Below are 72,089 nucleotides of genomic sequence, written 5' to 3' on the forward strand. Positions count from 1 at the left end.
GGCCGCTGGGATTGGCATTTCTGCTAGTGAGGGTCCTCTGGGCTTCCTTAAGATGGCTGTGGCTCAGCCTAATGTAAGATTTAAAGGTGTCGGAAGACCATCTTCCAAGTGTTTGTATGTGTTGTTGCGTTAACCCTTTGTGTGCGGCTGTAGTGGCGGCTCCGATTCTGAATGAATGGCTGGAGTATGATTCTGATGGGAAGCCTGAATGATGTAGGGTAGCTTTGAGGTGTTTTTGGAACCAAAAGCGTGTCACTGGGTTGTGTGTGTCGTCTATGAACAGGGGGGCTGAGGGACTGTTGCTTAGTGATTTCCTATAGTGTATATAAGCTAGGAGTGTTTGGAAGGGGCTTGTGGAGGAGGGGATGTTAAATATGTAGATGCAATGTCCTTTTCTTGATTGATCTGTTTTGCTTTGTTTGATGAGGAAAGAAATTGTCTCCTCATCAATCAGGGTCAGATCAGCTATAGTGGGGTGGATAGAAGGATCAAATTTTGATGTTACTGTAAATTCAGAACATCTGAGAAATCCGAAAAAGGCAAGAATAAACATTGCATCTAGTGTGCGGTCTGTATGAAAAGATATGTAGCCTTTCCTGAGCGTGGAAATGCATTTGGAGAGTATGTTATGTGTGATGGGCAATCTGGCATCTGGGGTGGGGGGGCTTTCTGTATGCCTTTAATAAGAAGGCTGACTTGAGAGTTGGCAATGGATTCAGAAATGGAGCCGTACATGAGTTTGTGAAAAAAACTGAATACCACTTAAATAGCTCTTAATGGAGTTTGCCTGCATGTTTTTATGAAAATGAAGGTATGTAATAAATGAGCTTATTGTAAGCAGGGAGAAATCTGGGAATATGGTGTTGTATGTGAAATGAAAGTGTTTGAATGTTTTCCATGCAGTGAGATATGCTTGTAAGGTCCTTGGAGCCACAGCCTGCAGAATGAGGGATATGGATGTTTGGTGCAGCTCATGCATTGGATGATTTATTGGAATATCATCTCTGAATAAGGAGGGATGGGAGTCGGGTGCTGCTCTGCCTCCGGCGCTAGTTGTCTGAATCTCTGGAAAAGAAAGCGAGAAAGAGCGTCAGCAATTTGGTTATGAAAACCGGGCACATGTATAGCAGTTATGATAAATTGTTTTTTGGCTGCGGTCCAAATAAGGCGACGGAGAAGCGGCATTAAAGCGGGAGAGTGAGAGCGCCCTCTGTTAATGCAGTGCACAACGGCTTCGTTGTCACAGTGAATGAGAATGCTAGAGGCAGACCATTCGTCTCCCCATAATAAGGCAGCGGCTACTATGGGGTATAATTCGAATAAAGCAGACGAATATTGAGGTAGAGGAGTTTCCAGCATTTGAGAGGGCCAATCAGAGGCGAACCAGCGGCCTTGGTAGAAACCACCGAATCCTACCGAGGGAGCTGCGTCCGTGTATAGCTGGATGTCTACGGGGGATGCAATTAGATCGCTATACAGGAATGAGCAGCCGTTCCAGCACTTAAGGAAGGAAATCCACAGGCTGAGTTCATTGCGGCAGGGGTCGGATAACGTTATGTTATCTTCTAAGCTGTGGACGGAAGCTGCGAGTTGTAGGAGGTGAGTGATAAACGGGCGACCCTGAGGAATGATACGCATAGCGAAATTAAGATGTCCTAATATTGATAGCAGTTCGCGTTTAGAACATTCATGTTTCTCCAAAAATATGGAAGATAGAGAAATGATTCGATCAATTTTCTCTTTGGGCAGCGAAGCTTCAAATTTTTGGGAGTCCAAATTAATGCCTAGAAATTCTAAGCGAGTGCTGGGTCCAGCGGTTTTTTCTTCTGCAAGGGGGATACCCAGCCTAGCGAAAACTGCTTTAGTAGTCGCTAGGTGTTGAGCAGGTGGGGTATGGGGGGGAGAGATGATGAGGAAATCATCAAGGAGGTGGACTACGTGCGGGATTCCGTAATTATTAGCGAGGATCCAACATATAGCTTCTGAAAGCATGTCGAAAATTTTGGGGCTGCTTCTGCAGCCGAACGTAAGACGGACTGCGAAATAAAATTGGGATTTCCAATTGATGCCAAAGAGGTGCCAGAAATCAGGGTGTAACGGCATAATTTTGAAAGCTGACGTAATGTCAACTTTAGCGAGCCAAGCGTTACGGCCGACGAGTTTAATTAGAGAAATTGCTTGGTCTATGTCATGGTAGTTCAATGAGAATTCATCGGGTGAAATTAAACTATTAATGCTTGAAAAGGCAGAATTATGAGGAGAAGACAGGTCGATTATTAGTCGTTTTTTCCCAGAAAATTTTCTGGTTGCTACGCCGATTGGACTAATCCGATAGGTGCTAAACGGGGGGGCAAGAAAGGGACCGATCATAAATTTATTATCGATCTCTTTCTTGATTAGATGATCCACCACATCTGGTTCGGCGTTAGCGGATTGGAGATTAGGACATGCGAGGTTATAGGAAGGAAGGGTCGAAACACCAGGGTGGAATCCATTAGACAGACCTGAAATGAGAAATTCAGAAAAATTAGGATCTGGGTGCAAGCATAATTCAGAATACAGATTAGAAATATCAACAGGAGTCGACAAGTAATTTCTATGTTTTTTATTTGCTTTTAGTACTTGGCAGACGACACGAGCGTGTGCGCCGCCGCAGTAGCTACAAGTGTGCAGGAATTTGCACGGGTGGCGAAAGCATCTAGCGATATTAAAGCTTTGACAGATTTGAGAAGGAGGGTTTTGAGAGGAGGGAGGAGGAAGTAGAGAGGGGATAGTGGAAGTAGAAGGGCGAGGTACGTAGCTGGTGGATTTTGGGGTTTGTAGTTCTTTATCGGCGGAGGGAATTACGAAGGGACAGGAAGTGGTCGGGTGAAGGTTAGAGCGGCAGACCGCGCAGGATAGATTGCGACATCCTAAGAATACTCTGTTGTGGAGATCAGTGTCCAAAGCCCCCCAATAAGTACACTGATTCCACTGAGTGACGCGAATTGTGCATTTAGCTGAGAATAATTTATGATATGTGTAGAAATGTGTTCCCCCATAGGAGGAAAATGGGGAAAAACTGAGCCTCCTATGGGGAAAAACTGAGCAGATGGTTTCTGTGTATCGTGCGAAGGCTACGTGAAATTCGGCAATGGAGAGTGTGCGAGTTTGTGAACTGACTGGTGGTTTAAGGGTAATAGTGAATTCGCCGCAATCCACCTGTCGCTCTGCCGAGGGAGGTGCTATGGGTGAAAGGAGTGTTGAAAGGTCTATGTCGGCACCTGATAAGATGAGGTTTCTGATGGCATTGGAGATCGGGGGTGGTTCCAGGACTGGAGCATTTTGCGGAATGGGAAGGGGTGTGGCGGTGCTTAGAGTGAAGGGGGGCCGTGCGGAAGAGATGTTAGTACGAAGAGTAGACTGTTGGGGAGGGTTAGTAATGACAGTGGGTGCTTGGTGGAGGGATGTAGAGGGGAAAAAGGAGGTAGTAGAAGAGGGGAAATTAGTAGGAAGAGGAACGGCGTTATGGATCGTAGGAAAAGTTTGAGTGGGAAAAAACTGAGTTGAAGAATGGGGAAGGTTAGAAGGGAGAATAGAATGAGGAGGGTTGAGAGAGGGAGAGATGTCTGGAAGAGCAGGAATGGAGTTTCCGCTGGAAGGTGGAGCTGGAGGCCAGAGAAGGGGAGTGGGAAGTCCTGGAGTGGCGTGATTTTCCTGTGGATTGTCTGTGTTTTGAAAGGTAATGGTAACGGGTGCAGACTGTCCAGTAGCGTGAGGTAGCTTTTTATTTGTTTTCCTGGTTGCTTTCTTGGGTGCTCCGGGGTGGTTAGTTGCTTGCTGTGCAGAAGTCGGTTGAGGATAGGGGGTGTGCCGGGATCGAGTTGGTCTGCTGTCCTGAGGGGGAGGAGTTGGTGAAGGGATGGTTTCGTAGAGTTTCAACAGTTCAGCTTTGTTGCAGCGGTTAGGGATGGATATACCGGCGTTTGTAATGGTCTGACGGAGTTCGGCGACTGTCATTTTATTTGAGATGAGGGATGAGGATCTTGCAGATGCGTATGATGAAGATGGAGAAGGTAAGTTGCGGTTTGGGGTTATGGGGGATGGAGACTGTGTACGGCGATGGGTCCTTGAAACTGTAGAGCGGATGGGTCTTCTGCCTCTTATGGGAGCTTCGGTGTTTGTTTGGTTTCCGGTTGGGGCTTGTTGTCCTTGTGCTGGTGTTCCTAGGGGAGCGGGTGTATCGTCTCTTTCCATGATGTTGTTGTTTAGTTGATGATGGCGTGTCCGTTGAATTTTTTGAGTTTTGTTGTTGCTGTCGTTGTTGATTTGTAGTAGGTTGAAGTTAATGTCGCAGGCGATGGTATGGTAGATGAAGATTTGAGGATTTGAAGAGGAGCTGTGTCCGTCCTTCTGTGCTTCTTCGGAAAACGAAGATAGGGGTGTACATTTTAGCTAGGTTATTTATAGTGGGTTTGGATCGTTCCGATTGGCTAGCTAATGAGCTTAGATGAGTGGCCGGCTGCAGTCAATCATATCACGTGCTCCTCTCGAAATTAGTTTATGAAACTTCATTTAAATTTAATTGCATAACAATTGGTTAACCTTTTGAATACATATACATGATTTTACATATTCTAGAATATATATATTCATTCTTTTTCTTTTTTGGCTTAGTCCCTTTATTTGTCAGGGGTTGCCACAGCGGAATGAACCGCCAACTTATCCAGCATATGTTTTACACAGCGGATGCCCTTCCAGCCGCAACCAAGTACCGGGAAACACCCATTTACACTCATACATTCGAACACGGGGAGAACTTGCAACCGGGGCTTGAACCAGGGACCTTCTTGCTGTGAGGCGACGGTGCTAACCACTGTGCTGCCCTATGTGCTCTATACGGGTGAGTGGGCTTCACAAACCACATGGAGGGCACTCTCTTGCTGTCTTAATGCACTAGACATTTTGTTAGAAATAACCATGTGCGTTTCATTTTTTTTCATATAACTGCTATTTTATATCATAGCACTTAAGTTTTGCCTTGATATTTTATATCTCTTGTTTGAATACACTATGAACAGCAGCTGCGCTAATAATTTTTTTTGTTCCCTATTTCCACCTGGGGATATTCTTCCCGAGGCCTCTAGAGATCATGACCTGTGAAGAGATGATGCCACCATAGAGGACTTCTAGATGTATCCAGAATCCTACCAGACCGTTTCATGAGCAGATGCTGTGGTGGTCATGGAGGAGTGGAGAGCATGAGACTGATTAATAAAAGACCCCAGTGACAGATAAGTGCCCGCATTGATCCTGTGGTCCAGCCTGAAAACCCGCTGATGACCTACTCACACCTGCAGCTTCTCCACGATGGACGCCCAGTGTTCTTCAACCTCCAGCTCCTAGACTGCAGCTCTGCATGTGTAGTGTGGCCAGAGGAGAAATGGTTGTGCCCAACTGAGCCTTGTTTCTCTCAAGATTTATTCCTTCACTTTCTTCAATTGGTAAAGTTGTGTTCCTCCACTGTCGCCACTGGCTTGCTTGGTTTGGGACTTGTGGAGCTGCGCATCGATGGATTTGCTCTTCAGTGTTTGGACATTCAGCAGTGAAAACTAAACCACACTGAACTAAAGTGAATTTAATAATAGTTAAGCTGCTTTGACACAATCGGGTAGGTGGAGCTACCGCCAAAAAACTAGGGTCCTAAAAATGCGGTCCTATAAATGCAGGCCTGAAAGTGCAGCTACACCAGTTGTGCAGGATCATACTATTGGCTAAATGTAGCAAAGTAACAGTACTGATTTTTCTCTAATTATTTACTTGAGTAAGAGTAAAAATACACATATTTAAATGTACTAAAAAAGTACACTTTACACATTAATTTTACTCAAGTCAATGTAACGAAGTAAATGTAACTCGTTACTACCCACCTCTGACCTCTCTTTCCTGTGGCAGTCGATCTTTCTTTAGATCAGACTGAACTAAAGATCTATGACAGAAAGTCTAAAAACTGATAAAACTGGTAGAACTTTCTGCACATCACAAATTTAGCTTGGGCCAATTTGCTGCATCTGATGACATACAGTTCTACATTAGGTAAGATAAGTAGTTTTAAAATGTTAAATGTGCTTACAGTATTTTTATAGCCCTACAGAGTCACACTTTTTTGTGCCTGTTTAAAGCTGGACCAACCAACGCAATAGACATGATGTATGTCGCGTTTTTTAAAGTATGCAAATGTAAACTTACTTGTAAACCAAATACGTTGCCGGATTCTTTCATTGGCAATAGAGATAAAGTACTTATTAAGTGCTTCATCAGCCTCGGGTCATGAACCGATGCAGAACCTATATTTTATGAGCTGAGACATGACTGAATTATCATGCGTATGTTTGGCTGACCATATAATTAGAATTAAAGGGGCCGACCTTTCGAGCTTCAATGTATGAGTGGTGTCCGGGTACTGTTAAGACAACACATTATTTTCTTGAAGAAACAATGATATTGAGTCAAGCTTATCCACATAATAAAGGAGGTCTTAATCGTCCCAAAAATATCAATAACTCAGTTTCGTCTAAAAAAAAAAAAAAAAAAATTAAGTAATGGTCTTTTGCCTTTGCACAACAGAGTTGGTCTCTAAACAGATGCAGACCTCAGCCCTATTTCCTGAGCTGAGACTATCTCAATCTAAGGACACAGAACAACACCCTGCAAACACCCAAAATTCTACTTAAAGTAAAACTTTTACTGAGTTGCTACATGATGCTAGTGTGGAGCAGAGTGTACCAGTGGCGCTGTTCGTATCAAGTGCAGAGAGTTTGCAAGATGGAGGAAGAGAGTCTGAAACAATGATTGGGTGCGAGAGAGCGTAGGTTCCTGTGGTGTGTGGTGGCTCAGGAGTAATGTGGATGTTGAGAGACAGAAGGAAATGATCCGATGTGTGTAGTGGAGTTACTAGTGTTTAATCAACGAAACAATATCGAGTGTAAATAAGGTCTAGCTGAGTACCTGATTTGTGAGTAGCAGAAGTAGGTGCTCTTTTGAGGTCAAAAGAGACAAGCAGAGTCTGGAAGTCAGTAGCTTGAGGTCTTTAAATCTGGATGTTGAAGTCACCTAGTACTAGTGGTGTCATAATCATAAAAAGATGAGAGAAGAACATCCAGTTCATCTAAGAAGTGACCTAATGTACCTGGTTGGCGGTAGATGACAACCACAATTATGTAGAAGGGGTGGATAATGGTGACTGCATGGAATTCAAAGGAGCTGATCTTTGCCAGGGACGGTCTCTGAGTAAATTTACTTTCCTTGGAAATCAGTAGTCCAGTCCCACCCCCTCTCCCTGTCTGACGAGGAGTTTGGGAAAAAGAGAAATTAGCAGAAAGAGCTGCATGTGTAGCAGTGTCCTCCGGTCTTAACCAGGTCTCAGTTAGAGCCATGAGATTATAGTCAGAATGTGTAGCTATGGAGGTAATAAAATCTGCCTTGTTAACAGCAGATTGACAATTCCAGAGGCCCACAGAGAGAGAGAGTTGTGAAATAGCAGATACATGTATCGAACGAAGGTTGTTAGGATTACACCTGCAGCGTACCTCCCGTGCTTTGCAAGTGTTAGTAACAACAATAATTAGTAAACACATCATAAAATCCCAATGAAAACAATAATAAATGCAAAGATAAATTAAAATAAATAAGTAAAGTACTCAAGTGCTTTGTTGGTGTCTTTGCTCGGTAGTAGGCTTGTGCCGGTATTCGGTAATGCGATAAATCACGGTAATGAATATGCACGATATTGTTATCGCGGGCACTTCAAAATACCGTGAAAAATAATATATCCGGATTTTTATTCTTAGAACGCGCCTTAGCTTATTTTCCATCAACCACTTGAAGAAACACTGCGTATATGCTGCGCAGAACTGATGCGCACTCTGATGTAAACAATCCCCACATGTAGAAGCACTGTGTGCACGCAGTGCGCGCCGCCGCTGCCACCGCACTATAATCCTCACACGAAGAAGAAGCATGGCGGAAGGAGGAACGCTGCCGACAATTTATTCCCCTTCAGCTTATTTTCCATCAACCGCTTGAAGAAACACTGCGTATATGCTGCGCAGAACTGATGCGCACTCGGATGTAAACAATCCCCGCATGTAGAAGCACTGTGTGCACACAGTGCGCGCCGCCGCTGCCACCGCTCTCTTATCCTCACACGAAGAAGCATGGCGGAAGGAGGAACGCTGCCGACAATTTATCCCCCTTCAAAAAGGGTAAAGTCAGAGGTTTGGAAATATTTGGGTTCCAAAAAAATGCAGAGGGATTGCTGATCGAAGACGGTTTCCCTTTGTGTAAAACATGTGGACGGAAAGTGGCTGCTAAACACGGGAACACGTCTAACATGTTTGCTCATATTCGCGACAACCATCCACTGCAATTCAGGGAGATAAAGGTAAGACACTTAATTTCTCATGCTGAATACCACATAAAACAACTATTTGAAAGACAGGATTGCAAAATTACGTTAACTTATTTCCATTTGCTGCGTGTTGCTTGCTTCCATGTAAGTTAGTTTAAGAATTAGCATAAACTCCACTTGCTACACTTAAGTTTGCATCTCGTATTTTAACAACAAAATACAATACTCAGCTAAAAGTAAGTTCTGTAATTAATAATTGAAGTTAGGCAGAATAATGTGATTTTAAGTTAAAAAGGAATGCAACACAATCATACATTAGAGTAAACTTGATGTTTACATGTTTACAAGAGAGTACTAGTAAAGTGCAAAACTTAAGCTCATCATCTTGTGTTTTCTATTACTAAAATATAGTATGAAATGACAGATGCATTTAGTTGAAAGTTGCAACTTGGGTTATTTTTAGTCTAAAAACAAAAACAAAAAAAAACGAAAATTTACTTTGCTTGTATTCTCTGTCTGAACAGCATCTTTTATTTAAATTATCAGAGGTATGAAGTAATATTTTTCATTCCTATTTTACAGAGTGGCCATGCATCTAGCAGTGCTGGTTCATCTTCAGCTGAAGCCATCGTTCAACCAACAGTTCAAGAGGCATTCCAGCGTCAGGCTTCATATGGACCTTCATCTCATCGGGCCAAGGAAATCAATCATGCCATAGCATATTGTATTGCTAAAGACATGATCCCCATTTACACAGTAGCAAAACCAGGATTTCTGAAACTGATGAAGACAACAGTTCCACTTTACAAAGTTCCCTCACAGAAGTTTTTCTCTAAGACAGAATTACCCAAAATGTATAACAGTCTAAAAGAGGATGTTGGCAAGCGTATAGCCCAAGGAAAATGGTATGCAGCAACTACTGACCTATGGACCAGCAGTGGAGGAAGTGGTCATCCATACATCAGCTTCACCATCCACTACCTCACAGATTGGAAACTTCAATCAAACTGCCTGGAAACACAGTTTTTTCCAGAAGACCACACTGCTGACAATATCAGTGAATTTTTTGATAACATGTTGCAGGAGTGGGGCATCAACAAAGAGTTTTTTGTTAGTATTACAACTGATAATGCTACAAACATGAAAAAGGCATTCGAGACCACCTTTCCTGGCCAGTGGTTTGGGTGTTTTGGCCACAACTTGAATCTGGCCATTTCTAAAGCTCTGAAAATCCAGAGGGTGGACACAGCTGTCCGAAGCTGTCGACATTTGGTGCAGGGATTTTCAAGAAGCTGGAAGAGAAGAAGAGAGCTCAGAAATAAACAAGAGGCCTTAAATGTCCCTCAGAGGTCACTTATCCATGATGTAGTCACTAGATGGGGATCGACACAGAAAATGCTGCAGAGGTTTATTGAACAACAGCAGGCAGTCTGTGCTGTACTGGCAACGGAGAGAGGTGCATGGCATTTGATCCCAAAGGATGCAGATATTGCAGTCATTGAACAAGTCTTGCAAATCCTTCAACCACTCAGTGCTTTTACTGATGCTTTGGCTTCAGAGAGCAGGGTAAGTCTGTCAGCCCTGAGGCCGGTGCTAAGTCACATCATCTCAGACATTCTTGAGGTCAAAAATGAAGACAGTGCCCTCACCATAGACCTGAAGAGGGTAATGAAGTCAGATCTTGAATCCAGGTACAGTGTTGATGCAAAGAAGGTGATGGACTTGACAAGCTTCATTGATCCCCGGTTTAAAGGAAGCTTTTCTGATGACCTTGATGCCACGGTTAACTGCTGTATTGAGGAAGCCTCAAAACTGGCAGAAATGACAACACTGAGTGAGGGAGCTGCCCAAACAGAGCAAAGCAGCTCAACCCCCATGCCCTTTACTCACACACACACACCCACCTCTGAAAAACAGCAGCAAAGCTTGGCCACCCTGCTCAACAAAATCACCTCCACAAGGCAGCAGAGAGCAGAGGAGCAGGAGGGTGAAGGCAGCATGAAGTCAAAGACTGAAGCTGAGATCAAACTGTATCTTTCTCTGCCACTAATAAAATCAGAGGCAGATCCATTGCAGTGGTGGAGTTTGCATGCTGAAGAACTTCCTCATCTTGCTACCTTGGCTGAGAAGTTTCTCTGCATTCCTGCAACAAGTGTTCCCTCAGAGAGGGTATTTAGTGCCAGTGGACATATCCTCTCACCTCAGCGTTCAAAGCTCAAGCCAGAAAAAGTGAACATGCTCACATTTTTGCACTTTAATCTCAAGGACTAAAATATGCCAGGCAGCCCAGAAGAGATACCAGGAATTGGTTGAAAATGTTTATTGTTGATTCATTAAAAATAGTTTTTTGCTCTTAAATCTATTTAAAAACGTATAACAAATGTTGTTCTTTTGCAGTTTGCACATTCACTTTAATATAATTGCTCAAGTTTACTTTTAAATTGTGTATTGTTTTTATTTATATTTATTTGTATTTAAATGTTTGAAGTACTTTTAGTTAATTAAAAAGTTCTTAAAGTTACTAAGTTGACGAAACTGAAGTTTTTTGTGTTTTTTTACCTGTTTCTCTAGTAAAATTACAATATCGTGATAATACCGTATACCGTGATAAAAGCTCAATCAATTAATCGCAGCATGAAAATGTGATACCGGCACATGCCTACTCGGTAGAGTTGCGCAGGTAGAGTCGATGGTCTTCACACTCATCGTTCTTCACATGAGGCTGCCGCGACCGCTGCCGCAGTGAGACTAGCTGCTTACATACACCCCTGAGAGCATTGCTGATTGAATTCAGCTGGACACGCCTCAAGAGTAAAAACAACAGAAACTGAGGTGGGGGGCGCGAAACCATTCGCGATAAACACACACAAGATCTTACATTAACCAAGGAAACAGTGAGTAAACTTTCTAGCACCACACACAAACTATTGAAAACAAATCTAAATGTCCTAGAACCATACACAAACAACTGAAAAATATAGCTGCAAGCAGCAATTAACGGGGGTCAAGCAGTTTAGCAGGGTAAGGTCATATAGCAGTTAAGACGCCTGTAAGTAGTTTAATCGACAACGAAATATACGATTAGAGTGTTAAAGTTTATAGATTGAGCTAACAAATGTTTGATTAAACATTCCAGAAAAGCAATTTCAGTTTTTACATATTGACAAATTTTTTATGAACATTTCGAGTGACCGCTTTTATGTTAAAGACAAGACATGTCAAATTTTAAGTTAATCAGATAAATGGTTACTCAGATACAGTGATTTTACAATGTATAGCGCCATCATGTGGCCATTGTCTACGAGTTTTATGCTATGACCTTAGACTGACCTCTTGCATATGTGTAACAAGTTTGGTGAAGATATTTTAATTCCTTCATGAGTTATGGCTATTTTAGCTCTTCTTAATAAAAATGACAAAAGAGCAGTGAATACGCTATTAGTGATCTCCTACTGCCATCTAGTGGCCACAGTGTAATTTATTTATGTGATTACAGCCATTTAGGTGTGCATAAACATATCCCTTCTATAATTGAGCATGTTCTAACTGTAATAAATGAAAAATTTGTATTTTATTAAAATAATTAAAAGTCTACAGAGTAAAAAGTGTGAAAAGCTTTGACTAAATTTGATCTTAAATGCATTAACTGTGTTCATGCCATGTCAGTTTGGGATTCAGAATGCATTACATAACATTACATCACATTCTTTGCTATAGAGCAGTAAAATAAACAATAAGTGGTCTGTTACTGCCATCTAGAAGCCACAGTTGTGCTTTTCTTTACACATGTTTTAAAACAATGTGTTTAATCATAGAACCAGTTTTACCTATTAGAATTATTATGAAGAGGTTAACTGGGACCAAATTAGATGTTTAATGCATAACAGTGTTTACATCAGGTCAAAATATGATTCAGAATGATCCTAAATGCAATTCCCCTGACTTTAAACTTAAAAAAATGTAAAACAACAAAGGTATGCAAATGTTTTGAACAATAAATAAGTGGTCTTGTTGTGACATCTAGTGGTTAGAAATGGTAGGTGACAGTTAAAAGTCTGTGCTATAGTGGCTAAAATGATATAATATTGAAAATGTGTTTGAGACCTTTAAACATCCAAGATGGACAGATAAAATAACTTATAAATCATTTCAGTGATAAGTGTGTAAATGAAGCACATTTACTTAATTTTTAAGCCATTTTAGCATGTTTTTAGAACCATTTCCACTATTATAGCGCCACCTATTGCCCAATCTCCACAAGATTTTGCATGTTTATTCACATTGGTATGCCACATCTGCTCACCAATTTCTGTGATGTTTTGGGTTTTCCTTATTGGTTTACAGGCATGTAGGTTCGTGTAGACACGCCCCTTTTGTAAATGAGCCTGTTACAGCTATCTAAAATGGAAAGTTCAACTTTTTTTTGATAATTATTAATCTACTCAGTCCAGAGGTTTATACAACACTGGTTTCGTTGCGATTGAGTTAAAAACCAGGGACTAGTTCGCAAAAGTAGGTTTTGTTTATATTGATGGTTTTTTAATGAACAGTTTGAGTAACAGCAGTGGTCTTAGTCTCAAACTGTTCAGTATGAGCAGACCTATCATATGATATGTAGATTGAGTGTTTTTAGTGTAATAGTGTGTAAATGAAGCAAATTTACTTTATTTTTAAGCGATTTAGCATTATTTAAAGACTATTTTTGCTATTATAGCGCCACCTATGGTTTGATCTTCACAAAATTTTGCAAGTTTCTTCACATTGATATGCCACATGTGCTCACCAATTTCTGTGATGTTTTGAGTTTTCCTCATTGGTTTACAGGCATGTAGGTTCGTGTGGACACGCCTCTTTTGTAAATTAGCCTGTTACAGCTAGCCAAAGTAAAAAGTTAAACTTTTTTTTGATAATTATTGATCTACACAGTCCAGAGATTCTAACAACACTGGTTTCGTCGCGACTGAACTAAAAACCAGGGACTAGTTCGCAAAAGTAGGTTTTTCCTATATTAATGAATATTTAACGAACGGTGTGAGTGAGAGCAGTGGTTTGAGTGTCAAACTGTTCGGTATGAGCAGGCCTATCATATGATATGTATTTTGTGTGGTTGCGCAAAAGGTTGTGTGATACACAACCCATTACACACTAAAAATACGTAAAATCGCCCCCTAGTGGCCGATTTCTTTCAAAATTCTTACAGACCTCAAGGACCGTGAGTCGAACATGCCCAGCGAGTTTCGTTTCGATCACTCATCGTTAACCTTGTTAAATGGCTGCTCAATTTTTATTGGCTAATGGCGGCCATGTTTTTTGAGATATGCCAATGTCCTTATAGTATGTTTTGACAACTTGGTCAAAGACACTGCATGCCAAATTTCAAGCTGATTGGAGTAATGGTTGTAAGGTTAGAGTAATTTTTATGTTTTTTTAACTTTATAGCGCCACCATGTGGCCAAAGTCCACGGGTTTTGCACTGTCACATCAAATTAAGCGTACACGTATGTGTACCAAGTTTGGTGATGATATCTCATTCCTTTCAAAAGTTATAGCTACAATTAGCAATTAGCTTCAATTAGCATCGAACATTGTTGTGTACTGTTTCGTGCGAGAAAAAAAATGTCAACTTTTTTTTGATAATTATTGATATTCAGTGTCCAGAGAACATTTCAGAGCTGGTTTGGTTCAGATTGGGCAAAAAACCTAGGACTAGTTCGCAAAAGTAGGTTTTGGACAAATCGCGATGTAGCGGGAAAACGGTCCACCGTAGAGAAAATCTGGGTCACTCCACTTTTGTTCGGGCTGACCCAAGGATTCCAAATATGTAATTTTTTTGAGTCTACGACAAACGATGTACAAATGGCGGCCAAAATATTGGGTTTTGGCGCAATAGCGCCACCTATGGGCCGATTTGGCTGATCTTCGGTGAGAATGTAGTGTACCGGAGTACTACCATCTGACCAAGTTTCAGCTCTCTCGGACTTACGGTTTGGTCTGGGCAATAGTGACTTCGGCAGAATAATAATAATAAAAATCCTTACAAATACAATAGGGTTTCAGCGCTTCGCGCTTGACCCCCTAACAAGTCTAAATATCCAAGAAGCACACACAAACAACTGAAAACTACTGTAAATGTACTTACAAGCTGTGGTATCGTTGCTAAAGTGCTTCTCCTAAAGTGCTGATTCAGTTTCAATGTAGTTGTCTTTTTTTGTCCCATCTTTTGGATGAGATGTTAAACCGAGGTCCAAACTCTCTGTGGTCATTAAAAATCCCATGGCACACATTGTCCTGGCCAAATTCCCTTCATTGGCCCCTATTCCTCATGGCCTCCCAATCATCCACAACCACTGAATTGACTCTATTACTGTCTCTTTGTCATTTACTTTTTGTTTATCTACACTATTTTGTTTTTTGTCTTTTTGAATAGTTTATGCTTTCTCAATGCAATTTTTCTCCTCTACAACTGAATAGACTTTTTAACCATTTTCATAAAATGTATTTTTATATTCACTGTAAATAATTACAAAAAAAATCTTAGATGTTTCTGAATTTGGTTACATTATATTAAACTCATCATAACAGAAAGGTCTGAAGTTAACCAATCTTTTTATAAAGACAAATGTTTTCAGAAACATTAAACATTAACAATGTCTTATGTTTTTAGATGGTACTCCTTCTAACAGAGAGGGGTTTGAATTCAGTACTGGTTGATTTTTTTTACAAAGACATGTAAATGTTTCCAGAAATCTTAACACTTTCTAATTGTTTTTGTTTTACATCATGTTTATTTACACTGTTGATGCTTCTACTGTCAGAGAGGGGTTTGAACCAACACTATATTACATTAATATATATTATTACAATATAACATTCCAGAAGTCTCTTTTTTTATTACAACTTTTTGAGTTAATCTTAAATCATGTATATCCAATAATATAGTTTATTATTATTTAATTTTTTTTGGAAATTAGATTTTTATTAGTTTTTTATATAAAATGTATATAGGTTCTTCACAATTTATAAATTTGTTTATCAATTTAGAAAATAAATAAATAATTCAACAATCAGTAACAAAAGTATAAAAAATACTAAAAAATAATAGTACAGAGCATAACAGGATAGATACATTCACATTTCAAGCGAGGAAATGAAAATCGCCCACATATCTATTTCCCTGTAATCACCATTCATTTTGGCTAACATTTTCTCATATGATACATTCTCTATCTTGGATTCCATCCATAATTTAAATTTTGGGTATTAACTATCCTTTCAAAACCTCAGTATTATATGTGCTGCTGTAGTAATGCCCAAAGGTATAAGGGTGAACTCATTATTTGTAACCTGTGGAACCTCAGTTTTGTCACCTAAAAAGCATGTCCTGGGTGAGAGAGGGATATTAAATCCCAAACATCTACCTAATTGTCTTAACACAGATTCCCAAAAGGGTTGAATCTTTGTACCTTGCCATAACGCATAAAAGTATGTACCAATCTCCTGTTTACATTTCTAGCATTTATTATCATCTAAGCATCCCATTCTAAAAAGTCACACCGGAGTATAATTGTACCTATGAAGTATCTTATAGTGTAAACATTTACCTTTTGCTTTTTATATATATTTTCCTCTTTGAAAAAGAATTCTATCCCAGGTATCTTTATCTATATCACTGCTAATATCTTTTTGCCAAATCAGTCTTAAATTTTCACAGTTTTTATCATTAATCTTTGAACAAATTTTGTAAAACGTAGATACTTTTTGGAGCCGTTTTTGGGAATTTGAAAAATGTTTCTAACATATTTATACTCTGAGCCAACGACCCCAAAATAAGGGCTTTTTTTCCAATTTTGACAAAGTTGTTATTCCATATTGAGATGAGTGAGAGATTTGGCATCTCTTATGAGCCATTTTATTGGTAATGAGCATGTAATGAGCTTGTTGGGTCTTTAACTACAAGTAGAATGTCATCAGCGTATAACAATAGTTTGTGTTCTTTTTCCCCTGCAATTACCGCTTTATTTGTGTGTTTTTTTTCTAATCATTGAGGCAAGTGGTTCTAAAATAAGTGTGAAAGTAGTGGACTAAGAGGGCAGCCTTGACGGGTGGATCTATTTAGGTTGAAAAAAGTTGAGGTTATTCCATTAGTTATCACAGCTGCTTTAGGATTGGAATAACGAATTTTGATCTATCTCACAAAGCCTTCATCAAAACCATATTTTTCTAATGCTGTAAATATAAAACCCCTCTCCACCCTATCAAAGGCTTTCTCTGCATCGAGTGCTATTGCAACCATAGGATCTAAGTTAGTATGGTTCATCCAGAAAAGGTGCAGTAACCTCCTTATATTATTAGTCGAGGGTCTGTTTTTAATAAATCCCACCTGATCTTAATGTACTATTTTAGGTAAGATCCCTCCTATTCTTGTAGCCAGTAGCTTTGTTAAGACTTTAAAATCTACATTTAACGAACTTATTAGACGATAATTTGCAGGATCTCTTGTGTCTCTTCCTGTTTTTGGTATAAGTGAAATCAAAGCTTCGTTAAAACAGTAACACATTGTTCTCAAGAATCTCTGAATATATCTCAGTCAGTATTGGGGTCAATCCATCCACATATTTTTTGTAATACTCTACTGGGAATCCGTCAGAGCCGGGAGATTTTTTAATTTTCAGGGACATTATAGTGGATCTAACTTCTTTCTGTGATATCAGTCCATCTATTTGATCTCGATCATTTTCAGGTAAAATAGGTAATCTTATTTTGGCTATAAATTCTTTTAACTCTTTTTGACTATAATTGGATTATGATGTGAACAATTTTGAATAGAACTGACTAAAAACCCTACTAATCTCTTTATCAGAGGTGTGTAAGTTATTTCCCTTCTTAATTGCAGGTATGATAAGAGGCGTCATACTGTTTAATCTGTCTAGCAAGGAGTTTCCCTGCTTTTTCCCCGCTCTTATAATACTTATTTTTAATCTAAATAATGCATGTTCTGCTTTTTTATTTAAAAATTCATGTAGATTAAATTTTAGGTTAAAAAACTGTTTAAATTTTGAATCTGTAAAACCCTGCACCAATTCCTTTTCTAAATCATTGATTTGTTTTTCCAAAGATTTTTAAAGCCCACTTTTGACTTTTTACAGGCATATGCAATACATTTTCCCCTAAGATATGCTTTAGAGGCATCCCATACTGTTGCTAATCTTGGCGTTGATCCAATATTTAATTAAAAAAAACATCTTTACATCCTCCTTAAGTGAGTTTGCAAAAACTATATCCTCCAGCATAAAAGTGTTTAATCTCCGCCTCCCTCTTTTCTTAGGCTCGAGCTTCATGTCTAGTTTTAACTCCACCTGAGCATGATCTGCCAATGTAATAGCTACAATCTTACAATCTGCAACTAACTCAATTAGTGATTTGGAGATCAAAGAATAATCAATTCTTGTGAAAGTCTTGTGGCAATTTGAAAAGAAAGTGCATCCCCTTTCTCTAGGGTTAACTAGTCTCCAGATGTCTTTCAGTCCATTGTCATCCTTTAAAGTGTAGATGGTCCATCTTTAGAGTTTGGTCTGCTGCTGCTTGTACTTCACCATCCATAGTTTGATTAAAGTCACCTCCAAGTATAACATGTCCTTGCAAATTTGTTAGTATCCTCTTTACTGAGTAAAAGAATTCAGGCTCTTCCTTATTTGGCGCATATATATTACACAGCACTACTTAAACATCATTGAGTTTGGTTTCTAAACAAAGCACGCAACCTTCCTTGTCTTTATATTGATTCACTATTACAAAATTTATTCTCTTCCTTACTAAGATGGCAACTCCAATAATTTTACTAGATACTGAATTGTGAAAAACCTGTCCAACCCAATCTTGCTTCAGTTTCAAAGCTTCTTTTTCATCTCTAAAATGTGTTTGTTGCACAAAGGCAATGTCGGCTTTTCTCATCTTAAAATATGTTAGTATTTTTTTACTTTTAATAGGTGATCCACATCCATTTGCATTCCAAGTTACAATATTTATTGATTATCTATCCATCAAACATTTTGTGCTCCCATTAAATTTCTTTATTATGCTCCAAAAAATAGAAAAGAGGAACCATAGGAGACCTTCGACATGTAAAGTTGTACTGTATCACAAATACTTTCTAAAAAAAACAGTAATCTAATTTCGAACATTCTTTTTTTATTCATTATTGAATAATACCCTTTCAGAACCCAAATATAAGAAGACCAAAAACATTTCTGAACAGGGACAAAAACAAAAAACAAAAAACAGTAGAAAAAAGAAAAAATAAGGTGGAAAAAACTTAAAGCACTGCCCAAAAGAGGCAGCGATCCCACCTCTGGGTCATACAGGTCCGTGATTTTTGCAGTCAGCATGCACTTGACAGACACCAAAGCATCATTCACAGATAGTCATTATAACGCTTCGACTTATAAATTCTCATGAGTTACCCATTTCTATTTATTTCTATTAATTTATCATTCTTAGGTCCGAGATTAAGGTGACTCTGTTCAATTTCAAACTCCGGTCCTGTAAACCTGAATCCCACTGATAGAATCTTTATTACGTACTCGTTCATTTTGCAACCTGCTTCTTTCCCTTCTTTGAGGCCGATTCATCTACTTTATTCCAAAGGTCGTTCACATGTTACACGTTCACTGACGGCTGGGGGTCGTTAGCTTCGGGGCTAGTTATTTTCAGGTGTGTTTGTACTCCTCAAAATAGTTGCTTGGAAGTTGCCATACTGTCGATTTAGGTTTTCTTCGAGTTTAAAATAAGTCAAAGTTTGGTTAAGTTTGCGAAGCATATATGTTAAATGTTAAAAATCCAATTATTGGTGGTTATCAGGAGACACTCTCTAGTATGCTGCCATTCCCTCGCTTACCATCACGTGACTCCCATAGTTTATCTTTTTAACAGTAAACTAATTTAATTTGACCACTTCATAATTAACCAAATAGTTTTATTTTTATTTTTATTTGCTTTCTTTAAAAACACAAGAAATATTGTATTCCAAATTATGTTGTTACTTTCTTTTCATTATATCCTGAGCAAACATTCCATTATATGTAATTTATTTTATCATTATTCAGTGAGTTTTCATTTGAAATACCATGACATAAATTTTTCACATATAAACCTTATAACATATGCCAGTTTTGCAGATATGTTTTTCTTCTCATTGTCACGCTATGGTCATACTTTTGATGTTCTTTCACCATTTTTACATTGTCAATAAATGCCTCTTCCAGTTTTCAGGGCTTGCTATCCCCTGCAAGTCATTTCCATGCATGGAGGTAAAGGCAGCTTCAGCATGGAACGCAAACAGCAGAGAGTTGCTGATGCCCCCACAAGATAGAACAAATCTCACAGATAACAGAGATTACTTGCCAGAGACAGACGTAAAATGGACAATAGAATCCAGACAAGGCAATCTTGACAAATCTCCCCATGTGATTATCTGACTATGTCTACACCTAACAGGAGCAGGTGTTCTGTGTACATGTCACTGACTCGGTCCCAGTCATTCCCCTCGCTGGCCAGCAGAGGCCGCCATCTCCGGACTTCTAGCATTACATCATCCACTTACACTGATTGTGCACACCTGAATCACATTCCAGATAACGACCCACGTACCCTTTATAAGCCGCACTCAAACACTCAGTCAGTGCGAAGTCTTGTTCAGCCCCGGCCAGCATTACTGAGCGTTATATCATGCCTGATCTCCTGTGTACTACTCCAGCCCGTTTCTGACTCTGCTTTGCCTTCTGCCTGCCCACTACCCAAGCTTGATACACGGACTCTGATACTCGCTGCCTGCCCTCGACCCAAGCCTGATACACGGACTCTGAATCATGCCGCCTGCCTTTGACCCATGCCTGGTAAATCACTCTGTGTCTGTCTGCCGCCAGCCTTAAGACCATTACTACTACTGTTGATGTGTGTTTGCACCTTTGTGCATATTGTGTGTTTGAGTAAGAGTGTGATTTAATAAATACTGCATAATGGATCCCTCCGTGTCAGTCTCCTCATTACAGAAGACTTCGCCCAACACGGATCCCGCAGCCATACAGGTTTTGTCTCACGAGATCACAACTCAAGCTCAGGTATTAACCACACATCAGCAACAGTTAACGCAGCTAACTCAGTTGACAGATGAACTGGTGAAATCACTGCAAAACCTGCAAGCTGCTCCCACAGCGCAACTCACCGCCAACTACTCTACTAGTCAACCCTTTGTGGCACAGACCCAGAATGTTTCCGGAGTTTGTTTGGCATTCCCTGACAAGTTTTCAGGTAACCCAGCTAAATGCAAAGGCTTTTTACTGCAGTGCAAACTGTTTATCGCCCAACAGCCCCATTTGTTTAAGGATGAGAATGGGAAAATTGCTTTTGTATGTTCACTGCTCACAGGAAAAGCTTTAGACTGGGCTACTGCAGTTTGGCCAGACAGCACCCTGATATTCCCCTCATTCAATGACTTTCTCAAACGATTTTGCACTGTGTTTGATCATCCTGAGGGTGGTCGTAATGCTGGTGAGGAGCTTTTGTGTGTGCAACAGGGAGATCGACGCGCAGCTGAATTTGCTCTGCATTTCCGCACACTGGCAGCGCAAACAGGCTGGGCTGATGATCCGCTCACTACACTCTACAGAAAAGCTCTGAGACCTGAACTACAAAAGGAGATGGCATGTCGAGATGAGGGGAAGACACTGGACCAGCTCATCGAACTTTCAATCAGGTTAGACACTTTGCTTCGCACCCGTAACCCTTTATGCTCTGTCACTTCCAGTCTTGTATCCCCTGAACCTCCCACGGAACCTATGCAACTGGGCAGAACCCGTTTGACCCCCGAATAACGTGAAGGGAGGCGGAGGAACCACCTATGCCTATATTGCGGACTTTCAGGTCACACGAAGATCCTGTGTCCCAACAAACTTCCACCTAAGGCTCTTCCTTTGAGTGCCACCACCGTATTCACGACTACTAATGACATTATGAGCGTGCCTGTCTGTCTAAAATATGAGGAAATTGAGATCTCGACTTTGGCCATGGTCGATTCAGGAGCCGCTGGCAACTTTATTGACTACACGTTTGCTAAACTCATTCCATTCCTCTAACCTCCTGTAATTCCTCTCTAGCCATCACTGCTATAGACGGGCGCCCCCTGGGGGAAGGACACAAAGTTCCGAACTATGCCAATATTTCTTCAAACAGGCTCTCTCCATGTAGAAAAAATTTCCCTCCTTGCGATTGACTCTCCTCGACACACCATTATCCTTGGACTCCCTTGGTTACAACTTCATGACCCTCAAGTTTCCTGGAGAACTGGTGAGATTATTAGATGGAGCGATAAATGCTTTACCCAGTGTCTACATTCTGTTTCCCCTGTCCAGATCAACACTATAACCAGTATTGAAGACTCCGAAATCTGTCAGATTCCCGAGGCTTATCATGATCTACTCGAAGCTTTTAACAAGCAAAAAGCCACTAAGCTTCCGCCTCATCGTGAGTATGATTGTGCCATTGAACTATTGCCAGGCACCACGCCCCCTCATGGTCAAATTTTCCCTCTCTCTCAGCCAGAAACCGAAGCCATGAACATGTATATCTCTGAGGAGCTGGAAAAGGGCTTCATAAGACCATCCACATCACCTGCTTCAGCCGGGTTTTTCTTCGTCAAGAAGAAGGACGGCAGTTTACGCCCCTGCATCGACTACAGAGGACTGAACGAAATCACAGTCAAGTATCGTTACCCTTTACCACTAGTTCCAGCAGCCCTTGAACAACTTCGCTCAGCCCAATACTTCACGAAGTTGGATCTCCGCAGTGCTTACAATCTCATCCGCATTCGACAGGGAGATGAGTGGAAAACCGGGTTCTCTACCATTAATGGCCACTACGAGTACCTCGTTATGCCCTTCGGCCTAGCTAGCAGTCCTTCCGTGTTCCAGGCTTTCATCAACAAGATATTTAGAGATATGCTCAACCAGTGGGTCATTGTGTACATTGACGACATCCTTATTTACTCCAACTCCTTACCGGAACACATCCAGCACGTCAGAGCGGTATTAAAACGCCTTATCCAAAATCAGTTATATGCCAAGATTTCTAAATGTGAGTTCCATCAGACCTGCATCACATTCCTGGGCTATATTATCAGTCCCGAGGGAGTCGCCATGGACCAACAGAAAGTCGACTCCGTCACACAATGGCCTCAACCTGAAACCATCCGGCAGCTACAACGTGTCCTGGGATTCGCCAACTTCTACAGACGGTTCATCATGAACTTCAGGGCAGTAGCTGCTCCCCTTACAGCCATTGTTAAAGCCAACAACGCCCGTCTAAAGTGGAACTCGCCAATTGTGCATATTGTGTGTTTGAGTAAGAGTGTGATTAATAAATACTGCATAATGGATCTCTCCGTGTCAGTCTCCTCGTTACAGTACATATCTTCTGAGCAACTTTGACAACGATCATCATCAGTCTGCAGTACTCTACCAAAAGAGACACATCTTTACTCTGCTCAGCTTTAATTTGAGGTCACATGTGTACCTCTTATAATTCCTGAGGTCCAATAAACCTGAGAGGGGACTGTAAGCTGAGAAAATATTATATACTATTTATTCTATGCTAATGAAGGACTACTGGCACATTCCAATCAAAGGAGTTCATAACTGCTCCAATACACATCTCTGCCATTTGCTTACAGTAACCAGGCTTTTCAACATACACAATTCATCTGCTAGTGATCTTTCATATATTTTACCATGTTTGATGTTATTTGACAGTTTATGACTTTAGCATTGTCGTGATGAAATAAACAGAGTTATTGATGCATTATTATATAAGCTAATTACAATTGTTGAGTCATGGGGCTCTATTTTGACGGTCCATGTGCAGAGCGCAAAAAGCAGGGCGCAAACGCTTTCAGGGCGTGTCAGGACGCGTTTTTGCTAATTTAAGGACGGGAAATCTGCCTTGCGCCGTGGCGCATGTTCTAAAAGGGTTGTTTATTTTCTTAATGAGTTATAGGTGTGTTTTGAGAATAAACCAATTAGAGTCTCATCTCTTATTCCCTTTAAGAGTCAGCTGCGTCGCGGCAAGATCGCATTCGCAATTTACAGGACATAAAGTAAGTCTAAGTGGAAAAAATAACATTTCACAAGCAAACAGTTAACAGTTTTTTAACAGAAAACTGTTAAACAGAGCATCTACTGCATGAGAATGAGAGATAATGGAACTACTCTCACATTCGCTCTTGGATAGGGAAACCTTTACGCAAAGACATCAATTAGTCTCTAAATAAATACTTTTGTTTGTTAAGCGCAAATATTCGTTTCAAATTCAGTTCTAATTTCCAGCAAATAAATAAATTAATAATAATAACAAAATGTGCTCAAAAACCCGAGTTATATCCTAAAACACATTCTGTGCCCCATATGGTCTAAAACCTGACAGGTGGGCAAATCTAAGCTTGTTTTTAATAAAACAAATATAAATATAGATATGATAAATAATAATGCTAATAATAATAACATTATACAAAAGCAAATTGTATGAATGAACTGAAAAAGCCTTCTGAAGAAGACATAAAAGCAGTGATTTTTTATATTTATTTAGGCTAGAAAATAATATGTTTTGCAATATTTTAATCCTTTATATTTATATCCTATATCTATTCTTATTATATCCTATATATTTACATTTTTTCATATGTAAAGATATTTGCCTATTGCTCTCTTGTGCGTATTAAGCAGTGCGTAAGCAAGGCGCAACTCTGCGCCGGAGTTTAGACCGGGTTGGTTTTGGTCTGATGAAAAATCTATTATAGTTTCTCAAAATAGCAATGCGCCAGCGGTCCGCCTCAAAACGCCTTCCTTTTTAGACCAGAACGCCTATGGGCGCACAAATGAGCACTAATGCATTTGCTATTTAAACAGCGTAGCGCAACGCCTCAAAACGACTCTTGCGCCAAGCTGAAATTACCAAAAGACTATTGCGTCTTGCGCCACACTGCGCCGGGTGTATGATAGGGCCCATGGTCTTTGCATTCATTATTAGCTGGTTTTGGGGGTCATTTTTTGTTCATGTGTGACAATGCTTTGCTCAGGGTATGAGAAGAAATAGTAAGTGTTGATCTTGGAGAATGGCTTTTACTTTGCGTCTCCCACACACCAGTGCATAGCCACATATGCTAACAAAGGCAGTTTCACTGTCTTTGTTGCTCAGCAGTGTATATGTAACAGTTCCTCTATACAGCAGGTTTGTTTTATTCTACTCTCTGTATATTTAAACATGTAACTTAATAAACAACTTTGCCACCTTTAAGGCGTTGAGATTCTTTCTCTTCATCGATAGTAACAACTCTGAGTCATATTAATTATAATGGAGTCAGATAAATAGTTGATTTAAACACACCATCCATCAACTGCTTTGTGTTTTCGATAATTGGTTCAGAATAGCAGCATAAGCATTTACAGTTGAAGTCAGAATTTTTAGCCCCCCTGAATTATTAACCTATTTTTTCCCAATTTCTGTTTATCGGAGAAAAGATTTTTTTCAACACATTTATAAATCTAATAGTTTTAATAACTCATTTCTAATAACTAATTTATTTTATCTTTGCAGGATGACAGTAATTAATATTTTAATAGATATTTTAAAACACTTCTATACAGATTAAAGTAACATTTAAAGGCTTAACTAGGTTAACTAGGCAGGTTAGGGTAGTTAGGCAAATTATTACACAATGATGGTTTGTTCTATAGACTATCAAAAAAAATTAGCTTAATGGGGCTAATAATTTTGACCTTAAAAATGCTTTCAAAAAATGTAACAGTTTTATTCTAGCTGAATTAAAACAAAGAAGACTTTCTCCAGAAGAAAAAAATTTATTAGACATACTGTGAAAATTTCCTTAACATAATTTGAGAAATTCTGACTTCAACTGTATGTGTGTGTGTGTGTGTGTGTGTGTGATGAATTCAATTAATAAATGTAATTGTAATTGTAAAACTTTATAATAATACCTCAAACAATAAATAGGAGGTTCATACAAATCAATGAATAATAAAATGTTCTACTCTTTTGTCTTTTCATTTTATTTGGCCATCATGTTCTTTTTTGTATTTTTCTCAGGTTTAAGCAGAATAATGTAACATTTTGGGGTGAATATACAGAGGAGCAGACCATAGCTGGAAGCTAAAATGGCAAAAATTTCCACAGCCACTGTGTACTTTCCTGGTGAACTGACATATGCTGGCACAAACACAATCCACACAGTACAGAAAATCAGCATGCTGAATGTAATAAATTTAGCTTCATTAAAACTGTCTGGAAGCTTTCTAGCAAAAAAAGCAAGTAGAAAGCAGACCACTGCCAACAAACCAATGTATCCCAACACTAATGCAAACCCTACAACGGATCCCACTGTGCACTGCAGGATCACCCGAGCACCAAACTCTCCTCCTGCTCTCTCTGTGGGCAGAGGGGGAGCCAGCAGCAGCCACAGCAAACATATGACAACCTGAACCATTGTGCAAACGAGTATGCCTGCCCTTTGCTGGATTGGTCCAAAGTACTGCATCAAGTTAGATCCAGGCAGAGTGGCTTGAAAAGCTACCAGCACCACCACAGTCTTACTGAGGATGCAGGCAATGCAGATAACAAAACTCACTCCAAACAAAGTGTGACGTAACATGCAATTCCATGTTGCAGGCCGACCAATAAAAACTAGAGCACAAAGGAAACAGAGAGTGAGCGACACCAACAACATGAAGCTCAGCTCTGAGTTGTTGGCTCGCACAAGAGGTGTGTCACGATGATGGAAAAACGTTGCCAGAACAGTTGTAGTCAGTGTAGCCCCAGTGACAGATAAGACTGTCAGTACAATCCCCATGGTATCTTGTAAGGACAGAAATTCCACAATCTTTGGGACACACTTTGTTCTTTCAACATTTGACCAGAACTTCTCTGGACATCTTATACACTTTGTAGAGTCTAAAGAATGTTGTGACATATAATCAGGGTTAGTTAAATCTTTTATTTTGTAAACAGAGATTGTGTAATATCTAACAGCTCAACCAAATAATTACAAATCAGTGCATTAATTGCATTAAATATATGAAATACCTGTCAAGTTACTGATTTCCCCTGCTGCACAAGGGAGGCAGTCAAAACAGCAGATGGCTTTTCCTTTTTGTACAGACTTTCTTGTGCCTGGAAGGCAGCTTACACTGCACACAGACACAGGAACCTGAATGGAATATGAAAAACCTCCTAAGACTGACAGCAATCTTCTAATGACAAAATATCTGTCAGCACTAAAAACTCTTAAAAAAAATTAACTTAAAAAATAATCAAATAAAATGGTTTCTTCGTGTTATTTCTTTACGAAAAAAAAACTATTCTTGTATACAAAATCACTTTCACACCCATGGCACACCTCTCCCATCTTATCAAGGGTAAGAAAGGTTAGCTATTGTACACATTCGAGTGCTCACTTAATTTTACTGTTCATTTAACGCACAAGCAAATATTCACAAATATGTCCATTCACATTAGAAAAGTTAGAAAATAGATTTAAAATTAAAAATTACAGCCAGATTACTAGGATCTTACTTGGTCAGACCAGCCCCCTCCCCAAACCACTTTCTTAATGTTTATGTTCAGCTCCTGGCCTGGTCCGTTGGCTGCATCGAACTGTCCCACCTGGACAAAATTCACTGCTCCACTTTCATCCACATGCCAGTTCATAATGTCATAAGAGGCAGATGGCTCACCATTATCTTCAAAATAAACCAGCTCACCCACTGGTGTTGTAAAGTTTACTGCATTTAGGTAGTGGAGAAGCTATGAAAGGAAATGTATTGTGTATTATCATATAGAATAATTATAAAATAGATTTTCAAAGATAACAATCACGAAATAAAAACTGACACACTATACCTGTCTAGGCTTTATTTGGTTCACATCAGGACATTGTCCATTTTCAAATGGGCCTCTTCCAGGCTGGCAAGCAATCATGTTGTGAATAGCATAAGCAATGGCATACACAGCCTTATACACATTGTAAGTGACTCTTAACTGTGAAACATCTGTGTAGATGCCGCCATGAATTTCCACATTCTCTGACCCTGTGCACTTTGGCCTTTTGAAAGAAGGCTGCCAATCCTGTGCTAACGAGCACCCAAAAATTTCTTCCCATACATCTTTTACAAATGGTTCATTTGACTGTTTTGCAGGGTTCAGCTGTGAAAGATAAGCACCAAGACCCTCAATATCAGCTCTGTGCAGGGCAAATCCAAGTGTACCAGCTAAGAGAGGAATGCTTGCTGGGTCAAGGAACTGAACAGAGGTGCTCCAGGCCTCTGTGGCTATCCACTGCCTATTGGTCACATTCTGCACCACCACTTCCTTGAATAAAACTTCTATATCAGGGGCAATGGCGAATGTCACCACAACATGAGCTGTGGAACTCTGTATTGTCTCTACAGTTCGTCTGATTCTTCTCTGTGAGTGGGATTTTGGAATGAATTCAAGGTAGTCCACACAAACCCCTACATGTTCCAGTTCTTTCAAAAGCAGCTGCACACCACTTTTACCATATTCATCATCCCCTGCGACCACCCCCACCCATGTCCAGTCTAGCAGGTGAAGCAGACGGGCCATGGCCTTGGCCTGGAAGGCATCACTGGGAACAGTGCGTAGGAAAGTATGAAATCTGTGATTGTCACCGAGACAAGCACAGGATGCAAAATAACTCACCTGGACAGACAAAATATAAACAATTGAGAGGAAAAAGGTGAGTGCAAATACTTTAAATCTAATAAATATAAACTAAGATTGAAACATTTTGTTTCACATCAAGAAATTCCATCAAACTTTGCAACAACATTACAATTTTTGCTGGTATTCATACAGCTGAACATATTCAGTATATAATAATAAATTTGAACTAAAAGATTTTTCAGTGTAGTCTGCTGAACTTAAGGAGTGCATAAAATAGTCTCAATATAACTCTACGATCTCTAGATTACCAGGAGACTTTTATAAAAGTAATTTAATATCTTACAGGCAGTCAGTGATGTATAATAAATTTAGTTTAAATAAGTTTATGAAGGTACAACATGATGAAAATACTATGTTAGAATCTGTATAATATTTTTGTATTCATCACCTTTAAAACAAAACATGCATATAGTAAATATAAGTTTACAACAAAAAAAAAAAAAAAAAAAAATATATATATATATATATATATATATATATATATATATATATATATATATATAATGTGGGAAAAATGTATTAATTCATAATACCATGGGGATATCAAATACTCCCAGTGTGTCAGCCACCCCTATTGAGGCTGAGGAACGAGCATCACCGACAATCACAGGTACCCTAGGTGCCACAATGCACTCTGTGTCTGACACTGTCTCCTCCTGCCCTGTCATTATTGCTAAAGCAGCACTCAATGTTGTGCTCTCAGCTAAGCATGTGTCAGCTACCAGGTACCCCAAAATAATGTTCGGAAGCAGAAAGGGGTCTCGATTAATCTCCTCCACTGTGAAAAGCATGGTTTTAAGCCAGCGGTATGAACGAAGGTCAACACTGAAATAGAGCATAAAATATAAGTTAAGCAAGAAAAAATAACATGAAACAGTAATGTTTGTTCTAATTTTATCATCTAAATATAGTAAAAGTTACAATAAAAGTTTGTAAGATAACCTAAAAAATATGCAGAAAATTAGTTTACTAAAAATCTAAATCAAGCTGTTTAATCAGTAAACTGTCGTTGTCTTTCCTTTTATATTGAACTGAAGCAAGTAAAACCCATTTTGGAACTTTGAATATATGAAAAGTTGCTGTACAACTGGCCGTTATAGACTAATTCACAATACACTCACCCCTGACAGCGAGATCTATTCTGTATTTGAGTAAAAGCATGGTTAGGTACTGGTGCCTCATTATAAACTGGAAACAGACCACCAATTATCACATCTCCTTCTTTATATAGACTCTCTGAAATAACTCTGCCTTGCAGACCACAAGACTGCTCTGTACTACAAAGCCTGATTATTTCACCAATTAATCCCACAATCCACAACTGCATAATCAATCTTTACACTAAGATAGATTTAGAGAAACTGAATACAAATGTGAAGGCTTAGACTTGTCCTGCAAAGAAAAAAAAATTGGACGATAACTCTCCTTTTGTACATCTTAATTTGCCTGTGGCAAAAAAAAAAAAAACACAAAACAGCAAACTAGTCAATATGGTGACTGGAGAAGCCCAGAAAAAACAACATCAGCAGGAATCACAACAAAACAAAAATGTCACTTGAGAAATTACAAGTCAGGGCAGGCCCAACATGTAGTGTGCTAATTCTAGTCACTTCTAGCCACACAATGTACAATATACTGTACAGTGTGAAACAGATTAGACAGCCAATTGTTTGTATTATTTACCAAATGTGTCCTGCAATAAAACAATAAAAACTTTTGAGTATAAAGAAGAGGACATGTAAGAAAAGGCCCAGGATAGATTCATCATGTAGTTTAAAAATTTAAAACGAACGGACACTCTAGTCTTTCTCTTTCTCAAGAACTTTACAAAAACAGATGCCATGCAATAGAACAATACTCTTTTTAGTCTGACTAGCAGATCTGCAAGGAAGCAAGTTGTTCAACTGTTTCATTTACCCAATATATATTCAACCAGAGCTCAGGTCACTGACACTATACACAGAATCAGCCCACCACCTGCAAGGGGGTGTAAGCCGTAAGGGGCCAGTGCCTTGTGGAACAAGTGGTGGTCGAAGGTTAGGACCACGACAACAAGATTGCTGAGCACAGAAATTGGCTCTTGGGACATGGAATGTCACTTCACTGGGAGGGAAGGAGCCCAAGCTTGTGACTAGAGATAGTTGGGCTCAACTTCACACACAGCTTGGGCATTGGAATAGGGATGTATCGATACAACGTTTTAACTTCCGATACGATACCCAAATTGCAACCTTCAGTACAAACCGATATTGATACAATAATTAGCACAAATCATGAATACTTTACTTTTACCAATTTCGTTGAGTGAAATGTATGAACGGCTAGATCAAACTGAGAACAAAAGTCAGCAACAGTAAGTATGGAAAAACCGACCAATTTATTAACTTTATCGGTTGCATAAATATGAACCTTTTACATAAGAATACATAAAAAAGAATTAAATAATAAATATTAAGTCCCTGAAAAATATCTTAATTACATAAACAGAAATTTATTTTTTAAAGTGCAAAATACTAAGTAAAGGTCCCTTCAGTTATTTATTTTTTACCATCAGCAAATGGTATAAACAGCTGCAAGCAGGAACAAACAAAAAGAATTTTTGATCCAGTTTCGAGCTGAAAAATATGTCACACTGGGCAGCAGAAATAGGGATTTATTGTTATAAGTTATTTTTAAGTAAATAAATATGCGCAGTATGGTTAGTTCAAACATTTACATAATCACATAATCTATTTAATCTGTGTTTGTATCATAAGAAGATTATGGCTGCGTCAATGCTCCCAAACAAAACATTATTATTTTATATTATATATTGCACATATTATCTTTAACATAAATATACTAGCAGTGGCTGGATGGAAACACACCCTTTCTCCACAGCACATTAAAAAATGTGACTTTTAAGAATAATTTTATTTATCAAAATTTACTTTATTTGCATAATATATTGCACAGATTCCAAATGGGAAAAGTATGACAATGTAAAGAAAGACAGAACTGCAAACTTATGTGCAAAGCTGAAACTGTTTATCAGAGCACTTTATCTTTCTGGGCTTTTTAAAGAAGAGTTAAATATAGGAATATCTAATTAAATTTTCCTTCTGCCCGAGAGTAATAACATACTTTCTTTTAAACTGTAATAATGGCCCTCAGAATGATTTCTTATTTAACAGACAATTAAAGCAACAAAAATGTTCAGCACTTAAAACCTTTTACATGACAGCTATAGAAAACAAAAGCAGAATCCGGGACATGTTAGGCGATTTAGATATCATGGCTGAATGCATTTTCTAAGTCCCAAATAGAGGACATGTCTGGGAAAAAGAGAATGCATTGTCACCCTAAAAAATGAGCTGGATCAGTCTATTCAGTAAAAGGCTTTTCTTTTCTGCGTGTCCTCGCGCTTCTCACAAATCTATTACCAAAGTCAGAACAGATGTCCAGCACCTCTCTGTGGGTCTGCAGCAGCAGAGCATCTGAGTCTGTGGAGTTTCTCACGCACACAGAACAGGGCCACTGAGGTAAAGTCTTATGTGTGGGAAGCGCTGTTGTGGATTTGGGTATCACACTGGATGAACCATGATATGCCATGACCGAATTGTGAACGTTTTAAGTGAGGCTCGCACAATGTAAGCTATGTCGCCATTTAGTGCCTTGCGTTGCTTAGCAGTGTATACAAAAAAATGTAAGGATTTATATTTTTTGCATTTGTTGATAGCGTCAGCGTGTGCTACCGTCACAATAGATTTATATCGTAATACACCATAAATTAGTGTGAAGAGCATGTTAAATCTTAAAGGGACTTTGCTAGAAAGCAGTGTTGTGAAGTATATGGGCTTTGCACGCTGGCTGTGGACGCTGCTGGATAGAATAGCTGTAACAGGTTTAGAGCGCATCAGACAGCTTGTATCAGAGATTTTTAACGCAGTCCGATATAGTTTTTTGGATTGATTTCAAACCTTTTTTCGACATCAATATCGTATCGAGACATCCCTACTCTGGAACTTAACTTTTTGAGAAGGACTGGGCAAAACACCAGTGCAGAGACTTCAACACCCATGAGGGTAATGACAGTTATACCAGAGGCATGATTAGGAGAAATGGTCTCCCTGATCTGAATCCGAGTGTTGTTCTGTTATTGGACATCTGTGGTAATCACAGTGGCGTGTGAGATACACCCTGTGCATCTCAGGATATTGTGGGGTTGTCTTGGCTGGCACATCTCTACAATATTGCATAGAGGTCAGGGGCAGTACCTATGGACTGGGCAACTGGGTTCCTATTTTTAAGACGGGGGTCCGAAGGGTGTGTTCCAACTATAGGGGGATCGCATTCCTCAGCCTCCCTGGGTAAGTCTATGCCAGAGTACTGGAGAGGAGGATCCGGCTGATAGTTGAATCTAGGATCCAGGTGGAACAATGTGGTTTTCGTCCAGGCCACGGTAACTCTTGAGTGCTCGAAGGTTTATGGGGATTATGCCCAATCAGTCCACATGTGTTTTGTGGACCTGGAGACCACCCTTGTGGCATCCTGTGAGAGGTGCTCTGGGAGTATGGGGTCAGAGGCACTCTGTTAAGGGCTGTCTGAAGGAGGTCTTAGTGAAGCTTTTATTGTCCTGAAATTATGGTTGTTTGTTCTGAGTTAAATACTGGAGGGAAAGCTGCAAAAGTGTCATTGGAATTTTGTATATAAGATATCTCTTTTGGCAAAGAATGGACTCAGTATGACAACTGGTCTGCAATGAACAAATAACTGTAAGTATAGTGTATCTGAAATAATCAAATATCCAAATGTATTAATTTTTGGATGAATGTGATCTGTTACTAATTAGAAACGGTCTAAATTTTATGATCACTTAAAATTGTGGACAGATTGCATTCTGAGCTAGAAAAAAAGCTAATTCTAATAAATAAGATAATTATTTTCACAAGTGCTAGATAACGCTTACATGCATTTAACCTTTCACCATTCATTGGAATCCGCTGTTGGGCCAATATAATGGAAACTTACAACGCTATGTATAATTTTGATTTGACTATCCATCTATGTCTTTGATTTATCGTTGAGTAATTGATGTAATTGATTTATTCTTTGATTCTGTAATTGGCATGATAAACTTTAACCTCAAAATAAAGTGTTAAGTTTTGATTCAATCTGATTATCCTGAAATCATTACAGATGTGACTACTGTATTTGCAAATTGGTGTGTTTAAACACAAACAATTTAACTGTTATTTTATCAGAGATTCAATTTATCTTTATTTCTATAGCGCTTTTGCTATGTAGATTGTGTAAAAGCAGCTTTACATAGAAGGTTATAGTAAATTGAAACAGTGTCTGTTCAGTTTTCAATGTTGAAGTTCAGTTTACTTCAGATCAGTTCAGTGTGGTTTATTATTCACTGCTGAGAGTTCAAACACTGAAAAGAAAATCCATTGATGCACAGCTTCACAATTTCTGAACCATGCAAGCCAGAGGAGACAGCAGCGAGGAAAAAACTTCACCAATTGGCAAAAGTGAAGGATTAAAAAATCTTGAGAGAAACCAGGCTCAGTTGGGCAAAACCAGGATCAATGTGAGGACTCGTCGATCACTAGAGTCTTACAGGGATAAGTCTCATGCTCTCCACTCCTCAATGACCACCACAGCAGCTGCTTAGGATACAGCCTGGTCCAGAATTATAAAGGTTCAAATAATAATGAGAATGAAAAAGGAAAATAAACACATCTACTTCTTACAAGAAACACATCTGTCAGAAGTAAAAAAAAAAAAAAAAAAATGGCTATAAAAATATATTTTACAGTTCCTGTCCTAAAAGTTTTAAGAGGGACATTTTTATTCTAATCTCACGAGTAGTCAATTTTGAGTTGAAAAAAGAAATTAAAGATAAAGAAGGAAGATGTGTTATAATAATTGTAAAATGATCAATCAACAATACCATCATAACTGCTGAAAATTTATATGCTCCACCAAAAAGCAATAAAAAGTATGCCCCTATATTATTTGATATTGTAGCTAAAGAAATGGGGGGAATTTGTATATGTGGAGATCTTAATAAAACGCTCATAACCTGGATACTACAAGCATTAAAAAAGTAAGAAACATATAACAAAGATCATGTATGACATTTGAGCACATAAATGAGTCTAATTGATATCTGGAGAGAAATGTGCCCATTATAGAAGAATTATAGTCACTATTTGGCTACACACAGTAAATCCAAGAACAGATTATTTTCTTCTACAAGAAGAAAGGTATAGGTTACAGCATTGTCGAATTAGTGTAGCTGATGTATCAGCAGATCAGGGTGCTATCTATGTGAACATCTCCTTAAAGGTGGAAAAGAGGCAGTGGAGGCTAAACCAAGGCACTTGAGGCAATAATTTGAGGAAAATTAATAGCTATAACAAGCACTCTTAAAAAGAAAAAGAGGCTTATTATGGCAAACTTACTTCAGATTTAGAGCAAATGGAATGTAAATATATACTTAGTGCCAATAAAGAGGTGATGGAACAAATGGGGGAATTAAGGAAAAAAAAAATAGTTTATTTCAGCTAGAATATTTGTGAAGCAAAGTTATTATGCAGCAGGACCAAGGGCCAGGGGCGTAGATTTAGGGTGGATGGAAGGGACACGTCCCCACCAATATCTACCAACCATAGAAATGTCCCCACCAATAATTTTATTCACGCTGTCAACATTAACGTATGCAGCGGGAGAAAGGGTTTAAATTACATTCTCTCCTTGAGTCCTCCTGCCCCCAAAACGCATATGGACATTTTGATTGGCTGTGCCTTTCCCTTCTATCATGTGAGAGGCTGTGGCTGCCTTCAGATGCAAGCAACGCCAAGTGCAGAGGATTGTTTTTCCCCATGCTAGAATAAGGTGTGTTGGGTGAGGAGTGAGGATGTGCGACAGCAAAAAAAAAACAGTGGACATAAGGTGCTTTTTTTCAACTAAAATGTGTCACAAAAACGCAAGTTCACTACTGAATGAGCCCATCATGATAATAATAATGCTTGCGTTTTTCCCACTTTAATGCAAAGTCTATTATTATAGCAGACTGATATAGACTAGTCTTTGAATAATATGCCCTGAAAACTAACTGCAGAATAAACAGCTAAAGTATATGATCCGTGCCAGCTCTCCTAATCTCTCAGAGTAGCATGTGAAATTTCAGTTGAAACAATTTATCAGAAAAAATACAGCCTTTTTATAGGCATAATACTGATATATCATGTTTTATCTGCACTATGGCTAAAATAAACTGAAGTCTTTATTAAGCTCTCTTTATCAGTTATTAAACATTCTTTAATATTACACTATTAGACCTGTAGCCAGCTTATTGAAAGGGGTGGGGGTTTTTTTGCAGTTATTTGCCTTATTTTCTATTTAATTATGAAGTAAAAAATATTGCATTTTAGTGACGTTTTTAAGAACTAGATTTTGCTGGATTATCTTGTCGAATGGTGATCATAACCACACTTTATGATGTACCAAAAATATTAATTCATTCATTTTCTTGTCGGCTTAATCCCTATATTAATCCGGGTCGCCACAGCGGAATGAACCGCCAAATTATCCAGCAAGTTTCTACACAGCGGATGCCCTTCCAGCCGCAACCCATCTCTGGAAAACATCCACACACATTCATACACTACAGACAATTTAGTCTACCCAATTCACCTGTACCGCATGTCTTTGGACTGTGGGGGAAACCGGAGCACCCGGAGGAAACCCACACGAAGGCAGGGAGAACATGCAAACTCCACACAGAAACGCCAACTGACCCGAGGTTCGAACCAGGGACCTTCTTGCTGTGAGGTGACAGCACTACCTACTGCGCCACTGCCTCGCCTACCAAAAAATATTTCCAACCAATTTTGTCAAATTGCTTACCATATTATATTATTTTTATTAACAAATGTGCATTTAATTAACATTTTGAATAGAAAAAATATGAGAAGATACTTATTTTAAAATACAAATTTATTATCATCTATCATCAATGTTTTTTTTTTTTTTAATTGCCTACTGGCAAATAACTAACACATTTATATTTTCTCAGTCAGAATTTGCCCATTTGAATGATAAGAAAAAATGTAAAATAATAATAATAATACAATTCTGTTTTTTCGAAACACCCAACCCCGCCTTGCTACAGGCCTAAAACTTTGTATGAAGAGAGGATTAATTGTTAATACATTTTAATAGCAGTTAAATAAATAATAGCAGCATATATATATATATATATATATATATATATATATATATATATATATATATATATATATATATATATATATATATATATATATATATATATATATATATATATATATATATATATATAACCAAACTTATTGCAAGCAGATAAGAAATCAGAAAATTAATAAATAAACTCCCAAAATACGTGATCCCAAAACAAACTAAATTAAATATATAACATAAAAGATATTGAAAATATATTTAAGAGATACTATGAAGAATTATATAACCAGACTTCTACTATGGACAGAAATAAAGTAAAAGAGCTCTTTGAGACATTAGATAAGCCCTCTATTGGTGATGTACAAAACAGAAGCCTAACTACAAAAATACCTGCAGATAAATTACAATATGCCATGAGTAAAATAAAATCAGGGAAAGCACCAGGTATTGATTAATTTCCTGCAGACTCCTGAGAACTTTCAGTTCGGAACTAGCGCCTGTATTAAGGGACACCTTTAGTTGTGCTATAAAAGAAGGGAAAATTCCTCCATTTTGCAAAGAGGCTATAATTAGTTATTTTGAAAGAATATTGCCAATATTACAGACCGATATAACTTCTTAATACTGATTTCAAAAGCATTAACACTTTATTTTGATTGTCCATTTAAGTATTAGTAGACTGTCTGGTTAATATCTGTTGATACTGCTTCTTCAACAGACATTTAACTGACTATAAGAAACTTATCAAGTACATGTCACCTTATACATATAATGTGCTTAATTATTGTTTTTTCATACTTTGTTACCCCTTTGATGCACAAGCCATAAAACAGATATAGAAAAAGTAAACCTAGACAGGTCACTTTAGACCCATTAAGAGGATCAAAGGGGTTAATTGTTTTTTTTTTCATTAATAAATTAAGTATCACATTATTTACAAACAAGTAATTTAAGAGTAGTTGCTTGTTTTTGAAGATTATTCAGAATGCATAAGTAAATGATTATTAAACTATTCAAATTAACACTTATCTCTCTTATTATTCAGGCATATATTAATAATTAACTTAATTAATTTTATCAGTGTTAATAAATGCTGCACCCAGTTTTGTGACCTAATTTAATGTGAGGACTATTTGTGCTTTATAAATCCTTTTTAAATGACAATTATAGACTCAGTTATATTATATACAGGAAAAATAGAAAATAAATGACTTCATTTGTTTATATTCACTTGAAGATACACAAATAAAACTATCAAATGAAAAATAAATTGCTAAGTAACATTGAAATGTATCTTCATATATTGTTAAATTATTATATTATTATAATATTATTATAAATATAATCTTAAATTATTATTGTTTTATTCAATTTTATGTTATATTTTGACACTCCTGTTATTCAGCAATGTTTATACTTTACCGTAATTTTACTTATTAGGTAAGATTGCAAATATGTGTTGTTTATTTAATACTGAGCCTTTATTTATCATTTATGGGGGGTTTATAAAGCATAAATAGTCCTCACTTTAGATTAGAAACTGAAGTTGAGCATTTATTAACATACAAATTAACTATAAGTGTATGCCTGAATAATCAGATATAATATGTTAATTTAAATAGTTTATTAATCATTTACTTTTGCATTCTAAATAATCTTTAAAAACCCAACTACTCTTAAATAAAAATAATTTGTAAATAATGCAATACTTAATTTAGTCATAATTAATTAGTACCAAAGTATGAAAGACAATCATTAAGCACATTTTAAATGTGCTTATAAGTCAAGAATACAGCATTTGGAGCTGCAGTTATAAACTGCTTACGTTTATTAATGTAGAGTCAATGCTTAACAAATTAATTGCTTATTAACCAATGCTTAATAAATTATAGTGTGTGGCCCCCACAGTCCAAAAACATGTGGTATATGTTAATAAGCTAAATTGGCCATAGTGTATTTGTGTGCATTTGAGAGTGGATGTTTTCCAGTGTTGGGCTGTGGCTGTAAGGGCATCCGCAGCTGTCAGCGTTTTGGGTAAATTTTTCACGTAATGATTTTTATTTACCACTAGATGTCGTCATTTCAACTTTTCCTTTTTTGATTACCTGTAATCACCGAGATCAGTTTCACATGTGCCTTGTTTAGTTGTGTGTAACTCATTTTCCTCCGTTCTTTGCTCGTTTATTGTTGGACCATGCCTGTCACCTACAGTGAGTTTTTCCATCTTGTTATTTGAGCTAAGTTCTCTTGTATCAATTATTCCTAGGAGTTTTTTGGATATTTTCTGTTCAGAAGTTTTCTTGCCTGTCTGAGTTGATTTTCTTTTTTACAAATGTGAAGTTCCCTGTTTTTGTTAACTGTTTTTTTTTTGTCTTCCATTGGCGATTGTTTTTTGTTGTTAATACCAGTGGCTTAGTGGTAATGTGACAACACTCACACGCCAGAGAACTGGGTTCTATTACAGAGTCAGACAGCTGCATAAAACATATGCTGCATAAGTTGGTGGTTTATTCTGTTGTGGTGAGCCCTGACTAATAGAGGGACTAAGCTGAAAAGAAAATGAATGAATATTGAAACTATTTAAAGAATTAAAATTATTGGATATAATAAACAAATTAAATATATAAACCAATATAAAATAAAAACAAGAGATTTTGAAAAAAAAAATCTAAAAACAATAAACAACTGAGGAGTTTTGAATTAATATTTATGAAGGATTTGGAAATGAAGATATTGATCAAATCATACAAACAGAGCCTTTTTAGTGGGGGGTGATTGAAACTATCAGAAACGACCTTTCTTTTTTTCATCAGTCCTGCACTGCAAACAGATTGGAAAAATGCAGGTAAAAAGTGTTCTATGGCCTAAAACAAGTATATGTTTTTATATGATGTGGTAAAATTTAAAAATGAAATTTTGGTAACACTTAATAACTACACACAGGGCCGGCCCGTGGCATAGGCTGTATAGGCAAATGCTAAGGGCTCTGTACATCCAGGAGGACGCCTAAAATGGGGAAGAAAAAAAGTGCAACTTTCTCTATTGTTAAAACTAGTTGGTATAATGCCACAAACTGTATGGTGCGCAGGGGATCAAAAAAGAAAAAGAGGAAGAAAAACGCAACAAAGACAGGTAATGTTACTATAAAGATTGACTGAAAATAATGATTATTTTGCTGTATCCAAGCGATAATTGATAAGGCCATTAACAATTAGCATGAAACATACCTGTCAACCCTCCCGTTTTTGCCGCTGTCACATTTAATTTTGTGTTTGTTTAATCTCTATGTGAAAAGTGAAAGTACCATCAATACCGAGCCGATCTCAAATGTGATAAAATTGCAAGAGCTAGTCAAGATAATTAGCTATGCTTTTGCTTTATTTTTGCTTGAAAGCAGTTAAAAGAATATAAAAACATCTGCATTCAGTTCCTTCCATTAAAGCTGTGTGTCGATCGTCACAACCTCTGAATTCAGTGTATCTGTATGCATGCTGATGCTTATAGATCTGTGCATTCTTACAGTGACACCTCTGTTATCAAACAAAACACTATGAGAGATTCATTTGCTGATCTTCATTAAATAACTATAATAACTTTCATCAATATGCAAATACAATAAAAAGTGAAATAGATTGTATACAGATGTTACTACTTCAATGTGTTCCTTGTGCCGCCATTCATACCGCGGCGACGGCGGTACTTGATGCGCCAGCAGCATTTGACCGCTGGGTGGCACTTTAACCACAGATATTCAGCTTTGCCTTTTCACAATGCTAAACAGACTGTTCTGTAGGCGTAGCTTACTGTATGTGATGTGATGTGTTCAATTAAAATATAATTTTAATTTAGTTTTTCTGGTAATAGACATGCTCTTACACTACTATGCTGCAGAAAAGATACATGGTGAGAAGTCAAAAAGCAAATATAAGAATTAAGTTATTAGCCTTCAGTGCCCGATTTAATTGCGTTGGGGTGAAAATAATGTTTTGATTTCTTTGACTATCATGGCAATGTTATAATCTCAAATCTTAAACGTGCGCATATGAAAAACAGCAAAATAATATAGATTATCCTGCCGGTAGAGCACATCACCTCACAGTTGTGAACTTGCGATCACCTCAACTTACATTTAAAATTTGTTTACCTGGTTTATTGTAAACTTTTTAAGTGCAAAGAGGATTCGTTTTGGAAAATATATTTGAAGAAATGAAAGACAACTAAAGTGAAAGCATAAACATTCAGTACAAATAAGTAGTCTTAAATAAATAAATAAATAAATAAATAAAGCAGTCTTTTAGTCTAAATATAGAGAGATGTAGTTTGCTATTTTGATAGGACTAAGACAAGATATTTTCATTTATGTTTTTAATTTACATTTTTATTTACATTTTCGTTGTTGATTATATTTTACTATCTCATTTTATGTTTCAATTATAGTACATAATAATAAACGAATAATGAAAATAAATAAATAATGAAAATAGGACATAAATTAAGTCTGGCAGGTTTATTTTTAATAATTTAGTTTCAGTTCCGTTTTTTTGTTTCAAAACGTCAATGTTCTGCTTTAAAGTATAACTGTTTTGTTTTGTTTTTTTACTTAATGGCTCAGTAAGTTTTGTATTTTAATTTCATATTCAGTCAACTTGCATATGCGTGTGAAATATAATGCCGCATAACCGCGGAAAAAGAAGAAAAGGCTGTCAGTTAAAGCTAATCAAAATTAGCTATATTAAAATACAGCATTTATGTTAATACAGGCAGAGTGTGAACAAACTCAAGGCTAAGATATGTTTTTTTAATGCATTTAAAAATAAATGCTATATAAATAAATGTTTTTTATTTTTTTACTTATTTTGTATGGTAAAGGACAATGCACATTATGTTATTGATGTAAACTTAGGCTAAAACTTACCATTGATAAACGTGACCCACCTCAAGCAGATCACTTAAAGTGTAATAAAAATAATGTTGCCGCAGGACATAAACGAAGTCCCGCAAGTTTATTTTTAATAATTTAGTTTCAGTACTATTAACTTTTTTTTTTCTCAAAACATCAATAGCACCTTCAATAATCTAAACATTAAAGATAGACCGCAATATGTGTTGAGTGGCTATATGTGGTGAAGAACGAAGGCAAAGCTAAGTGTGATTATTGTAATAAACTAATAAGTTATAAAGCAGAGAGTCCCGACCAACAGGACTGACTTAGCATATGCGGTTGGCTCATTCTTCACGAATATAGAATTAAAATAATGGCGCGTTAGGTTCATTGTGCATCCCGCAGGTGCAACCAACAAGAGTTGTGCATTTTAGTTTAACTTTTTTGAGCGTTATAAGCAGCTCGGTGTTAGTTTTTAATTAAATATATCGAGCCGAAAGTAAGCAGCGCATTCTCTAAGCCTCCTCCTTTATAACCAGCGGGACACGCTACTGAAGCAGGAGAGACACTCCGTCGTTCATAATCTTAGCTGATGTGTCGGAGTAGAAAGAATATATCAAAGAGGAATGTTCTTTTTACAGTGCCGATATGTTTAATCTTTTTTTCCCTGTCATTTCTCTTCAGCAAATTATATTTTTAAAGCTGCTTGATTCTTTTAAAACCGAAAGCAGAGCCCGTCAATTGGTGTTTTTTCATAAGATACTCCTTTATTAATGTTTTATTTTATGAGTGTCTTTAATGTGCTTTTTAATAGTTTTATTTTATTCAAAGCAGCGCCTAAAAGCGAATTTATCCTCAAATCGTGGCGTGAGAGCGATGTCATGTGCATATATTGCCTTTTTTTCTGATCTTTTTGCATAAAGGTTTTAATCAAAAGACAGGTAATTTAATTACTTTCGATGTGCTAAAATATTTGTTAAATAAATGTTATTAAAAAAAAGGCATATGCAATGTGCTCTGACGGGTAAAATCAGATTCTTTCTCTCTTCAAAGCAAATTTGAATGCCAAAGGATTTTAGATGCATATACAAGACTATATGTAGTATATTAACATCAACAAATTAATAAAATAAGTAGCAAATGAGAAATAAATGACAGACAAGTTGATAAAAACAGACATTATCTCTAAAAGTTATTAGAATTGCAAGATTAAAACAGCTGAATATAGGCCTAAAATAAATCTAGAAAGCTTGCGCACTGATATTTATTCTTTTTTTTTTTTCGAATAACGAACAATTTCAACCGCGGGGAGATACCGACAGCTTGATTTGCAGTATTTTCTAACATGTTAGAAGAGGGCAGCGGACATGGCTGCCGGTGGGGAAGCGCTGTGCCCTCAGCAGCTGATTGAGACCGAGCTGCATATCAAGTGCACTAAATACTCCGAGACAGGCACGTGCACACATAGGGCTCAACCTGTGCAGTGCACATGCCCTTTTTAGTCTTGGATAGAAAGTGCCCTTCCAAAATGATCAAAAGTGCCCCCGCAACGCGGCACACCCTCGGTCCCGCCCTTCAGTAGGCGCGCAACAACACCGCTCTTGACAACACCACGTCAACACCGCTCTTCAGTCAGTGGCGTAGCGCAAAATGCGGAGGCCCCCCTGCAGGGATCACCGATAGGGCCCCCAGTTTTCAAGGGGGTCGGGGGGGTTTGGGGGCGGCAGAGCCAGAGATATACACATATACACATATATCTATGATCAGGAGTTTTCCTGGATGTTAGTATTTTTATTTTTATTTCAATTATGAAAATTATAATTTTACATCACTTTTCTACATTGATGGATCAGTGACCGCATGGGCATTCCTGACAAAAAGCTTGTGTTTGTGTGTACAGAAATGTACTATTCACCCTCCCTGTTAAATTTGATCTAATCATGTCCTGGAACACAGCTCCTCTCCTGCTTTCACTTCTCATACTGACGGAGGGAGCGATTTGTTTGTGAATGAATCTCCATTATCAACGACTCCTTCACTAGCCGACAATAATACAAGTTTCTGGCACAGCAGCATCTCGTTGTCATATTTCTTTTTCATTGTTTGCTGATTTTATTCAACAAAACTAGCATAAGCCGAGTATTTAGTGCGAATTGGAGCTACTTTGACTTATAGTGAATGCAGTAAGTGGCTGTATTAGTATCAATAACGCTACCTGTTTAGCACAAATTTCAGAACATACAAAAACGTAAAAAACTTAATCCTACCTATGGAATGTTCTGCCTTTGTGCTTTGTTTTCTTTGTTTGCTCGTTACTACACTCGTAGACAGCGCTACAGTCCCGCATCTTCACGTAATTGTCTAGTGCGACTGAATGACATTTGTCCTGGGAGCACTGTACCAATGTGGCGGCGCTATTGACGCATGCTCAGGGTCCCTATACAATATCTAGTGTATATATCTATGTCACAAATTAAGGTGCGGGGAAAGGAGGCGGAGTGGAGCGACAACGCGGGGAATCCTTCACAAACTGAGGAGCGATCACAAACCGAAAGCGGCGAGAGCGTCAAAGTAGCCAGAAGTCATTCATTTTTTAACGAGAACCGGCGGCGAGAAACAGCGGCGCGTCTTCATTGGCTATGACGCGGTTCGGCGGCAAGCAATCAGAATGAAGTAGTCCACCGCTTGAGAGGTGTTCGGAGAACACAGACCTGTGAACTTTGGTTCCGTCCACAGTTGTTCCCAAGAGTTTGATTATTGCGGTTCCTGGATTTTAAATTTTTGAATATCGCGACGACGTGGGGCCCCCTAATCACGCGGGGCCCCCCCGCGGTGCGTGCCCTGCGGGCCCGTCCGCTACGCCACTGTCTTCAGTACTCGCGCAACAACAACCCCCAACCCCCCCCCAACCCCCCCCACTCTTCAAAAAATTTCTCCTGCACATGCCCCGGGCCTGCTCCGAGATCAGGGAGAAATTCTACCCGATAATCCAACACATACAAAACAATTTGAGTCCCTGTCGAACAGAACCCATCTTACTGGGGGAGTGTGTGTGCTGCTGTGTGTTCAACTAACAATACCCGCTCCTGTCTCCAACACACAAGCTGGAACTCTTTATGTGGACCTACTTTTGATAATAGGGTACTATTATTACCTTTATACTATTTAATGTTATCAAAAATCTATTTTTATTTTTATTATTATATTTTTATTTTTTTATTCTATTTTTATTTTTATTAATCATTTTTTATTATGTTATTTTCATATTTGTTTGCACTACTGCCCTTTTTGTCTTGTTTGTGAGACGCGACGCTGCACTGCTTTGGCAAAACGAACGTACAGTTACTTGTCATGCCAATAAAGCACCTCACAAATGTGAAAATGTGAAAATAGCCTAGGCAACAAATAAATAGTAGTCTAATAATAACAAAAAATGCCCTTTTCATTTTCATACAATAGGCCTATGTGTGGGTTTTGACAATATGTGTTTAATTAAGCTATAAAGATTTGCCATTTCAGATGAAATGCATAGTAAAATATGAAATAAATGTCTCTTTTGCTGAATATTTAATTAATCTATATATTTTATATTTTAAAAATCAACTCCTTTTTGCCCAGAGAAAGAGGCGCGCGGCACTAGCGGACATGGGGTGCTTTCCCAAAAAAAGACGTACAGTAACTTGCGGCTGAACTATGCACAGTTTGGGGGAAAAAAGGATATAGTGATGCATGTTTCCCAAAACCCCTAGTTTCTCTGTCGCAGATCCATCATTTGAATCACGTTATAAGTAAAACGCACATAATGATAAAGCACACAATCATCATGAGGGCAATTAAATAAAGACAACCTAAACGTATTTTAATTGTTTATTTATGTAATGTGAGTTTTTATAACTTTGTTCTTTAAATTATTTCAATATAACTTAGGCTATTCTATCGTGATGACACCATAAAAGGCCTTCAATGCATTGATATAGGTAATAGGGATACAATGAAAAGCCGTTTTAACTATTGACCCTGTTTTTATTCATTGACGGCTTCCCAACGCCGCAATTCTGTTGCGGGAAAAAAACTGCTGCAAATAAGCAAATTTATGACAATACACATTTAATAGTTTCATGAAAGTAGTTGCTGGTGTGCTTCATCTGCGTGATTCTGATTTGACATTCTTCCGCTAAACTTGCTCTGTGTTGAGGTGTGAATGAGCTGTGCTCTTTGCTATTGAGGCTAAGACATCAAGGTGTAAATGAGCTATAGTTCTCTTTGCAACTTTCAGTTTTGAGGTGGGGGAAGTGGGAAGAGGCAATTCAAATGTACCATCTCTAAAAATAAAAAGGTCGCTTACGCGGAATTTGTGTTTAAAGATTATTACCTTATTTTTATTTTATTATTATTAATTTATTCATTCATTCTTCATTCATTTTCTTTTCGGTTTAGTCCCTTTATTAGTCTGTGATCGCCACAGCGGAATGAACCGTCAACTTATCCAGCATATGTTTTACGCAGTGGATGGCTTCGGGACGGAGTGAAAGGAAAGGCGGAATTTGCCCCGAGTCTGGGAAAGATGGCTTGCCGTAATTACACTAGTTTTCCTATCGCACACATGCGCCAAACACATAAACAAATAAATAAAAAAGGGAAAGAAAACATCTAGCCTTGAGGTCTTTTTGCTTATAATCGCCCTTATGTTTCCGTTTTAAATGTAAGGCTGTTGCATAAAATAATACAATTTTAATTTATAAGTTACTTTGCTCAATCCCCTTGATGTTTCAATAACGCATAATAATCTACACACCATATTAAAGACACAGCAGACATAAAGGTTGTGTGTGAGAGCCCGAGCAAAAAAGGATCAGAAATTGATCACGCACGCACAGGAAAAAAGGCAATTATGCAACACATGACATGCATCGCTCTCAATTGACGGGCTCTGCTTTCTGTTTTAACATAATCAAGCAGCTTAAAAAATAATTTGATGAAGAGAAATGACAGGAAAAAAAGTAATAAAAAAAATAAATAGATTAAACGTATCAGGACTGTTAAAAGAACATTCCTCTTTAATATATTCTTTCGACTCAGATACATCAGCTAAGATTATGAATGACGGAGTAGGCTATCTCTCCTGCTTGCCTCAGCAGCGTGTGTCCAGCTGGTTATGAACGAGGAGGCGGAGAGAATGCGCTGTTTAGTTTCGGTTTGATATAAAAACTAACACCGAACTGCTTATAACGCTCAAAAAGTTAAACTAAAATGCACAACCCTTGTTGGTTGCACCCGCAAGTTGTGTTATTTATATTTGTGGCTGTGAAGTTTATTCATATATATATATATATATATAGCCTATATATATATATATATAGCCTATATATATATATATATAGCCTATATATATATATATATATATATATATATATATATATATATATATATATATATATATATATATATATTGAGATACTGAGCCATTACAAGTAAAAAAAACAACAACAAAAAACTAAAATTTTACTTAAAAGAAGAACAGACGTTTTGAGAAAACAAACTGAACAGAACTGGAACTAAATTATTAAAACTAAACTTGCAGGACTTCGTTTATGTCCTGCGGCAACTTTATTATTATAACACTTTTTTTTTTTTGCCCCGAGTCTGGGAAAGATGGCTTGCCGTCATTACACCGATCACACACGAGTTACATGCGTCAAAAACATAAATAAATAAATAAATAAATAAATAAATAAATAAGGGAAAGAAAACATCTAACCTTATAGGCTGAGGTCTTTTTGCTTATAATCGCCCTTATGTTTCCGTTTTAAAGGCTGTTGCATAATACAATTTTAATTTATAAGTGACTTTGTTGCGTCCCCTTGATGTTTCAATAACGCATAATAATCTATACACCATATTAAAGACAACAGAAAGACATAAATCTTTACAAATTACCTGTCCCCTTTTGTAGACTCAAAACAAGTGTCAAATCTTGAAAAAATTGCCTGAGCCATATTAAAATATAATTTAAAGAATTATTATCGGATAAAACCGCATTAAATAAATAAACCAATATAAAACAAGCAAAAGCAAGCTATAACAGTTTAGGTATAGGTCTATGTAGCCTACATAAATGAAACCGTTAAAGTCAAATTAAACTTTCATTTTACAAGATTTTTTTTTTTTAAAGATTTTAGATATTTTCTAAAAACAATAAACACCAGAGAAAGTTTAAATAATTATATAGTGGTTACGATGATAATAATTAAATCGTTCAAACAGAGCATTTTTTGGGGAGAGTGAAAGCAGAATGCGACCTTTTGATGAATTAGCTCTAACCTTTGACAGTATTTTTTCTTTCCGCGGTTATGCGCGCATTATATTTCAAATGCATATGCAAGGTGACTGAAATTGAAATTAAAATACAAAACATACTGGGCCATTAAGTAAAAAAACAACAACAGTTATACTTTAAAGAGAACTTTAAAGAGAACATTGTTGTTTTGAAACAAAAAAAATAACTAAAAACTATTAAAAATAAACCTGCGAGATATGTCCTGCGGCAAAATTATTTTATGAAGCAGTATTCAACTTAAGCTCTTTAGACCATGCGCCTGACCGTTTCTTAGTGTTTCACCACATGTCCTTAAATACATAAGGCCTATTTTTATTATTTTTCATTATTCGTTAATTATTATGTACAATAATTGTGACATAAAATTAAATAGTAAAATATAATCAACAACGAATATGTAAATAAAAAGGTAAATTAAAACATAAATGAAAAGGTCTTGTGTTAGTCCTACCAAAATAGCAAACACTGAAAATCTCTTTACATTTAGGCTAAAAGACTGCTTTAATTTTTTAATTTAGGCATACTTAGAATATTTGTACTGAATGTTTGTGCTTTCATATTAGTTGTCTTTAACTTCTTCAATTCTATTTTTCAAAAAGAATCCTCTTTGCACTTAAAAAGTTTAGAATAACAATAATTTGTGTTAACAAATTTTAAATGATTAATAAAGGAATTATAATGCTTTGACTTATTGTTTAATCTCATTTACAAGCACAATAGCATATTTAAGGCTGCTGTGTGGGCTATTTCTGTCGGTTCGCATCCCGTCCCTTTGCGCCCCCTGGCGGCTCATTCACAAACTGCGGTCATACACTAAAAACAAAGCGGCTCCTATTTCAAACGGCGGCGGTATATGACGCGGCGGTAATAGTCACTTTGAACTCTCACCTACTGTAGCTTTATTTAATTTCTGTTTAGGTTTTGTTTTTCCATCTTGTTTTTATTTTTTACTGTACTAAAGCATTAAAATACAATATTTTGCTGATGTATTTAAGAAATTGTACATACTAGTTTGAAAAACACTTCCACTGTATTTTTTCTTTGAACCCACAAAATGTAGTCCAACCACAAGGTTTTTATCTTTTTCACAGCCAAAAGACTGACTAAAACTAGACTACAATCTGTTAGTCTAAGTAGTAATATTAATAACAAAATTAACTATTATTAAAAATAATAATGATTAATACTTGGTTTGTAAGTTTTGTTTATTTAAATTTTGTTGAAAAGTTTAAAAAAGTATAAAATGTTATTGGTGGTGTTTTTATGTTTTTTATGTAAGATCTGCAACTTCTATTAATCTAAATTCTGTTTCTTCAATGACTATTTTATTTGATAGTTCTGAGTGTATTGTTTCTGTGTCTTTACATTCTATGTTTTTACTTTTAACCAGCTTTATATGTTCTAGAATCGATTATTTTATAAAAATATCGATATTTCCATTATTTGGAGCAAATATGTATTTTATTGGAAGTAGAAACACAGCGAAAAATAACCACATTTACCCTAGTTTCTCTGAATAATGCCAACTTAGTCGGACTACTTGTTCTCCCGCCTGCAAAGTCATGTGCATAATATGGCACTGAACAACTGCAGACTCAAAGCTCGCTTGCCATTCAGTCCGCTGGGCTGGCATATGCAAAGTTATGTGTGGAGCTCCTTCACTTCCATAAACTCAAACTTTGTGGTTTGTGACACGTGTAACAAAAACAGTGAGGTATTGTGGTAATACCACAAACCTAATCAAACATCTACATATAAATGAAAAAACAGAATATGACAACGTCATGACTAGGTGGTCAGATGAGGAAGAAAAGGAGAGGCACAGGTGCTGATAGGGTGAGACAGATATCGCTTTCAGAGTCCTTAGGGGCAGCAGGCAGGCACCATCCAGGTACAGAGGGAGATAATGCGGCAATGTGGCTGTATTAGGTGTCTTGGGTTTTTTTTTTGTGTCAATGATAAAACAACAAAAAAAGGTTCAAAACACTTTCGTGAGAACCGGATTAACATGTCACTAAATGTAGAAGTGTAAATGTTTTTTTCAGATTGTAGCGCTGCCACATAATTGAGGGATGCTTTCTGTTATATTCATTAAATGTGTGAATAGGCCTGGCAGTAAAGCATACTCGCGGTTCTTGAGGCTCCAAATATACAACTGAGTAATGGACTTTTATTTTAGATTCTTTATTTTGAAGGGATGAGGTGAGGTGAATGTATCGGTGTTCTATTTCCTGTTCTGTTGATCTTTTTTCTATATATACACATTCACATAACATACTCACCACAAGGGGGAGATAGAGGGCACCTGGACATTACTCACAGTGTCATCCGAAGAAGTCAGAGGAGCACATGGAGTAAGAGTTTGCCAAGGTCTACCTTTTTCTTGTTTTTGTGTGCGAAGGACAATCGTTTTTGTGGATTTTTTGCCCTTTTTGGACTTGTTAGTCTTTTAGTTCTGAAGTAAAGACTATCCTAAGAGGACACTTGCAACTTATGATGGTACAATTATCTGGACTCAAACCTTTCTGGTGAGAACAATCCATTTTGCATTTACTCTCATCCACGGACTTTGGACTTTGCACATATACATACATACATACACACACACCCTCACTCACCATTTTTGTATTATGTTATTGTATAAATGTTGTTTGTGTTTTTGTTTCATTGTTAAGACTTGTTCAGTGACATTTCTGGTTCTATTAAACTATCTCTCAATCCATGATAAAATTTGAATACAGAAACTAGAGAATTGAACCCTATCTTTTATTTTTTTTCTTGTGTATCCCGTTGATTTAAAGACGAGTGTTACATAGTGGTGGCCAGTACGGGGACAATTCAATATTTAGCACTAGTTCTCTGTTTCATTTATTATCATGGATACTGCATATACAACTGTGGATGAAGTTGAAATTACAGAAATTACAGAACCACAAATTAACCCTGTAATACACACTGTTGATTTAAGTGAAGGAAATGAAACTGATTATACAGGTGAACAATTTACAACTAGACGTAATCCAACTGAACAATTAACATCACTGCTTAGTTCATTATATATATCTGATCATGATCAAACTGCTGATGTTGTTTCTGATGAAGTGGGTAATCAAGGAATTCATGATGAAGTTTTTCAGTTAAAGGAGGATTTATTGGCCCTTTCTGATAAAGTTCAAAATATGGAACATGACTTTAACCAAGCTTTTGAGAGTACAGTGAATCGTGAAACAAACTTTAGACAAGCTTTAGATGATCGTTTGAACAGTATGCAAGAAAACTTTGAGGATTCATTGAAGAAATTAGAAAAAGCTGTCATTGATTGTTTTCTAAGGAGAGATGAAAAATGGGAAAGTAAAATTAAACAAATTTACTCCACTAGCACCCCTTTTCCTTCTAGAAGGCAAACTAGACAGACAAATGTTACCCATTCTGATCTTTTTTCTGCTGCACAGTCACCTATAACTCAACCATCTTTTAATGCTACTTACCATGTTTCTGCTCCTAGTTCCTCTGGTCACCAGACACAGTCTGACGCTAACGTTTTACCTGGTTCATCCTCCTTTTTCGCTCGACCTCCGGTACGTCTGGAGTTCCCCTCTTTTGGTGAAACCTGTGAGACAGCTGATGTATTCAACTTCATAGAGAAATGTGAAGACTATCTAGAGGTGAGACCATTGTCCAATATAGAGCTATTGGGTACACTTAGCACTGTCCTGCAAGGTCCAGCTTTAAGTTGGTGGAAGGCTGAAAAGGGAAAGGTGAAAGACTGGGAATCCTTTAAAAGAGCATTAATGGATGCATTCCTACCAGCTGACTATATGTCTGAAGTAGAAGAAAAACTTAGAAATATGGTACAGCAGCCCAATCAACGGCTCAGGGATTTTGCATACAATTATCGTGCTTTATGCCTGAAATGGAAACCAGATGCTTCAGAAGAAGAGCTGGTGAATAGGATTCTGAATAACATCAACCCCAGAGTTGCAGGATGCTTGAGGGGGACAGTTAATACTGTTAGTCAACTGGTGAAAGTGGGAGCACTGGTGGAAAAGGACTGCTTGGGGACAAAGGAGTACTGGAAGAAAGTGGAAAGTAGTAATGAAAGAGACAAGAACAAGAAATCCTCTGAAGCTGGTTCACGTAAACATCTGGCTGGTGTGACTTTAACCCAACATCATCCAACATCCTTCTTGTTGGGAGTAACCATCAAAGTGAATGAACAGGAGATAACAGCCATCCTGGATACAGGTAGTACCTTTACTTTAATTCAAGAGAGTGTGTGGAAGAGACTAAGATGTAAGAGAGTTGAAGCATCAAAGACTCTATCCTCTCAAAAATTCATCATGGCTGATGGAACCATTCACCACTCTAAGGATCATCAGTTGATGAGTGTTGAGTGGCATGGAGGAAAGTTCGAGATTGGAGCCTTCATTATGAAAGATTCTCATTTGGCTTTCCCTGTTATCATTGGACTTGACTTTCTGAAGCTCGCCAGAGTGGTGGTGGATTTAGAACATGGGAGATATGGTATGAGAAGAGGAAAAGACTGTGAGTACTTCCCCTTCATGTCTGTTTTACCTCCTTGTTCCCAGGAAATGCCTGTAAGTCCATCCTGCTCAGTGAGACATGCTGCACTCCACCTGTACTGTGCTGTTCCACCTGACTATCAACCAAAAGTTACTTATCCATCTGACACATCAAACATCTGTTTTCCAGATGAAGTAAGAGACTTGATCACTGCATGGCCAATTACCACCTCAGAAAAACTTGGGCATACATCGATTTATCAACACAAAATCACCCTCACAGACCACACTCCAGTAACATCAAGAGCTTATAGAGTATCTCCATTGAAGAAACGCATTATTGAAGAAGAAGTAGATCGGATGCTGGAGAACAACATCATTGAGCCTTCTTTCTCACCTTGGTCTTCTCCGGTGGTCCTAGTCCCTAAGGAAGATGGAACTTATCGTTTCTGTGTAGACTACAGACGTCTTAACAGAAAGACCATCTTTGATGCTTATCCCATGCCTCTAATTCAGGACATCTTGGAGTCATTGGAGGGAGCTACTTGGTTTACATCCTTGGATTTAAGATCTGGATATTGGCAAGTCGAGATGGCAGAGGAAAGCAAGGAGTTGACTGCTTTTATCACCACCAAAGGCCTATTCCATTTTAAATCGATGCCATATGGACTGAAAAACTCTGCTGCAACATTCCAACGACTAATGGAGAGAGTGTTGGGAGAGTTGAGGGGTAAGATATGCTTTGTCTACATCGATGATATCATCATTTATTCAAAAACCCCAGAAGAACATAAGAAACACTTACACCAAGTATTCGAGAGACTTACTCAGGCCAACCTAACCCTGAACATGAAGAAATGTCAGTTTTTCACCAGACAACTGAAATTCCTTGGACACCTGATCACTGAAAGAGGGATAGAAATGGACAAAGAAAAGATTCAAGCAGTGGTGGATTTTCCTACACCATCTGACCTGAAGTCCCTCCAGCGGTTTTTGGGGTTAGCAGGTTGGTATCACCGCTATATTCCTCATTTTGCTGATATCACTGCTCCCCTAAATCAGTTGAAGAAAAAAGGAGTGAAATGGGATTGGACTGAGGAATGTCAATCAAGTGTGAATGCTCTGAAGCAATCCCTACAACATGCACCTATACTTGCACAACCAGATACCACTAAGCCTTTCCAGATACACACAGATGCTAGTGATGTGGGACTAGGAGCTGTACTTACTCAAACTTGTGACAACCAAGAGAAAGTAATCGCCTATGCTTCAAGGACTCTGTCTCCAGCAGAGAAGAACTATAGTACATCAGAGAAAGAGTGTTTGGCGGTGGTCTGGGCAGTAGAAAAATGGAGACATTACTTGGAAGGAATGCCTTTTGATGTTTTCACAGATCATTCTGCATTGACTTGGGCATTTAATTGCCCAAAGACCTCTTCTCGTCTAACACGCTGGACCCTGAGGCTGCAGCAATTTGACTTTAGAGTGCATCACCGTAAAGGGTGCGTAAACTTAGTACCTGACGCCCTGTCAAGAGCTGGTGATTCATCAGTACCTAACCCTTGTCTTTCCATCACTTCAACAACTGCGTCAGAGTTACCCATCAGTCTGGATGAAATTCAAAAAGCTCAACAAGATGACAAAGCTCTCCTCCAGTTAACATCCACTCCATCACGCTGTGTTGCCAAAGATCAAGCCATTACCTTTGAAAAAATCCAAGGTATTTGGTACAGAAAAGTTGACCCCTAAAAGGTGAAGGGAATAAGTATCAGCTTGTGGTACCAGAAGAACTCACTCAGAACTTTCTTCACTACTTCCATGATAATCCACTAGCTGGTCACTTGGGTCAACTCAAAACTCTTCTGAAGATCTTGGAAGTGGCATGGTGGCCATCTGTAAGAAAAGAGGTCTGGAGTTATGTTAAGAGTTGTAAGCTCTGTCAGCAGTACAAGCCTAGTAATAGTAAACCCTCTGGACTTTTGCAGAGTAATTTAATTACTGAACCAGGACACACTCTAGGGACTGACCTGATGGGACCATTCCCTATGAGCAAGAAGCGGAATGCTTATATTCTTGTGATTGTGGACTACTTCACAAAGTGGACTGAATTATTTCCCTTGAGAGACAGTAAGACCCAAAAGATTGCAAAGATTCTCAAAGAGGAAATATTTACCCGATGGGGTGTCCCAAAGTATTTGGTCTCAGACAGAGGTCCACAATTTACTTCTTCCATCTTGTCCGATGTGTGTAAATCCTGGGGCTGCATACAAAAGCTAACTACTGCTTACCATCCACAAAGCAATCTTACTGAGAGGGTAAATAGGACTCTTAAAACCATGATCGCTTCCTATGTAGGCCAACAACACCAGAACTGGGACCAGTGGTTGCCCGAGTTAAGGTATGCCATCAACACCGCACAGCAGGAGACAACTGGTTGTACCCCAGCGGAGCTTATGGTAGGACGTCAGATCCATGGACCTCTGGAAAGACTCATACATTTGCCTCCATCACCTGAACAAGCATCATACACTGTACTGGATCGACAACACTACCTTCAACAGGAGGTCGTGCAAAGAATGAGGATGAACCAGGCTAAACAAACTAAGTACTACAACCTTAAAAGGAAAGATGTACAATTTAAGGTGGGTGACTTAGTTTGGCTTAAAACTCACCCTTTATCCAGTGCAGTCAGTAAATTCACCGCCAAATTAGCTCCGAAGTGGGAAGGACCTGGGGTGATTACTAAGAGAAAAGGGCCAATAAATTACTCTGTATCATGGGGTGATCCACCAAGAACTGATTGTTTTAATGTGGTTAATTTAAAACGCTTTTATGGTCGTTCTTCCTCCGAGATGCCGGCTGGGGGGGGGGGATCTATGTAGCGCTGCCACATAATTGAGGGATGCTTTCTGTTATATTCATTAAATGTGTGAATAGGCCTGGCAGTAAAGCATACTCGCGGTTCTTGAGGCTCCAAATATACAACTGAGTAATGGACTTTTATTTTAGATTCTTTATTTTGAAGGGATGAGGTGAGGTGAATGTATCGGTGTTCTATTTCCTGTTCTGTTGATCTTTTTTCTATATATACACATTCACATAACATACTCACCACAAGGGGGAGATAGAGGGCACCTGGACATTACTCACAGTGTCATCCGAAGAAGTCAGAGGAGCACATGGAGTAAGAGTTTGCCAAGGTCTACCTTTTTCTTGTTTTTGTGTGCGAAGGACAATCGTTTTTGTGGATTTTTTGCCCTTTTTGGACTTGTTAGTCTTTTAGTTCTGAAGTAAAGACTATCCTAAGAGGACACTTGCAACTTATGATGGTACAATTATCTGGACTCAAACCTTTCTGGTGAGAACAATCCATTTTGCATTTACTCTCATCCACGGACTTTGGACTTTGCACATATACATACATACATACACACACACCCTCACTCACCATTTTTGTATTATGTTATTGTATAAATGTTGTTTGTGTTTTTGTTTCATTGTTAAGACTTGTTCAGTGACATTTCTGGTTCTATTAAACTATCTCTCAATCCATGATAAAATTTGAATACAGAAACTAGAGAATTGAACCCTATCTTTTATTTTTTTTCTTGTGTATCCCGTTGATTTAAAGACGAGTGTTACAAGATGTTCAGGCAGGCGTTTTAAAATATACATGATCAGAAGCTGTCAATAAATATGTAAGTTGGCTTTTTTGTATAATAATTCTTCATCAATAAACAATAAACAAAAATAACCTGTGATATGGTTCGTATTCAGTATAAAGTGACACTTTTAAGTACACAATTTATTACTTTAATTACCCAAACAGTCATTTTTGGGCAGTATTGTAATCGGATCGGTATCGCCGATACTCGCCTTCATTTTACTTGGTATCGGATCGGATAGGAAATCAGTGGTATCACACATCACTACTTTCATTAGCAATTGTTTTAGCAATATAAACTATACTTGCAAAATGTACAATACAAATTATTTTTTGAAGGTCTTTTTGTGGGAAGATACTTTCCTTTTGTAAATTTAGCCCATGTTTGCTTTTACTTGTTTCACGTTTTTATCAAACAACTTTCAAATTTTTTAAGTTTTATTTGCATAATGGCTTTATTCATTTTGCTATTTAAGGTGGAATCATTTGCATGATGTCTACACCAGTGAAACTGCGGATTGTCTTTGGTGCCAACAATTCTGAAAAGCTGACCATACAATCAGGCATGCCAAAGTCTGTGGAGGATCTTTCAAATGAGATCAAACGTCAGTTTGAAATTGAGGGGGACATTAGACTCAAATACATGGACAGTGACTTTGATAATGACTTTGTTAACCTTAATCAAATTGCTAATATACAGGACAAGAGTACAGTTTAAGTTATCTCATTGTCAGATGCTTCGGATGTCAGTCAAGGCTGTGTGAACCTGAGTGGGGACAACACATCTGGCCTGAAGAATTTTAAATACCTACATTCCTATATGATGTGGAGATCCAGCTTCAAAATGCAAACCAGGCCTTCTTGTCCAGCAAAATGTTCCCTAAACTACCCCAGTCACAAGCTAAAATCTGACATCCTGGAAGGTCTGGCTGAGCAAATAATCAAGTTCAAAGCATGTCCTTCAAATTTAGAAATAGAATCTGTTGCTGAAGCTTTAATCAAAGCTCACCCATGTTTGAGGGAACAAGGATCTGTTACTGGCTACTATGGTTGGAAAGATAGCCTCAAGTACAAAATAGCCAACTATAGGACAAAACTTAGAAATTTGGGGTGCCCAGGAATGACCATTAATTCCCTCAAGCACAAGCCTGAAGATAAGTGCCTGCTAGCCTATAATGTAAAAAAAAACCCAGAAAGGCAGAAGTAAATTTTTGCCCCCCCATCCTGCTGGAGAGACCCAGGACAGCCTTGAAGGTGAAAGAGTGGCTTTGTTGACAGAGGTAAAAAAAAAAAAAGACACAACAATGCAGTTATCAGAGAGAAGATGGCCAAGACCTTTGCATATAGGAGACAGGAGGTAGTCAGAGACAAACCCATGATTGCAGAGTTCCAAGACAGATGGCCAGGACTCTTCACAGCACCTGAGGTATAAACTACTGCTTAAAATATTGGTAATCAATGCTATATAATGGATTAAATAACAGCGTGGAATTCAGTATAGAATACAGTTGGAGTAAACATAAGTATAAGCCTTGGATGGTATAGCATGATGTTTCTGGACATTTATTTAAAGGTGGAAGCAGAATTTGTGAGGATTACCACTGTTCCTCTCATCACAAAGTTTTTTTTCTTAACTTGACCACCACACCAATCAGCTCATCAGAATCATCAAGAAAACGGGTAGAGCAAAAGGGAATAAAATTAACCTCGCTTTTGCTCCGACTGCACAGGTATCATTTCTCTATTGTAGATCACGTTTAGAAAGAAGTAATTTTTGTCCAGTCTAAGTTGCCATTTGTCAGAAACCAATAGCATCTGCAAGTGCATCCTATATGAATATAATTTTTTGGTTGTATTATAAAAAGCTTCTCAGATTTAACAGCAACTTTGTAATTTACTTGTTTCTATAAATAAATATTCGTAGCATGCATGTGCCTTTTTAACTGATTGATAAATTTCACAAATTAAACATTTATAGAAGTATAATAGGCTTGTTCTATGTATGTTGACTACTACTTTTTTTTATTTAGAATGAAACTGTTAAAAAGAAGAGGGAGTGCCTTCTCAAGGCACTTTGTATCTACCTGAATGAAGAGCCGAGAAGTCTCTTCAAAAGAATATCAGGTAAGTATTACTTATTATTGCTGCAGTACCTGTATGCTACAGCTGTTAAAAATCAATTTAGCATTCTGTAATACGGCTGGTAGAAACGGGTAGTTTTGTCTAGACCAGGGGTCCCTAAACTCGGTCCTGAAGGGCCGATGTCCAGCAAATTTTAGCTCCAACTTGCTTAGACACTTGCACGGATGTTTTTAGAAAGCCTAGCAAGAGCTTGATTAGCTGGCTCAGGTGTGTCTGATTGGGTTGGAACTAAAACAAAGCAGGACCTGGCCCTCCAGGACCGAGTTTTTGCACCCTTATTCTAGACCAGGGGTGCCCAAACTCAGTCCTGGAAGGCCGGTGTCCTGCAAAGTGTAGTTCCAACCCCAATCAGACACACCTGGGCTAGCTAATCAAGCTCTTGCTAGGCCAGGGGTGTCCAAACTCAGTCCTGAAAGGCTGGTGACCTGCAAATTTTAGCTCCAACTTGCCTCAACACACCTGCAAGGATGTTTCTAAAAAGCCTAGTAAGACCTTGATTAGTGTAACAGAAATTAGCTCATTTTATGAATATTAATAATCAACAATAACGGATTATTCCTAATTATTAATATTCCGGCTTAAGCTTCAGTCAATTTGGTCAAACAAACATATGATTGTATATGATCCTGCCCGCGCGACCGAGCGGATTCTCAGATTATGAATATTAATTATCAACATTACCGAATTATTATTAATCATTAATATTCCGGATCAATTTATTGTTAATTTGACCAAACAAACACAAGCAGAGCCGCCGCTCTTCCGAGCGGACACGGTAATGATCTATTCATTTAGAAAAAGGGAATTTAATTGCTACTTCTTAAGAAGTAGATTAATCATTTATAAGTTTTAATCAACTTATAACAGCTAGGCAGGGGAATCTGTATTTCAGTGACATTTTCTCGTGAGGCAAACAATACAATTCATTTGATTATAATGGGATTTATTAACTAGTCAGACAGATAACGAACAATTGCACGGACATACATTAAACATAGAACAAAGGTAAACCACGTGGAGTGGTCGGGTCTATACAGGTCTAGAGAACATGTAACAACAAAGAGAAATAGTAAAGCGAGGAAATAGAGATTTCAGATAAAGATTGACAACTTTCAGTTCCACACACACCATTAAGGATCACCAAGATTATAAAAAACACCTTTTGGATAAAAGGGGCACAGCTTATTCACATAACTAAAAATACCTGGACTTTCATGTCTGGAGGTCTCTCTCTTTATGCGAGTCTCTTCCTGATGAAACTTCTTTGATGTCCTTCTTGATGGGTTGAGTTTGTAATACAGTTCGGACGAACACGATCGCAAACTTTAAACTGAGTTTACTTTGCCGGAAAATAAGAAAACGTGCCTGGGAAAGTCCATGCGGCGTAAAAGAGCCGCGTGGCCCTCCAAGGGGCCACTTTTGAAGGGTTCTTTGTTCGGACTTCTCTGCTCAGATGTTTGGGAGCAGTCTGGTTATACCTGCGGGTCACGTGACGACCCGTTCAACATTCTTGACCAATGATTTCAGGGCAAAGTTTGAACGCGAAACCTTCCTTTGTCTCGAGGCTGCTCGTATGCAAATTTGAGTGTCCGCCCAAAGCATGCGGAGAGGCGTTTAATGCAGGGAATTAAAGAAGGGAAGTAATGCGAGTTATGATCTTGCTCTATGCATCATGTGTTGTAAAATGTCAGCAGAAACCCATCGGTACCAAACATGGGGGGTTTAAAAGTACATCAACATAATTTTTCACATCCCTACATTATTTAAACTAAAAAGGGCCTAAAAGTACGAATTTGTATAAACTATGAGGAATCGTACACATTACACATGTTAAGTGTAATTAAACAAGAGATTTGGGTTCTAAATGTCTTTGTTTAAATAAAAAAAAAACATTGGAGAGGAATGTCTTTTTCTTCTGTGAGCAAAAGCTGACTAAGGATAGCTTTATCTCCTTTTATCTTATCTGCCATGTTCTTTTGAAGTCGGCAGAGAGTGGTTTAGGACAGTTCTGTGAAGTGTCCCAGACTCGTTACTTGTCAGCAGGAATTTTTTTAGGCCAGACTTTTCGTCACCGAGTGATCTAAATTGCGCTGGAAATTGAACCCAGACCGTTTTCATGGAATGTTGAACGGAATGTTTACCTCCAGCATATATGTTACAATATATATGTTACCAGTTATGTTACATTAGCTTGCCCAAGTGTGTCTGATTGAAGTTGGAACTAAACTTTGCAGGACACCAGCCCTCCAAGACTGAGTTTGGACATGCCTGTACTAGGCTTTCTAGATAATTCTGTGCAGGTGTGTTGAGGCAAGTTGAAGCTAAAATCTGCAGGACACTGGCACTCCAGGACAGAGTTTGTACACCCCTGGCCTAGACCTTTCTGATTATTTTAATTTAAAGGGATAGTTCACGCAAATTGAAAATTTCCTGTTAATTTACTTATCCCTACTGTTCATCCAAGTTGTGACCTTTTTTCTTCAGTATGTCATTAAAGAAGATTATAGCCTGTTTATTTGTGGTTCTTATCGATTCATATAATAGCAGTGAATGGTGATAGGATTTTGCAAAAGAAATGCATACGAATGAGTTCAAATCAATAGCTATGGTTCCTAATGGCACACTGATGTCTTTTGAAGATGTCTTTTTTACAATATTAGCTTTAATCTACAGCCTGGTCAAACACAGGGGTGTAAACTTGTCATCTTTCAACAAAATGCGCCATTTTGATAGATATTAGGGATTGCCTCATCAGCTCGTGCAAATAAAAGGACTACAATCAGACTAAATTCGCACATGAGTTAAGAACTTTTTGACCAGGCTGTGGTTTAAAGCTAAACTTTAAACCACAGAGTGATTATTTCTCTTTACTAAACCTCTGTTTTTAATCGGAATCCATGGCTATTTAAATTCATCTGTATGTATTTTAATAAAAAAAAATATCATTCACTCCTGTTATAGGTCCATAAATATTTGGACATCGACATTCATTCATTAATTTTCTTGACAGCTTAGTCCCTTTGTTAATTAAGTTATTAATTTAGTCCCTTAATCCCTTTATTATTATTAATCTGGGGTCGCCACAGCGGATTGAACCGCCAACTTATCCAGCAAGTTTTTACGCAGCGGATGCCCTTCCAGCTGCAACCCATCTCTGGGAAACATCCACACATACACACACACTACGGACAATTTAGCCTATCCAATTCACCTGTACCACATGTCTTTGGACTGTGGGGGAAACCGGAGCAGCCGGAGGAAACCCATGCGAACGCAGGGAGAACATGCAAACTCCACACAGAAACGCCAACTGAGCCGAGGATCGAACTAGTGACCTTTTTGCTGTGAGGCGAACGTGCTACCCACTGCGCCACTTTGTTGCCTGGACATCGACATTATTCTAAAATTTTTGGTTCTATACACCAACACAATGAATTAAAATTCAGTTTGTGCTTTAAAAACATACCGTCAGTTTACAGTTTACATCCAAATCAGGTGAACGCTGTAAGAAAATACAACAGTTTGCAAATGTGCCTCCCACTTGTAAAGGGACCAAAAGTAATTGGACAGAATAAAAATCGTAAATTAAACTTTTACTTTTTAATACTTAGTTGTAAGTCCTTTGCAGTCAATTACAGCCTGAAGTCTGGATCAACAGACTTAATACAGTTAATACTTAACAGTTAAGTACTTAACACTTTTACAATGTTGCATCAAAGTTGCAGAACAATGAATAAAAACACTTTAATATTTTATTTTGTGTAGACATTTCACAAATCACAACCAAACAAGCCAGAGGCGTCAGCTTTACATACCTGACATATTTAGCTTTCAAAAAGCTAAATATTCAATTAGTACAATCAGAAACTTTAACTATTTACCATAATGTCAAGCACATGATGTTTAACTGAATTTATTAGCTTTATTATTTCAAATTAATTATAAGCATATGCCTAAAATTATAGGCCTGAAAATAGATTTAGCATCACATAACATAAAAATAAAACAAAAATCTTATTACTACTCTGCAACAAACATAAGCAAACAGTTTTGGTACCGTTTGTATCAAATTGGTATATGTTGTCACTCGTAGATTCTCTGATGGTAAAGTGTATGTTTATATATCTCCAGAACGTAAAATGCATAACTTAATTTTAAAAATCTCTTTATGTTTTAATAGAACCAATTTAAGTAAGCCTAGGTTTTTAACCGAACTGGACTTTTCAAAATAACTTTTATCTAATAACCAATTATGGGTAATGGCTCCTAAACTTGATCTCTTTCTTGACCTCAAAGGCATTGTAATAAGTAATGGAATATGGGTTATTTCACAAATGTAATTGTATTTTCTTACAAGTATGTTTGACTTAAAATAAATAGCATGTCTGGTATCGTTAAATTTTTAATTGCTAAAATAAATATGTAAGTGTAGATGTAATCGTATTTCTTCTCAATCAATCTTTGAAAAAGAACACTATCATGAAAGATGCAAATTTCAGTTAAATATGTGACTGCTTTGAGCCCTAATAGGAAACCAAATAAACAACTATATTGAACAATTCAAACTGCAGAATAATGTTGAAGACTGTACATATTTGTGTAAAAACATTCAAATTTATTTTATTGTCCATTTTGGCAATGAGTATTGATGATGTCTTCAGCTGTGCATTATATTTTGTCAACCTAAAACTTCCATGAAATGTAAAATGCTATAATATTAGTTCTCTAAAATTTTTCATTGTGAATATATTTACGGTATGACTCTGTATTTTTATTTTTAAAATAGGTATCCCTACATCATCACGCTTATGTCTTAAATAAAAGACAAGATGTCAACTATCATGAATTTTATGACACCATAGCAGATGTTCATAGTACCGCCCCGTTAGAGAAGGCAGGCCTGTTTGAATGTGTAGATAAAGCACCCATTATTACTTCCAGCTACCAAGGAGTAATGCTTCTGGGTACAGTCACTGATCCTAAAGCTTTCTACAAGAACCAATTGATCAGGAGTAAAAAGAAGATTAAAGACATAAAGTACTATCTTTGAGGACCACAGCCCCTACTTTGGTCTTGTTTGCACTGAACTATTAGGGCTGAACTATCGCTGTTTAAGGACACAGGCCGCATCTTTAAGGTACTACTTTATATGATCTACACAGATTATGGGACAAACTTTGTATTGTGATTAAAAGAAAAAACTTTTTCTTAAATATTTTCAGATTTTTTTTCTGACAGCCACCATGCAAAGATGACTGATTGCTATTGTTCTCAACATGCTGACGGTAATGCGCATGAAAGGCCTGAGTACGAGTGCAACCCTGTTTTTGATTGTCGAATAAGGTCTATTGTGGTCAACATGTTTAAACAGCATTATAGGGACCATATGGTTTTTCTTCTGGAGAAGATCATTAATGATGTGTGTGATTCTAAATATGATTGTACAGGAGATGGCAAACGTGTGAAAAATCTCAAGAGAGAATTGGACGTTGTGAGAGGGGCCTTAAACTCATGGGCCGATATGATAAATCAATTGAAACACCTATGTTTTCGTAGCAATGGTGCTGTCTGTGCAACCAATACAAAAATTCTGGAGGTGCTGACTGAATTGAGTGATGAGATGGGGGTAACGCAGGTTCTATGTATGTCTACATATATAACAGATATTTGTGTGTCACTGGTTTCACAAAACAAAATAAATATTGCTGAGATTGTGGAAGTTATGACCAGCCACATACTAGAACATGACAGAATGCTTTTAGCAGCATTTCTTTGTTGTTTGGTAATATTCAGTAATGTCTTTATTGTTCTGGTGTACCCTGTTTTTTCTTCAATGTATGACTGTATATATGTATTTTTTTTTCTTATTTAATTTGTCTTTATTATGTTAATGCAATCCATGTTTGTTCATTATGTAATACTCTATGTCAGTGTTTATTTACTTGAAATAAAAGTTTATCAACTAGTGTCTATGCCTTTCCTGTAAAAAAGTAAAAAATTGAGCTAGCTGCAAAACATGATGGTGTGAAACAAATCATAGAAACATTGTCGAAACTGATTAAAGCCCTGTATTTATGCCAAATGTATAATTAAATATTTAGAAAATTAGAATGTTGCAAAGTGTGTCAAGGATTGGTTACTTGTCTAAAGCATAAAGGTATAAACTGTAGATAATTTATTAAAGTTGGTTAACGTTTAAAACAACCCAATAACACACAGTTCTCATGTATAACAGGTTTGTAGTCAGTTTAGAAAGACAACCTAAAAAATTTTCGCCCAATTTCATAATTTCTCTTTCATTTGAAAAAGAGAATGAACAAAAGGTATACATGATATTGTTGGTTGTCTCTGGTTTAAAACCAAAGAAATTACATCTCAAACTTTCATGACAGTTCAAAAGAAAACATTTCTAATTCACAGTACATTCGACACTGTTGCAAAAAGATATTAATGCAGATTTAGTGGCAAATATTCATATAGTTTTGTAGACAGATCGCACTATTGACAGATCACAGTATTATGTTTTTCTCTTCTTTTTCATTCTTTTATAACTTGTTTTAACACATTTGATCTGTTTTTATCATTTTTTATATTTTTTTATTATTTGTTTTTATTTTTCTTAAACATGTCTCTTTTATTCCTGTTTATATAAAGCAATTTAAATTGCCACTATGTATGAAATGTACTATATAAATAAACTTGCCTTGCCTTTGTAGAGTCATAGTTCTTGTGGAAAAAAAAATACTGTGAAGAATAAGAGAACTAAAGAAAATTGGCAGTAGAAATGGATATTGTGACTTTTACTGTATGCATTGTGACAGATGCTATGAGAGTTGTGTAAAATTAGACTTTTAACACATATGCAAAAAAAGTTTGTAAAGACATTTTGAGTTAAAAACTGCAGCACTGGTTACTTGAATTAGGTCAAATAATTTGGTATGATGACAGTGGTGGTAAAAACATAATTTAATGTTTCAAAAACATTCTGCATTAGAAGGTTGAAAAAATAAACTTATTCATCCATTAAAGTTTACTGCAAAGTATTCTTAAAATAAAAAAGTGTTTACTCTTTGTTATTATTGTGCTTTGCTGACAGTATCGAGTGTAGCATTCAACTACAATACAAATAATTGTGGCTAAGTGTTGTTATTAATGTTACTTTGGACACTTTAGAGGTTAAAAAATATTCTTAAATCATGAGTTGAGCCCCAGCCATCTGGATGAAACCCTAAATTCTAACCTTTACACCATATTGGTGTAACCAATGTACTTCAAAACATCACTTTTTTTTCCCTTAAATGAAACATCATTGTTCCTAAAAACTCCTGAAGAAAGGGAACAACGTTAAGAACTTTTGAAAACTGACAGTTTTAAAACATGTATGCTTTGTTACATACAAACTCTGACAGTTGTGCAAAATTACGAATTTTTAGCACATACATAAAACGTTTACATTTTGTGTTGAAAAACTGCTACAGAGTGCAAAATCAAAAGCTTGAATTAGATCGATGCTATTGGTTTGTAAAAAATAAAACTCCAGTCATGCAGTAAGTTTAATGAATAGTATTTTAAACATCACGTTTCCAAGTAAATGCACAGATAATGGGTTTATATTCAGAGTGAAAAACATTCAGTTAGATTTTAGTTTGAAAATTTAAAAATGTGTTTGCCAATAAAAAACATTGTTTAAAGAAGCATATACACTCCCAACAAATTGTGTGTAGTGACAATAATCTTGATTAAATCTATTGGTAGAAGAAAAGCATCATTTACCCTATAAAAAGTAATCAGTCTACTTTCAAGAACTACTTTTAAACTTGACTAATTTTGACAAATTTGTAGACTTACTAGATATGACACTGTTGTATGAACATATAAATGGTGGAATCAGTATTTAAACTAGAAAATTTTACTATAAAACATTAAGTAGATTTAACTAAGGACTGGAGCTGTACTGTTTTTAGATAAACTGAGAGCCTATTTTTCTTCTTAAAATAATTATAAGCGTTTTCCCATTATTCAGTATAATTAACATATTTCTCTTTATATGATCAAGTATTTGCAATGAATTAAAAAACAGTTTGAATCTAAAATTCAGTAACTAAGTTGCCTGGCTTCTATTGTGAGTAATACAATTACTACAATTTATACATTTTATTTATCTTTTGAAACAGAAATAACAATAATGTCTAAAGACTGATAAGTCCTTTTAGTAAACTTTTTATGTTGATTTTTAAACCTACACCAGTAATGACCAGTGCTCAAAACATTAATCTTTGGATTGACTGTATTACAATGTATGCCAGGAATTACAGGAGATGTATGTAAATAAATTGAAAACATGTTAGTCAAAATAAAAACATTCATTTGAAAATGTTTTTCATAATTAAAGTTTTCAATAATTACAAAGACAAGTTGAATTTACATCTGTGTTTTTCAACCAACAGTTTAGAACATTTTTTAGATAGCATTGTTTTAAAAGGTGTGACAGTTTGTTGTCAATACAGATTAAGATTTGTTATTTACTGGATTAATATTGTAAACATTTTCCCAGAGATGGGTTGCGGCTGGAAGGGCATCCGCTGCGTAAAAACTTGCTGAATAAGTTGGCGGTTCATTCCACTGTGGCGACCCAGGAATTAAAAAGGGACTAAGCCGACAAAAAATATTGTAAACATATTTTAATTTAATACTCCGACAAAGATACACACGCACACACACACATAAACACACATACATATGCATACAGTTGACTGCATGTGGATATATAGATATCAACACACTTTCTAATCACCTAACAACATATAGTATTTAGTGGGAGACACCCAACACATACAATCAGATACATATTCTACATCTGATATAAATCTATCTTTCACAAGCAGTTGATGGGATGTTACCCAATGTAGGAGCCATTTTTTGTGTTGTAGTGATTTATGTTGTCCACTAGGTGTCACTAACTGAAAACTATAACTGAGGTGCCTGTGTAAGCGAGGAAGAGCGTCAGGTATGGGAAAGCACACGGTTTTTGACCGTGCTACAGAGTAACGTGTTTGCTGGCCAGAAAACAGCAGTGTTTAGATATGTGCTGTGTATACATGGAGTGAATGTTATATTGACATGATAAAGAAGAAAGGAGAAGCAAAGATAGAGGCTTTGTTTAATTCACCTGCACAAATAAAGACATTCTGCTTAAAAACAACTTTAGCATGCACGCGTGAAATACGTGCTCACCCCCATTTCTGGCGATAACAGCAATGGAAGGCTGTTATACCCAAAGTTTTCCTTATCATCACACACTCAGACACAGACGGACACACAGAGGAAACACAAACAGGCTAAACATAAAGAAATGTTTAAGTTAATAGTTTATTAATTACAATTTGATATAATAAAATATAGTCAAAGATAATAAAATAATTATATAACATAATTTAATAATATAATATAATTAAATAGAATAATATAATGATATACAATAATTTAATATAATAGTAAATAATATAATATAAATAAATAAATATTATAATTTACTGCAATAATTAAAAATATAAAATAATGGTTCTAATAACAGATATAATTTATTTCTGTTTAATTAGAATTTAATTACCGGAAATAATAATTTAATTCGGCTGTTAAAAATCTAATTACCGGAAATATAATTTAATTAGTCTGATAAAAATCGAATTACCGGAATTATTATTTTATATTAAACCGATAAGAATCTAATTACCGGAACTATAAAGTTTATATAAAAGGGGCGGGGCTTAAACCGAAAGTTTACAATCCATCAAACTTTTTGACAGGTGGTGCATCATAACTCTCACTCTTTGGTTTGTCACTTTATGGTAAAGGTAAAAAAGCAAAACTAAAGATTTCATATCAAGCATTGCTGCATTCTGAATTGACTGTTTGCTGAGAAATATTAACTTTTGATCATTCACAGAATAAATATAACGCAGCTTGTTATTTATTCATGAATATACTGAGATCTTTTCTTAAGTATATATATTTTTCGACACTTTTACGATATTTTTGGAGGAAATATAGTAAATTTTTAGAACTAATGTATGGAAATCACAACTGTCAAAGATGATTACCTATTAAATGGCAAATACTTTTGTACCAGCATTAACACAAATGTAAGAAATTGATATTTGATTGTTCGTTTGTTTTTTGTAGATATTTGATGGATGTCAATAGTTTCTATGGTACAAGAACTCACATCGTCAGGTCTTTTTACCAGAAAATCCCTTCACTGTTGCGATAATTCAGCATGTTCACTCACATTCATACTCTCTCTCTCACACACACACACACTGCCTTGCTCTTTCCCTCCCACTCTCACACGTTCATACACTCTCTCACACACAGTTCTCTCTCTATCTCTCCGAAAACGAACCAAACACTTTAAGTGTAAATTATGTGTAGTTTTACTTTCTGAAAATAAAAATAAAAATATTTAGTATGATTGAATGTCATACAATGTTGCACTAATTCACTTAATTTTGATTTTATTGTAAAAACAAAACAAAACATCAAAACGTGTATATTACTGTGTTAAATGAAAATATTTTATGGCTTAAGGCCATGATTTAGTATTGAAAAATGTTTTATTTTGATTATGTTTTAATTAAATTGGTCTTACACCTCATATTTTCAGATTTTTATAGTATATTTATTAATTCTGGTACTTTTACTATAAACCAACATCTCAATCATTTGGTAGAGGCCGATATTTTAGAAATTATGGGATGTGTTGAGAAAAAAATTGCATTGATTGTGTTAACTAGCGACATTAGGAGTTAAAAGCCTCGGTGACTGTCTGTATGCTCATAATGTGCTGTTTTCACAGGTAATCCTTAATAGATACAGTGGAGAAAACTCGCACTTCAGGCTCGCTCGTGTCTGGATACACAAGACAAGTATCGCTTTAACAGCCAAATGGAGAGGAAAAGTTACCTCACAAACAGGCCAGTGGGTCAAATGTCCAAAAAGTCCGTCCTTTGCCATAGTATTGCGACATCGCGCATAGGAGATAAATCACGTAATAACCGGTTATGATCTATTACTAAACTGATATCGATCTTTTTGACACCCCTAGTAACGAGTAATAATGCAGCACGTAAAAAATCTATTGGAGTAAAAGTATTAAACTCATGGAAAATATGTACTTAAGTAAAAGTGGAAGTAGGAGAAAAAAAACAATACTCCAGTAAAGTACAGAAACGGCCTTTTAGTACTTAAGTACAGAAGTGAAGTAGTTCTACTTTGTTACTATACATCTCTGTTTAACACATACCAATAAATCTGTTTGGATGAGACCATGACAAGTTCACACTGCTGGCTTTCTGCATTGTCTGGTGAAGAGAGTCGATGTTGTTTACGAGTCGAGTGACTTGGTCCGGTTCTAGGAATCGGCTCCCTTAAGTGAATTGCAAGAGTCGGATCCCACCTGAAAACCACTGCCTTTTTGTATAATTACTAACACGATTGATTAGCATTTCACTATAACTCAGTTACAAGCATTTACACTACCTGATCTCCCAGGATTCAAATTTTCAATCCAAACACGGTTTAATCCAATCAATCTCACACTGAACAAAACCAATACAATAATCAAATATTGCTTTAAATGTACCATGAAATTAGGTTTTAACGGTTGTTCATGCAGGAATGTAGTTGTTTAAAAGTCAAATCTGCGGTTTATTTACAAAGATGGGGAGTATTTTTAAATGTCCTTTGACAATTACAGAAAGTCCACCTCCTGGTCAGGCCAGGTGAGCTCATCACTCATGTATCTGGCGAGGGCAGCCGGTCCAAGGCTAAACATACTGACATTGTGCCCCTGGCTGATTTGAAAATGCTTATTTTAATTATGTTGGATTTAATTAATATTTTATCTTTTTGAAATTATTCAAAAATAACAGCTAATTTTTTATAATAAAACTGATTAGATTTTATAACACACATTTTTAATTAATAATTTTTAAGGAAAAAAAAACTAAAATCAGGAAATAAATTTTAATAAATAAAGTGTACATATAAATATTAATGAAATCTACAATGCCACTGAATGACTTTTTACAGTGTAGCACAGAAGCAACACTTCTAAGAGTTACAAATGACCTCCTTCTGTCATCCGATCGTGGTTACATTTCTCTTAGTGTTATTGGACCTAAGTGCTGCATTTGATACAATCGATCATAATATTCTCCTTGATAGGTTTGAAAATTATGTTGGTATTTCAGGGACTGTATTGGCCTGGTTCAGGTCTTGTAATCAATTTGTATCAGTTAATGAAGAGGCATCATACAGATCAAAAGTACACTGTGGGGTACCACAAGGCTAAGTGTCACGGATTGGCCAGGCTCTTCCACCAATTGCACACAGTGCCCATCATCACCTGAGTTTTAATCATGCACAGCTGCACCCTATCACCGTGAGACAATATATAAGCACACACCTCACATCACTCTTTGTCCGGGCTCGTTCATACGAAGTGGACTCATAATGGATACTCTCCACGTATTCATTATAAACTATTTACCTTTCAGAAACGTACCTGTTCTCTGTTTTGGCTGTTCCAGTTTGTCCATTCAGCCCTGTATCCAGTTGGAGGTGTGTGCTTCATCGCTCTGGCTTCTGCTCAATTCATCTGTGGTGTGTGCATTCGGTCATCATCTCAAATCATCATCCATCCTTCATAGGATAAGGACATTTATTTCTTCTCAGTCTTCATTCACGTCACCCTGGTCATCTGTCTGTTGCTCCGCTGTGTATATAAACATTTATATATTCTACTCACCCTGTTTTTCCGTCTGCTTCCCTAACACTGAGTTCTTGATCCCTTACTTTTCACAATATATATGCTACCACTAAGCGGGATCATTAAACATGGAGTTAGCTTCCACTGTTATGCTGATGATACACAATTGTATTACTAAATTCAGAAGTGAGGCCTTGCTTATTGGACCCAAAAACCTAGAACACTGTCTAACCCTTGAATGGATTCTTAGTTCAGTCTTCATTTTCAGTCAAAATTGGGTGGGATTTTTGATAGCAACTTGTCGTTTGAAGACCAGGGGCCTCATGTATCAACGCTGCGTACGCACAAAAACTTTGCGCACGCCAGGTTTCATGCTCAGAATCGCTCACGTTTGGATTTACTAGCAATGAACTGAACGTGGGAATGTGCGCAGCTTCACGGCAGCCTTCTGGCAGGCGTACGCACATTTTTTGTGCGTGTCTGTTTTATTTCCATTGGCGACTCCTAGAGGCAGTTGTGTTAAATTCCTCTCTACGAAGTGTCTGAGCCTTGCAATGGCAGCTGTATGAGACGGGTTCAGCAGGTATATAAGGTTTCCATACCATACATTTGACCAGCTAAACATTAAAGCACAATTTGCAGCAGTCGCCTGTTTTCCCAATGTAATCTGAGCGATCTACCGCACGCACATTGCTATAAAGACACTATTTGAAGATGAATTTGCATGCGTGAATCAGAAACATTTCCATTCAATAAATGTGCAAATAAAATATGATGCTTATTGATATGAACTTATTGATGATTCCTACTTGTCTTTCTCGTGATAAATAGTTGGCAAAATCTGATATGTAGCGGGGGAAAAAACAAGAAAGAATTCATCAGACGCTGGATTCGAGCCGAGTTCATGCTCGAACGAAACTATTCATGATCACATGCGTCTTACAAGGTGCGCCACTGAGACTGCTAAAGGTACTGCAACACTTTACAGATATAAACCACACTATTTCTATCTTTAATGCACTCAGTGCGATGTTCAGACCCAACTGTGTTAACCGCATCAGCTAAACTCTCCCACTCTATTTTTTTCTTTTGTTGTTAATTCCGGAGAACAAACTTGCAAATAACACCGCTTTTCTCCGGTCTACCTCCGAAAGCAGCACCTCCAATTCACATTCTGTTCAAAGTTTCTCTTTTTGCTTGATTTTGCCATTGCTTTTTCGTTGGGTTTTCCCATTAGCATAGTCATTAGCATATTCATACGGGGGAGGAGGCAGGGAGGGGTTTTGTGCTCGTGCATGTTGCGCTCAGTTTCACGTTCATTCGGATGTACAAAAGAATATGCGTGAGATTCGGCGTACGCAGTGTTTCA

At 37.2% G+C, this 72,089-nt stretch overlaps 2 protein-coding genes across 4 annotated transcripts; one reads left to right on the forward strand and one right to left on the reverse strand.

Annotated features, from left to right (window-relative positions):
* Window positions 1-8,183: 8,183 nt before the first annotated feature.
* Window positions 8,184-10,910, forward strand: LOC141378704 (E3 SUMO-protein ligase ZBED1-like). Its single transcript, XM_087293274.1, has 2 exons — window positions 8,184-8,422; window positions 8,972-10,910. The coding sequence occupies exons 1-2, from the start codon at window positions 8,372-8,374 to the stop codon at window positions 10,658-10,660; spliced, it is 1,740 nt and encodes a 579-aa protein (XP_087149400.1). The 5' UTR covers window positions 8,184-8,371; the 3' UTR covers window positions 10,661-10,910.
* A 14,577-nt stretch (window positions 10,911-25,487) lies between these two features.
* olfcs2 (olfactory receptor C family, s2) lies at window positions 25,488-59,398 on the reverse strand. 3 transcript variants are annotated; one of them, XM_087292550.1, is made up of 7 exons: window positions 59,156-59,398; window positions 57,145-57,230; window positions 28,726-29,017; window positions 27,350-28,168; window positions 27,023-27,253; window positions 26,534-26,637; window positions 25,488-26,401 (listed from the first exon to the last, which is right to left on the reverse strand). In XM_087292550.1, exons 2-6 carry the CDS (start codon window positions 57,150-57,152, stop codon window positions 26,575-26,577), a joined length of 1,413 nt encoding a protein of 470 aa, XP_087148676.1. In that variant the 5' UTR covers window positions 57,153-57,230; window positions 59,156-59,398; the 3' UTR covers window positions 25,488-26,401; window positions 26,534-26,574. The 3 variants fall into 3 exon arrangements, with proteins under 3 accessions (XP_087148676.1, XP_087148678.1, NP_001094425.1); XM_087292552.1 differs by lacking the exons at window positions 57,145-57,230; window positions 59,156-59,398 and adding an exon at window positions 29,314-29,588; NM_001100955.1 differs by lacking the exons at window positions 57,145-57,230; window positions 59,156-59,398 and adding an exon at window positions 29,314-29,594 and having other exon boundaries at window positions 25,503-26,401; window positions 26,534-26,657.
* Between the last annotated feature and the right edge of the window lie 12,691 nt (window positions 59,399-72,089).

Source organism: Danio rerio, chromosome 18 (genome assembly GCF_052040795.2).
Source record: "Danio rerio strain M-AB ecotype USA chromosome 18, GRCz13ab, whole genome shotgun sequence".
Lineage (NCBI taxonomy): Eukaryota > Metazoa > Chordata > Actinopteri > Cypriniformes > Danionidae > Danio > Danio rerio.

Coding starts and splice junctions, on each gene's coding strand:
- LOC141378704 (XM_087293274.1), top strand. CDS start 8,372: ATGTTTGCTCATATTCGCGACAACCATCCACTGCAATTCAGGGAGATA. Junction 8,423..8,971: donor TGCAATTCAGGGAGATAAAG/GTAAGACACTTA, acceptor CCTATTTTACAG/AGTGGCCATGCATCTAGCAG.
- olfcs2 (NM_001100955.1), bottom strand. CDS start 29,519: ATGCAGTTGTGGATTGTGGGATTAATTGGTGAAATAATCAGGCTTTGT. Junction 27,254..27,349: donor ACCAAATAAAGCCTAGACAG/GTATAGTGTGTC, acceptor TTCCTTTCATAG/CTTCTCCACTACCTAAATGC. Junction 26,402..26,533: donor GGAAATCAGTAACTTGACAG/GTATTTCATATA, acceptor AACATTCTTTAG/ACTCTACAAAGTGTATAAGA.